A 63633-nucleotide genomic window follows, 5' to 3' on the forward strand; every position below is an offset into this window, starting at 1 on the left:
ATATGGATACTTAAAATTCCAAGGAACTTTTGGACAATTTGAAATAACAAGATTTTACCAAAATCAACAGCTTAAAAACGTACGACTTTTCAAATTTATACACAACCATTCCCCACGATAAATTAAAGTCCAGGCTTTTTGATATCATTGACAGCTGCTTTTTCAATAAAAATGGAACTCGTAAATTTACTTACCTTGTCATTGGTCATTTGCAAAATTATTTCGTTAAAAACATTTTGATTTGCACACAAGTACTCTGAAGTTGACATCAAAAAGATGATTGAGTTTCTGATTGACAATACAGTGTTCTATATTGTTTTTGGAGACCAAGTCTTCCAACAATCTATTGGAATTCCCATGGGTACCAATCAGGCCCAGTTATTAGCAGACTTTTTTTGTATTCATATGAAGCAGAACTTGTGCAAAATCTTATGCGTGATAAGAAGAAAACACTTGCTGTGACCTTCAACTCGACATTTAGATATATTATTTTTCTCATTAATTCCAAGCTCTCTGATTGGCTCAGACTTGATCACATGATCAAGTATATAACAGCATAAAGACCTGTGCTACTATTTATAGATTCTGAAATGCAGATCGACTTGATGTTTCTAAAAATGAAAATAATTTTCTGTTAGCGTAGCTAATGCAGTGTATGACTTGATATTTCTGAAAAAAAAACCAAACTTAAACTCTTGTTTATAATTCTTGATAAGACATAACAGTGCCTTGAATAAGGATCTACTTTATATTGAATAATAAAACAAATGTAGCTTTTTAAATTATCAAATTCCATGAATCACTCTATAAATATAAAGGAAAATAATTACATTAAACAGCCAAAATTAATTTTGATCTATAGTCTCTGAGTGTTAAAAAAACACGAGAAAAACTTATTTCTTGTTCCCATTATCTTCAAATTTTGTTCTGACTCTTTGTGAAAAATAATATAACAAATTTAGACCTTCAATGCCATCAATCCATAGATATATCGGCTTCAAACAAATGCATATCGACCTCGCACTTCGTGCTTGGTCGATATGCTTTTCTGTGAAGTCGATATATCTATGGATCGTCCTCATCAAAGGGCTATATTTATATAATATCGACGACGTACTAGTATTGTCAATTATCAATGCTACATGTAATTCCTTTCTTATGTCAATATGATATATTCTGCTGAGCTGGAGATAAAAGATACCACACAGTCTGACAAATCTGTTTCGTATTTGGATAATTCACTTGAAAAATACGTTAATGCTATAATCTGACAACTAAGCTCTATGATAAACGTGATGACTTTAACTTCTCTATCGTCAACTTTCCTTGCTTACATAATATACCTTCTTTACCTGCATACTGAGTTTATATATCTCAGTTGATTCGACACACAATACCATGCTCTACGAATGAGCAATTTCTAAAACGAGGTAAATTATTGACAAGCAAGTTAATGAAACAAGAATATCAGCAGTTCTCGTTTAAAGTCATTATTCGTAAGTTCTATGGTCGATACAATGACCTTGTCAGCAAATACAATTTATCATTGAGTCAAATGCTGACTGAAGTTTTTCATACTAATTGCTAGTCCATTTTATATACACTGAATTGACGACGGATTTTCCCCTTATTTCCCGATCATGACAAGGAGCACACGGTCAGCAGGGGATGCTCACTCCTCCATGACACCTGATCCCAACTCTGATATTCGTGAGGTCCGTGCTTGCTCTGCTCCTATTTTGTATTGTTTTATGGACTTTTGATCTTGACTTCTGTTCGTTCTCCATATGTTTCATTATATAAAAGTTTTATACAAAGATTTATTGCTAAATTTGCTTTATTTAATCGTACAATATACTGTAAATCAGATCATTTTGATCTGGAACAGTCATTATAGCCATTCTCAATGTATTGTGCGAGGGAAGCAATTTTTTTTTCAAGTACAAAATATTTATCAATGTTCTTTTTCATGCATTCCACACTATTCATTCACAGCTGAATTTTAACATTGTTAACTTCCATTCAATAAATTCCAATCCCAATTTTCCCAAATCTCGCGAATTATCGCAGTCGATGGGAGCTAATGACCCGCTCCGCCCCAGTTATTAGCGCCACCTGTAGAGGAAGTATTATCCGACTTCACCACTAGATATCGGAATGTTTCACCTTTGTGGACAATTAGCATACCGGAAAATTGACGAAAAAATGGGTATACTGTACATACTGAAAAATGGCCCATCATTACACGCATTGACCCAAAACTAATTTGATTGTATGAACAGTTTTATATATGAAATAGACTATCATTTTAATGATGGTGCTCGAAATATTTTTATGTTCAAATGACACAAGTGCGATTATTCGTTTTTTAAAATAAATGCACTATTTCTTAACGTTGTAATTAACTCCTTTCTCTATTGCGAAATTTTAATTTGAAAAGGTTACATTTGTTTTTCCCTGGATGCTACAAAAGTATAGATACATCAGGGGCATTTTTAGAACATTAATTCTGAAAAAAAAGAATTCCTGTTTTAATCAAATGACGCAAGTTTTCCTGGAATCTCAACTAGCTCCGACTGACCCAACCCTTCCGTTAGGAAGGATGGCGTAAAATATGAACCTTTATCGCTGTCTTTTGAAAACATCAAAGAAAATTAGAACTTAAACACACCTCAAGAGAGATACCTGCATTTTTTTGCAAATATATCGCTTCCAAATTCTTCTTTGATATATTTCATTTTTGTCTCTACCATATGTAATGTTTTTTTATTCCTCCTGTTGTTTCCAGATAAGTTTTTAGTTTGATTTTTTCCTTCAGTTTTTTCAGACTTTATGATTTGCAAGGTTTGGCGAAAAACATCAAAGAATAAATTATCAGTTATGTCATGAAAAATTAGACGCAATATTTACAGAATTAGAGTGTATTATTTATAGTGTTTACACAATAAAAAATGTCGTTTTTTACATCAGTAGTTAGCTTTGATCTGTATTTTAGGGTTTTGTGAGGTTATTGATGACGTTTTTACCGATAAATTATACAATACGCGCATTTTGTTTTTGGTTTCTGGTAGTATTTTTGTGTTGTTAATCAGTTATCTAATAGAGTTTGTGTAGGAGTAATTTGACTAAAATCTGTAATAGAAAGAAGGAAAATAAGGGGGAAAAAATCGAATTTTGAATTCATTCTTTTAAGTTACTGGTACATGTTTCATACATGTATGCTACATTATGTATGATGCTGAGGGCAGTTGTAGTATTTATGTATTAAGTATTAAGGAAAAATGAATGCACAGATTGAAGACTAAAAAATTTTTTTCTGATTCTTAATAAGTAAAGACTTAGTTTTATTTATTTTTTTTTTTTTTGAAAGTATATTTTGGGGCTTACACATAGGTTTCAATATTATTGTGCTAACTTAAAGTACATAGTATTAAAACAAAGAACCTTAAAAAACACAAAAATGGTTTGATTTTACCCTTTTTCTCCCCGGAAAATACATATTTTAAAAAATATATTCTTGTCCTTTCCTATTTCTGTAAAATAAAATAAAGAATCAATCATTAGAAAATGAAATTCTTCCAAATTTGGCTCAAGAAAATAATCTTTTTAAAAAACAAAAACAAAAACAAAACAAAAAAAACATGAGGCCCAGGGGCCACATCAATCACCTGAGCAAGTCGGCTACGTAAAAATGTAAATCAGATCAGAACTGAAAAGTTTACTGAAGGGGGGGGGGGGTGAATTTAATACCACTTTAGAATGCCTTCATATTAATACAGCATATGACTTTGCTGTTCTAGATAAAAAGATTTTTTAAAAACATTTCCTTCCTATACTATCACTAATCATTGCTTTGAAGTACTTGAGAAGACGATTTTCCTACAAATTCCTATGCAAAATTTTGATCAGCCATTGTGGCACCATCCTATCCCTGGGGGTCATGTTTTGTACAAACTTGAATCTACACTACCTGAGGATGCTTCCACATGAGTTTCATCTTTCCTGGCCCAGTGGTTCTTGAGAAGAAGATTTTTAAAGATTGTCCTTATATACTCCTTATATACTCCTATGTAAAACTTTGATCGACCATTGCGGCCCCGCCCTACCCCCCAGAGGTCATGATTTGAACTAACTTGAATCTGCACTACCTGAGGATGCTTCCACATGAGTCATCTTTCCTGGCCCAGTGGTTCTTGAGAAGAAGATTTTTTAAGATTTTCCCTATATACATTTACCGGGTATTTTTTAAAAATGTCATTAATTTTTTACTAATTCATAATTATCTCCCCTTGGAAAAGGGTGTGGCCCTTCATTTGAACAAACTTGAATCCCCTTTACCTAAGGATACTTTGTGGCAAGTTTGGTTGAAATTGGCCAAGTGGTTCTTGAGAAGAAGATGAAAATGTGAAAAGTTCACCACGGCGACGACGACAAAGACAGACAACGGACAAATTTTGATAAGATCTTTAATGATTAGTACAATATAAAATCCTAGATTATATCTGATTTTGCTTAAAACATTTAGCATTTTAAGATAATAAAGATTACTTTATATGTACAAGTTTTTGGTCCAAAATACAAGTAAACGACAAAAAAGGTGATCTGTATAATTTAATAATTATTTTATGATTATTTGCTCTTTGTTATGAATGGAACATACAGGAAAATACTGAGTACACTATTCCTTAATAATCCATAAATATTTTTGGTTAAAAAGATCTAGTTGATGATAGGATTTAGTACAAGTTTAGATCTGTAACCTCCCCCGCCTCTCCCCCGCTGAAAACACGTCCATTATACTCCAAATAAAAAGGTGAAGGTTCAGACACAAACGCTCTGCAGAGTATGTCAAGCAAATATTTATCTAGGATTAAGTGCACTTTATCTCCTTTGTAGCGTACGTAAATGAGAGGTATTTTTGAAAATAAACTTACTTTTAAGTAAACTAATTTTTGTTATGATGAAGCAATATTTTGCGGTAATTTCGTTAAAATGCATCTTGATTTCGATAGAGATAAAGATAACAATAGAGGTATGACCGCCCACTATTTATTAGTGTTTACTTTTCAAACTTAAATAAACAAACCGCCACCAGGAATGTGTGTGAAGTTTGAATTTTTCAATATTTAGATAATGTAAGCATGAAGTCCGTACAATGGGGATATTTACGGAATTCTACCAGGCTTTTAACATCAAAAAGACCTTTATCCCTTATTGGATGCAGAATACTGGAATGCAAATTATATTTAGTGAAAGTAAATGTTGAAATGTTAGACTTGTAAAGGATTATAACTTTCATTTTATTGAATAATTGATTTCTTTTTTTTCTACTTTTTTTTAATTTCAAATAAATTGCATATGTACAAAGCGATCGTTTCATAAAGAAATTCAAAAAAAAAAAATTTTAATAGATAAAACAATTATTTTACCACGATATGGTCGTTACAAAATTATTTTCTAAAAACATTCTGATTGTGCACACGAAAGTACTCTGAATAAGGTACTTGAGTGTATGATTGACAATATATGACTTTTTTATTGTATGTAAATTATGTACATAATCTTAGAATTCTCTTTACTACCAATTGATTGAGCCCCGTTAGTATAGCAGGCCATTTTGTATTCATATGAAGTAGAATTTAATATTCAAATACATATATCTGAAATATATGGAGACAACGAACAATAACAAATCCAATCAATAAACAAAATAGGAGCAGAATAAACACGGCAATATCAGAAGTTGGAGGAGGGACAATGGAGGAGCGAGCATCCCCTACTGACCGATCACACCATAAATGTGCTCCTTGTCATGATCGGGAAATATAAAGAAAACGAGAAAAAGAAACTTATTGTGGCCTTCAATTCAACATTTACATACTCGTAGTCGTATTTTCAGATGTTACTTCCATTTATATATCTCGGAGCCTCAATATGACCCAGTGAACTTAAAATTAAAAATGCCACAGAGTTTGGCACATCAGTTTCATATTTGTGTATTTTTTTCTTTCAAAATGTTTGTGGTAACCTTCCAACAAAACTTGAAGAGAAACTTGATAGATTCAATTTCTCTATCATCATCTACCCTAATCTATGTAGCAATAATAATCACCAGGATAGTTTAAGATGGGGTGTAAATTCTATTTATCTCAGATGTAATTATATAAAATAACGCTTAATTAGTTTAAAGGATTTATTTGAAGTTTGGCGTATCTGGTCGCGGTGACATATGACAAATTTGGGAGCGGCCGCCGGGTCGTCTCCCCAACAATCAACAACAAATGTGGCGACCCCAAATGGGCTAAATATTGTGCACTGGGTAAATTGCGCGAATGCACAACGCCACGCAAAATGGATACAATGGACCAATATCCCATTTAAATAGTATCCATGTCAAATGAATGGGCAACAATGTCATCAATGTTAAATCATTACAATATATTGTTCAATGTCCAATATCCCATTAACATATTCAGGTATTAAAAATGTTGAGATTTGATTTATCAATGTTTAAAATCAAAGTAAATGCGCAAATAGCGCCACAATGTGCAAATAGCGCCACAAATGCACAAATAGTGCCACAAATGCGCAAATAGCGCCACAAGATGTCATACGATGTTTAAAATCAAAGTAAATGCGCAAATAGCGCCACAATATGTCATACGAGTTAACAACAGCACTCGTTCATGTGAGGTGGGGTTGACGATTACGCCACATGCTCGCAAGAGCATCCGCCACCAATGACACAAATTGGTGACGGCGTCGTCACTTCCCCACCTCTGTCACCACTAACCAGCGCCTTTTATAGTTAAGCTTATTTTTGTCCTAATCATTTAAGTAGCTATGGTGATGATAAAGGTACTCCTTTTACCTACCTTATTAATACTTTCCTTATTTATGGAAAAGCACGGCAATTATTCTAACTTAAAGACAGCCAAATGATTTTGACAAAAAACATTGTGTGTTGCTTGCTATTGAATCAAGGCATGATATCGGGATTAGATGGGTGAATTTTCTAATGCGACAGACTTGATAATGTGACAGTAATGTGACAGTATATTGTATATTTACAAGGATGGCAGTTGGACATTATACCTACAACTCTTTCTACCTAACATAGTTTTGATTCTTGTTCAATGATGCTGAAAAGGACATATTGGGGGGGGGGGGGGTAAAGATGTAAAACTGATAAGAATCACACATTTTCAAATTTAAAAATGTGGAATTATTTCTAAATGTACGACTTGCACAACCGTTAGCAACCAAGTACAATGAGTTTAAAGCAACTTCGGATTACAGAACATAGATAACAATGGATAGCAAAGGGAATATATAATATGATTGTTTTTATCGTTTTCTTGACTTTTACAGGGCAATAGAGGGAAAGTTATACTGCAGTGGTAATAAGTTCCATCCACTGATCCAGTGACATAACCATATATAATAAACAGGTCTTGTTTGTACCTACAAATCAATTTGTCGTAATCTAACATCTAGGTTTGTATCTATGCTTGAACACAACCGAGAGATGTGCGTAGTCAGAGCACTTGTATTAAGAAATTACAATGAAAGTATATGTTAAACTGTTCTCAGCATGTGAGCACGACAGGCCATGGGCCTGTATGGTATATATCTTCTCTCATGTATGGAAAACTAATTAATGCCTTATTGTAAACGATGTAAAAAAAATCATGCTTATTGATTAAACATGAGAAATCATATGATTTGTATGCTAAAGGGGGATTGATAATTAGTATTTGACCGATAATTACAGGCTTATTGAGCCTGAGTGATGATATTATACCTATTTAAGATCATGGAAATAGGTGTTTGACTTTCCCTTTCTGTTAGATTTTCCATTCCTTTCAAGACGCTTAGACTTAAAGAGGAGAATACCGATGTTTAAGTTACCCTTAAATGGGGTAGTTCCCCGATTGCACTTATAAAGTCCCCTAATCCCGGTGTACGCTTTTCTCATCTTCGACTATAAAGTTTGCTATATAATCCTTTAAGTAACTTCTTACCCTTTGTCCTAAAAGACGGCTACAGGTATAGGCAATTGACATGATTGCTACCACACTAATTAGATAGAGGCAGTAAATTGCTAAAGGGATAATAGGATCTGCTCATGTGGTATTGGCTACCCTAAGTTCATTTTTTCTTGATTAAACTATACTATTACAAGCCCATTGTGGCTATATACGGCGTTACGAATATATGTTGACTAAACCTACACCGTTTGTAAATTTGACGAAAACTTAGATGATCCAATGAGGTACAAAGCTCTGTCAGATGATGATGTCTTATTAAAAATGTGAACCAGATATACAAGAATTAATTTTTCATTTTGACATGTAAAGGAAGTCTCGTCCTAATGGATTCACCCCCGATGTCGGTGAATAGCTGTAGAGTATCATGAGAACTCCCTTCAGTATCATTCTTAGCCCGAAATTCCAATCACATATGATTGTTTAGTTATCTAACTTTAGTACCCTATTGACAAGGTTTAAAATTTAATGCCAAACATATTACAGTAAGGCCTGCTTCTGGTTGATGCACGGCTACCCGGTATGGCCCTGGGGGGGGGGGGGGGGGGGGGGGGGGCCGTTCTGATAAGATTCGCGTTTTGTTGCTGTGAATCGAATTTACATAATCTGTCTATTTCTAGCTCCAAGAACACTAAACATGTTGTGAACCCCTGGGCTTTATCCATTTTAAGATGTATACCTATTTGAGCACACAGGCAAGTGCCTGCCCGTCCTGCAAAAATATTGATATTTTAATAGATAAGTGATGTGTTTTACCTTAACCTGCTTATTTTGTAAGCGACGATTACACTAATGTAGAGAATGTATAACATATTATAATTTGGAAATACTAGTATTTTGTCCATGGATTAGGCTTCCCTAAAATAAAGTCCTATCAGCTTACTTCCTTTTGTATATATACCAATATATGCGTTTGCCTTATCTGTTTTAGAGAAAATGGTCCTGTAAGTCTTCGAAACATGGCATCGACTGTGTCAAAAGTTATTCAGTGTTAACTGTTGTTTCCCTTGGGTCTATGTGTGCGTTAGTGTTAAATGGAAGTGGGTAGGTAAAAGGCGTGATCGAGCGCGAGCAACCATATCGTCCCGGTTGGGGATATTTTGAGGGATGGGTGTTTGTAATCGGGTCAAATTATATCCCCAGACTCAACTACCCCTTACTCTCATTTGGCCGGAAAAACGTCCCCATTCTGATTTTCCGATACGAAGTTAGTAGGAGAAATAGTTTTAGTCCACGTTTATAATAACTCAAATTCTGATTTAAAACCCTTGTCCAAAGCACTGCACGACTGCTCGTTTTAGGTCCAAAAGAATTTTGAGAATACCTGAATTATGACTTAGTGTGCTTAATCTAAGACAGTAAAGGCGTTGATTATGAGATTTAAATGACTGTGCATTCCTATGCACTTGTGTTGACCTTATGCAAGTGTTAGACTGACACATGCTATATTTCATGCACCTGTAATCATACGGATAATTTTCCCTGTAACGTTATTGGTTTTGTAATTAGCATAAAATGTTTTTTATTGTTATTTTTATTTTGTTATTACACCCTACGAAGGTGGCCCACTTATTCGCGACCACCCCTTTGGTCTAAAGTTCGCCTTTTGAATTATGTCCCTTGTCTTTGCTTTTGCTTTCATTCCAATTTGTTTAAAGTTAATGGAATCTATTTTATGAATCAATGTATATTTATATTTTTTTTTTTTAAAGAACGGCTTGTACAGCCTAGTTAGCATAAAACGTTTATTATTTCACCCTATGAAAGAAGGCCACCTACTCGTGACCACCCCAACACGAGGCAGTGATAATAGATAAATTATATTTATAAATGTATGGTTTTTCGTCGAAGTGATTTAAGCAAGAGTTATTTCCCCACGGCCGGCATTTTGTGTTGTAGGTCGACATTTCAAGCTTCCATGCTTCATAACATTCTAAGATAAATTTGTTATTCTGGGCACCAGAATAACGATAACATTTTTATTTTTTGTGAAAATACATTTGTAAAAGCCGCTTTCAATTCATATCAATATTCATTTGAAAATTAGACCACTAGGCTTAGTTAACCTTCAATCCGATGAAAGTATAAGTAATGAATATAATCTTTCAGTGAAAATGGACAAGCGTACTCTATTTGAGAAAACACTGCTAGGCTAAAACGTATTTTCTTTTTTTAAAATATCGATCCAAAATTGAAATGATTGTATCGCCTGAACCAACCTACCCATGTGCTCGTCTGCTAACTTAGAAAGGAGGAAATTACGTCACGTACCAAGTATATATAGTCACTGTGGCATTTCTAACAAAAAAACTGGTATGCACAACCCGGATTATTCCGCGAAGCACATACTCAATCTAAAATGAACAATGCACATGTATCACTGAGATAAAATCCCATATTCCTTGACGTTGCTTGAATATGGGTTAATATGTAATAGCATGATCAAAGTACGAACACTCTCTTAAATGAGACAAGCTTCTGACGAACAAGTTGAAGAAACAAAGATATTAACAGTCTCGATTTAAATTATCATTTTGTAAGTTCTAAGGTCGGTACAGTATATAATGACCTTGACAGCAAATACAATCAATCAAACTAATTGTTTAGTCATTATCTAAACACTAAATTGTCTTCGGATTACTAGTATTCTGTTTGTCTGATCATGACAATGGACACATGGCGAGTGATACAGAATGACAGGGGGTACCCTCTCCTTCATGGCACTTGATCCTAGCTTTAATATTTTTTCCTTGTTTGCTCTGCTCCCGATGTTTATTTCTTTTAAAGACTTTGGAGTTGTTACCTCCACATTTTATATACATGCACAATTGCATGTATTTGTCATTAACAGCTTAAACACAAGTCCTGTCTAATAAAATTTGTGAAAAATTTAGACAGACGAACTATGTTGAAACCCTGCTAACAACAATTTCCTGGAAAAATCAGTCAAGTCTATAACTTTTACTAATGTCAGGCAAGAAAATCCCACACATGATAATGAACTTGACTGCAATCTGTTTCTTTACAAAAATCGACAAATACTAGTAATTGAAATTATTTGTTAAAAATAAATAGAAAAATAATGTAGATACATGAGATACATTTATATATGTCTATAAATACAGCTCGGCGCACTTTTTAATTAAGGTCACTTGGTTTTTCGCACAAATGAACGTCACAATTTTTGTAATCTTTTATATTGTGTATCGAGGCAACAAAATATATTTATAAGAGTAATTGTTTATTATGTGAGTTTTATTTCACTTACTAAAACATAATTCATACATATCAATTGGTATGACTTTGATATACTCTTGGCTGAAACATAAGAACCATAATGATTCCCTTTAGATTTTTTATGGTTTCTTGTCAATTGCAAAAATTTTTTTTATCTGTCCTTTTTTTTTTTCAGAAACGTAGACACAGGCACAGTACAGCTACTGTAACTTCTTATTTCTGTACATTCTGACTCTTAATTGCAGGGTGATAATATTTTTTTATCTGTTTTACTGCTTTGTATGTTAGTAAGGTGGCATTTTCCTGAGTCACCTAAAATCTAGAATCATGAAAAATCCATCCCATTGCAAAATTTTAACGTATCAAACCATAAATGCAGAATAATTTTCCTTTTCAAGGAAAGAATTTACTATTTAGAAAAATAAACAGTACTTCAATATTCACCTTTCAATATTCACTCCTCCGTGGCACCTGATAGCACCTCTGATGATTTGGAGGTTCGTGTTTACTCTTATATTTATGTTCCCCAAACGAAGTTGGGGAACATATTGTTTTTACTCTGTTTCTTATTAAGTCTTCCGTTCACAACGGAAGACTTATAGTGATTGTATTGTTTCTTTTTATTATGTCGCCCCGAACGAAGTCGGGGACGACATATTGATATTGTACGCATGTTTTTTTTATCCAGGCTGTTTCTCGGAGATGGCTGGGACAATCTTCCTGAAACTTTCCTTCAAGGACGATCACTGGTTGTAGTTGTGCAGTGAGGTCGTTCAGTTCCAATATGTCTACCGTTGCCATGGAAACCTGTAAAAAGCGACAAATTTTGTCCGAGAGTGTTCTCTCTGGTCCCTTAAACGTTCGTCATGAAACTTTTCTTATTTTAATGATTAGTATCTGTAGTTCTGCAACTCGTATTTAAAATTTTCATATAATCGATTATTGCCATGGAAACCAGGTGAAAGTTAAAATTCTTTAATTTCGATTTTCTCAATAACTACTCAGGCAATCGATTTGAAACTTTCAATGTTTATTCCTTGCAATGTGTCAAAGTGATTTCTACTTTCAAAATAATTGTAATGAGTCGCTCACGGTTGCCATAGAAACGAAACAGAAAAAAAGATTCAGATGTACACATGTGTTCTCCAAGGTCTAGGTCAAAGGGTCAAAGTTCGTCGTATCCAATAAAAGTTCTTTTCACAAGGATTACATATTTGAAATACGAAAGCCCTAGTACTTACCATTCAAACGTTATGGCTATTTACTATGTTCAAGACGCCCCCCCCCCCCTCTTTTTATGAAGCACACAGCCAAGTAGAATACACAGATATAACATATACAACTTACAAGTAACTTTTTAAAATCTTCATTCATAAAATTCAGTTCCCGTCATGTGATATTTTGCCATTATTCATTCTCCTTCTGTTTTGTCTCTTGAATTTATAAATATTTTATTTTATCTATATAAAAAAAAAATAACGATTGTCAGCTGCATTTATTATCATTTCGCGTTTTCTTGTATATCTATCACTTGTATATTATTCATTTCATTAGATAGTGCAAGTATAAATTAAAAAATTGGTACGTCATTTCCATAGTTTTCATTCATTCATAAATTCTTTGATCCGCTCCTGATGGTTCGCAAAGCCTTGATCACCACTGTATACAAAACATTCATCTCGCCGAAAATGTTCATGATTCCGCTAAACTGAGAAAGTTCACACATGATTTATTATCTCATAACACACATCAGCTCTCTGCAATGCAGAAATGCTCGAATTGATGGTGGCATGTCAGATTCGTTTTTCGGTAGAACCTCTAAAATGAAAGTGAAAGAGGGAAATTTCAGAGTTCTCACTGGCGTTACAATACACAAAATAATTCGGCTGATCTTCTTCATAAATTACATTTCCCAAGCTTTTATCATAGGAAAGATACTGCCAATTAACAAGTATGAGGCTCAGTTCAGTACATCTGCCAGATTTCTTTTATGCAAGTCTGCAAATTGAGGAACTTGTAATTTTCCTGCACTACTTTCTTCTCCTACCGATTCTAAAAATAATGAGTGGGATGTACCGAATTAAGGTCTTCCGTTTCCAATGGAAAGGACTGATATAACTCAATGGTTGTTCAAACTTAGCTTATGGACTTTTGTTTTAGTGATGATAAAAATGAAAGTCTTGTCTAATACGGGGCGACATATGCTATTGCTTGCAATAGCAGACTTTCTAGTTATTATTATTATTATTATTATTATTATTCCTCCCAAATTTTGTGAGCGCGATTACTCAGAGACGGTTGGACAGATTTTCACAATTTTTCACAGGATAGTAGTCTGATATATGAAGTTTATATAAAATTCCGTTTTTTGAAAAATTTACTTCCGGTCCGAAGTTTTAGCCGATTTTCTAAATATAAAATGGACTTTTGTCCAGAATTTTTCTCAAGAACGGGTTGAGCTAAAGACGTGAAATTTACAGGAGTATTAGGTCATGACATTCTCTTTGTTTTGATGTAGTTTTCGTGCGTTTCTGATACTTCCTGTCCGAACCGGAAGTGAATTGTGTTTCGGTCAATTTTCAACTTTTTTGTTTTCGAATATTTTTTCAAGATATTTCTAGGTGCCGTAAAGAAAGGTCCACAATAGCCAAATACATAATTTGTTTTAAGGTAAAGGTCCATACCAAGCTACAAGAATAACGAAGCTACAGATTTTGTTTAAACTTCTCAGAATTTGAATTAAGTATTTGTCCTTTTCATATCTGCGTTAATTTTTAGGTCAACCGGGCCTCCTTCTGTTAGCACTGTTACTAAAAATAGACATTGTCTCGAGAAATTACAAAAATGAAGGAATTGAGTAATATATGCTAGCTTTTTAAAATTAAAGGCAAATAAAAATATCTAACATATGAATTGTAGAGAGGATATGCTTGTTTAACGGGTTATTAATTTTTACATCTGCTGATCCATGTAATTGTACTTTTTAGGGCGAATTCAACATATTTAGCTCAAAATTATAAAGTTCATTTCTGGTAAAAATAAATTGCTGCTTGATATTCTAACTACAGATTTCTTTTTAAAATTAACACGTTATTTTCCAATGTTCTCTCCCTTATATGGCATAAAAATTAAGTGGGGCAGCGGGCATCAAACAAGAAAATTTCACATTTTTATACCAAATTTGCTGAAAAATGATAATTTGAAAAATCTTTTTAACATCTATACTTTTAGGATTTGGGTGTAAAAATCGCTTTGAATATTTGAAACTATCGATAATAGAACAGTAATAAGTATGGTTTAAATCATAAGTTGAATATTTAATGCATAGACGGCCAAAAATTCGTTTTCACGATTCACAAGCATAATAGTAATCGGGTTCAATCTTCGGAATATTCTATAAACCGTTCATGCGCATGTGTGACGTTATGACGGAAGTGGAAGAAGAAAATACTTTCAGTTTCTACATTGGTCGTTTGGATGCGATTTAAATTATTTGATTAAAAATTTAGAGAAGTGGCACGTTTTACTACTTTTTGTGTCTATGTAATACATTTTTCGCTATTCATAGATACAAATAAGTGGTTTGTTTGCCACATCTTTTTAACGTCTGGTTTCTGATCTCAGGAAATGCTTCGGGTCTGTCTGAGTAAGGTGCAACGTTGTTTATCATGTTTTTATCCATATACCATATACAAATAGATAAAATTAATGTACGCAGTGATGAATATGTTCAGTGTTTCCACTTTGTAATGTTTGTTTGTTTAAACAATATAAACACCGTGCTTATAGGCGATCATATCCTAGGAAGGCAGAGATCCCCTTCTTAAGCTAGGGACACTGAATGATCGAGGTTTTCCGTACATAACAGGTCCAGCACAATACCCCGATAAAGGTATAGCTTTATCAAGATATTTAAAATACCTTGATCAAGGTATTTTATGTAATGAAAATTCAAAAAAAATCTTAAAAAATTTAAAACTGAAAGTTGAGTTCGGAGTTTTTGTCATTGTGTCTACTCGTGCATGAAAAACACTCTGGTATCAAAAAGAAAGCATAAAGTAACGTCTCCTCACACGACACGTTTTTCTACGGATTTGTTTCTATTTGTGTACTTTACATGTATGGGTGAATTTACTGACAACTCAGATTGAAGTTTTCGTGGCAGATCTAGTGGTGAGTGTGTGTGTTCCCATGGACATTGCAGAGTTATTAAATGTACATACTTAACCTAGCAGTACAATTATTCTCTGCCATCCTTGGACTTTTAGTAAGCTGTAGTATTCTCGGCACTAGTGTCTTTCAAATGGCAAATAGATTTTCATTGGTTAAAAAATTAATAGCATCAGGTACTTTTAATCATTGTTGACAATCATTAGACAACTTACCAGTAATCTTTCTTTCTTATATGTCCTGAATTTCTATCCTGGCCACATATATTTCAACAATGATTGAAAGCTGTGTACATTTTAGAGGCTAATTATATTACATCAAGAATATCCCGCCTTACTGAAAGTCCATTTAGATAACAGTGAATTGTACTAAAAGTGACCTTGGACGGCAGGACCCCTCCTTGGAAAAACCGATCTATGCAAAATTGGTATGAAAAGTCATTGGTATGATGCTTTAAAAGTCAACAACTCCCTGAGTAAATAGTATGTTCTATGTTAAAGTGATATTTTGATATGGATCCAGTGAGCATTTGTTCCATGAGTTTTGACACAGATTCTCGAACCTGTAATTGTCTGAGCTGATGAACATCATTATACTGAATATTTAATTTGTATGTATACTTGTATATTAAAAGTACCTGAGAAATGATACATGCATTATGAACATGGTCTAGTTTTAAAAAAACCTCTTTCTGTTGCTCTGTGCCTAAAATAAAAATATTTAATCAGGACATCCAAGATGGTTCAATTTGACTTGTACTGGAGTTTAGGCAGTTCAATTATACTTCTCTAAAATTGTATTCTAATAATGAAATAAAAAAAAGAAGATTTTTTTCTTCTTCAGCTTTATATCATGCTACATGACATAGCACAAAGTCCTAACTCATAAGTTTGGGGAGGACTCTTCATTCATTTGGGGGAAAATGGTTTGCTATGAGTTTTGCATGCTGGTCCTATACATTATCTGGCTTTTTGGAACTGTGTTGCTTAGTGCATATTGATGTTAAAATAGATAAATGTGTAAGTGTATATATTATAAAGCTCAATATGATATCAAAAACTATTTATGTAGGAAAAGAAAGAACTGAACAATCACTGGGAAAGTTGTGCTTTTTTTTTTTTTACAAGTATCTTGATAAAACAAGTTTAACATCAACAACAAAAAAAACCCCTGATATAATTGTCTCCCCTTTCACTGAAAGTGGGGATACTAAATTTAGGTCTGTGCATCTGTCCGTGTGTCTTTCTGTCTGTCTGTAACACTTTCAAGAAGCCTTTGAGCTTTTTCATTGAAATTTTACACAGCAACTCTCTGTGGCTCGAGAGAGACCCTTATTGATTTGGTGATCAAAGGGTCAAGTTAATTATGCATTAAATTCTGTTGAAAAATTGATTTGTTTTTGAAAAACAAAACACTGTCATAACTTTTATGAGACAGTATTAATAATTTTTCATTCAAATAAAAAGCAACAATCTTGACATAAATCCATAAAATCTAAATTGATACTGGTTATCTTTGTTTTTAATGATTAAACCATGCACGAACAACCTGATTATAAGATTGTAAGCACTCGGCTTAACAAACAGAGTTGATTTTGTGAATTGTCTGACTGAAATTTTATCCCTTTCCTTATTCCTTTTTATATCACCCTCTATGATCTCATAGGCATTCCTATTTATCATCTTATACATGTGTTCCCTTCTTTGTTACTGTCATATTGCTATTTGTGTGTTTAAGTCTAACCATCATTACAGTAATCATGGTAATGCATAAAATTGTGATCTAGAAAAGTACACTGGGGATCCACATTATCTTATTAGCTACTGATATCTATCGCTATACTATTCATGGTTGCTTGAAGACAGAAATATCCCCTTCCCCATCCGATATAGACCCCTGGGTCTGTTCGACATATGTTTTTCTAATTTATTATACATATTGTATATACCGTAGATGACAAATATGTAATTTTATCATCAATTTGGAAATTGGCTTTAGCAAACATATTATAACAAGAGGCCCAAAAGGTTCGAAAATGGTTATGTACTATGTACAAGCATATACCCGGTAAGCAAACGATAACGACTTTCGACAAGAGAACCATTTATTTGTTACTCTGTATTTTTTCAACTTCCAGAGAATTGAACCCAGGACACCTGTCAGTCTAAATATGACAGTTGCACCAATACACTACCCAAAGCACTACAAATGGCAGCTAAAGGTTATTGTGCACTAGCTTTAAAACAAATTTTTGTAAATTTTCAGCATATGTGTGTATTAAGGAATTTTATTTGGCAATGTATCAATGTCCTTTCCTACTTAAATGAAATATTCTGGGTTTTTTTTTATCAATAATTATTTTATGTTTCAGTGCAAGGATATACCAAATAACAGAACATTTATATTTGTGCAGTAACTGTTTTATGTATGATATACATTGTAAAAAAAGTTTTCCAAATTTTTTTTCAAAATCCCGAGTCAATCCCCAGAGGACGATATTTTAATTCAAACAATCGAGAAGAGAAAAACGACTTTTAAAAATCGGAATATTGAAGCAAAGTAGTCAGGTACCTGAATACTTGAGCCGCGCCGTACGTGGTTCGAAAATGGTTATGTACTAGGCCTATGTACAAACATGTAAGCAAACGATAATGACTTTCGACAAGAGAACCATTTATTTGTTACTCTGTATTTCTTCAACTTACAGAGACAAAAAACGACCCGATTGTCGAAGTCTTTTAGTTATCTTGTACTCGAGACAATGAATCTTCCATACCATCTTTGTTGTACTTTCGGTTTGACGAATCATCTAAATTTAAACTCGCCTTCGATCATGCATCCCGGAAAATAACTGAACATCGTATATTTATGCCTTTTATTTGGAAATTAATGTACTTTTTTTTTACGGTAAGTGAAATCGACGTCAGGCATTTTTGATAGAATAAGCGTCGGGCGCGTTTGACGTAATAACGTCACAAACGAGAATAACGTCACATAACGTTATTTTACGTGGTATGGATCTTTACCTTAAAATCATATCACGCGTTTTGTATATTTCAGCTACTTTCGTTTTGCATTTATAAAATCAAAGTACTGAAAGTACTAAAGGGCCATTTCTTACTTTAAATTACATGAAGGTTACGTTTACATGTTTTTCTGCATACAAAAATCAAAACATACAGACTCATTTATATAAGGATTAAGATAACATAATACGCAAGTTTCGAGATTATCTCCCTTGGTGCGCTCTTCCGTTGAGGAGGGGAGTTTCGTTGCCGCGTAAACAAACAGGTGGGACAAATATATTTGGTATATACATATTGGATACTTTGTATCATCGATATACTGGTTTATCATAACTACATGATTGTCAGGATGCACTCTACACTTCGAGAATACCGAATTAATTTAAAGACGTCATTTTTTCAAGCAAAAAAAAATCGTAACAAAAAAGAAAATGTCGGTGGATGTGAGACTAATCAGACGAGGGAAGAAATTTGGACCTCTAATAAAAACGGTACACATGCATCTGATCATTGTACTTAGGCAATCTAAATGACACATTGATTCTTTTCCTTGTTATAACTTCAAAAAACCCACTAACTTTTTTTAAAAGTACAATCAAGAAAATCGGTTACTTTTTATTAAGACGACGTTTCTTTCGTTTTTAAGTACCTGTAATGTAAAGTAGATGTGTAAATATGCATAGTGGAACTTGATAAAATCATCAAATGTATCACTGCTAAACATCATTATCTTTCTATAACATTCAATAAATTTTAAAAGCCATCAATATCGTTCATTTATTTATGCACGTTTGTATACAGAAACAACCTGTCCCACCTCCCTGCCAAAATGGATACTTTTTGCGCCTCTATCGTAGGAGAGTTACAATCTCGAAACTGGCGTATTGCTATGAAAATCAAAGTACCTAAAGTACTTAGAGGACTGATTTCGATATCAACCTTTTTCTCACTAAAGTGTAAATGTATATGTATGTAGTATAAACAGGCATGTTTTTCTACACATAAACATCAATGCATACAATAAGTTACATGTACGTTTGGAAGCTATTTTCGTCAGTCAATGAAAATCAAAGTACCGCAAGGACTGAAAGGACATTAACTATTTTAGTTTACTTTGACTTATATATACATGTAAATATTTCTTTGAATGCAAAATTTAATTCAAACACAACACGTTTTATAATTTGTCATGTGTATATATCAAGTACGGTGGACACAATCATTTTTGTAATGAAAATCAAAGTACTGTAAGTTCTGAAACGTTGTTTTCTAGATAAACCCCCCCCCCCATTTACTTTTTTTAATTTAAGGAAAATTGAAATATACCTCTTAATAAAAAAAGCATGCATACAAAATCATATATAAGGACATAGACATATTCATTTTTGCAGTAAATATCAAAGGACTGCAAGTATCGAAAGAACAAATCTAGTTTCTGTACAATTTATGACTTATGAAATAATGTACTTGTTTCTCTACATACAAAAATCAATGCAAACAGTATCATACAGGAACGGAAGACTTTTTTGTTGCCATGGCAACAGGAGTCTAGTTATTATGTTCCCCAAACGAAGTTGGGGAACATATTGTTTTTACTCTGTTTCTTATTATTATTTTTCTTCTTCCTGGGTACTTTTTTGTCCGCGAGTGATCTTGTAAACTGTTCATCCGAAGTAGGTAAAACCTTTTTAGGGTTAGTAGACATGTTATGTAGATTTGCGGAATCAAAGTCATTTTGCGCGCACGTGCTTGCAAGAGCGCGCACGTGCAACACGTAAAATGACCAATATAATAGATATGGCCGTAACTTTTCTATTTTTTGATTATATGCTTTGAAACTCATAATATAAATATATAATAGTATTATACACATGATGACATGATCAAAATAGCAAGATCTCACGCGCATGCACGTGCGCTTCGCTCTGATTGGCTGAAACTAAAGTCTCTGTATCTTTCTTGTTTGTCGACGAAATCCTGTGAAATTTTGAACATAGCCATGCATTAAGATGTCTTACAACATGATATATAGCAATTATCATGAAAACATGTGCATGCACGTGCGCTGCAATCTGATTGGCTTAAAATTTAAATAATTATAACTCCCTTGGTTTTCAAGCAAACAGGATGGGATTTGGAAAATAGATAGACATAATGAACTTCTACAAGAAGGTATGGTCACAATGCACATGCATACACGTGCGTGTACGTGCGCTGTAATCTGATTGGCTTTTTTTAAACTTGTCTGAAACTTTAAACAGCTATAACTCCCTTGGTTTTCAACCAAACGGGATGAGATTTAGAATATAGATAGATGTAATGGACTTCTACAAGAAGATATGGTCACCGTGCTCATATATGCACGTGCGTGCACGTGAAATGGGTTAAATCAAAAATATACCGGAATAGCATGTTTTTTAATACCTTTGGATTAAATATTTTAATATTTTGTATATAAAAAATACATAGATTGTGTAGACAGGATGATATGGTCATTATGCACATGCATTCAAATGCGCAAGCGTGCAATGCTAAAATTTGAATGAAGTTGGCGTTGTTAAAGTCTCAAATGCATAAGTTTTTGTCTTATTCAATGAAGCTTACAAGGAATATAGCACCAAAAGGGAGTGGGAGCGTTTGGGGAACAACTGTAACGGTCCCCGTTACAATAAGCACTAGTTATTATTATTATTATTATTATTTTTCTTCTCGGGAAAATTTTGTCCGCGAATGATCTTGTAAACTACACATCCGATTTAGGTGAAATGTTTTTAGGGTCAGTAGACATGTTATGTAGATTTGCGGAATCAAGGTCATTTTGCGCGCACGTGCTTGCAAGAGCGCGCACGTGCAAAACTTGAAATGACCAATATATAATGGATAAAACCGTAACTTTTCTATTTTTTAACAAAATGTTTTGAAACTCATAATGTAAGGATATATTAGTAGTATGCACAAGATGACATGGTCAAAATAGCAAGATCTCACGCGCATGCACGTGCGCTTTGCTCTGATTGGCTGGAACTAAAGTCTCAATATCTTTCTTGTTTTTTGATAAAATCATTTGAAATTTTGAACATAGTCATACATTAGGGAGATCTACAGCCTGTAATATAAGAATTATCATGAAAGCATGTGCATGCACGTGTGCTTGCAAGAGCTCGCACGTGCAACACGAGAAATATAATTGATACAGACGTAACTATTTAAGTTATTGATGATATGCTTTAAAACTCATATTAGAAGTATATATTAGAAGCATAGACAAGATGACATGGTCAAAAAAGCAAGATCTCACGCGCATGCACGTGTGCTTTGCTCTGATTGGCTGAAACTAAAGTCTCAATATCTTTCTTGTTTTTTGAGGAAATCCTTTGAAATTTTAAACATAGCCATGCATTAGGATATCGTACAATATGATATATAGCAATTATCATGGAAACACGTGCATGCATGTGTGCTGCAATCTGATTGGCTGAAACTTTAAATAGCTATAACTCCCTTGGTTTTCAACCAAACAGGATGGGGTTTGGAACAGATAGATATAATGGACTTCTACAAGACGGTATGGTCACCATGCCCACGCATACACGCGCATGTACGTGTGCTGCAATCTGATTGGCTTAAACTTTAAACAGCTATTACTCCCTTGGTTTTCAACCAAACGTGGTGGGATTAAGAAACATTTGGATTAAATACTTTGTTATTTAGTGTAGATTGTGTAGACAAGATGATAAGGTCATTATGAACATGCATTCACATGCGCACGCATGCAATGCTAAAATTTGAATGAACTTGGTACACTTCTGGGTAAAGATTGTTAAAGTCTCAAATGCATAGAGTTTGTCTTATTTAATGAAGCTTACAGGGAATATGGCACCAAAAGGGAGTTGGGGAGCGTTTGGGGAACATCTGTAACGGTCCCCGTTACAATTAGCACTAGTTTATATTGTTTTATTGACTTTTGAGCTCGAATACTATTCGCTATCACCATATTTCCTTGTGCCTGTTTTCTAAAGAACTTCAGTACCTTGTTATTAATCTTCATGATAGACTATTGTATATAATATTACTCTTTATATATGAAATCCATCAAATTTTGAACCTTCAAAAATAGTACCACCTTGAAAATATTAACAATGAGATGTCAATGATTAGCGTGTAGGAACCCGCATCGGTCTCCAAATGCTTTAAAATGTCTTTTTAAAAGAGGTTTTAAAAGGTATATTTTGATATACATTTTCAATTAAAACAAAGTTATGCTTATAATTTTTCCACATCAGTGTGCATGCTTATTACTCATCCCCATAATCAGTATTGTTTATTGAATTATATAGTAACAGTCAAGCCGAAATCAAATTAGCCCAGCAAAATGTCAAGTTTAAAACCAAATATCAACAACAATTTTATTATTTCCATTAAAAACAGACTGAGTAGTATTAAGTCTACCGATCCTGGCACGTGACATTTAATTCTTTTATAGTGGAAAATAAAATTATTCACTTAATTGAAAATTATACCCCTGTCGACATTTCGTTTTTTCTTTTTGTAGAACTAACATTGTTTGATATCAACCCTGATCATAAGCTATAGTGATTTTAATCTACTTATATTAGCTACCCAGGGGCTATATCGTGTATATTGTTTACAGAGAGAAGTGAATCATATGTTACACTTACTGGGTTTTAGAAATCATCCCTGTGACTCATTGTCAGATTCAAACAAAGATCTATTACAGTTTTTTTTTTCAAAATTCGTTTTCAGGGTAACCTTTCGGGGATTTTTATTTCAGAAGAGTCACCAAGGCTTTGAGATCAATGAAAATTCTTTGGAAACAAAAGCTCAAATTACTTTTACAGAGAGAAAATAAACCATAATTCTATTTTGTGGTATCTTAAAAGAAAAAAAGAAGACATATAAATGTTAAATAATAACAAACCAGAGAGTACATAGAGAAAAATATTACCAAATGTATTAAAGTGCAAATATATATATCAGACAATCTTTAAGTAACCATTTCATGATTTAATTTTTGCATTTTTTGTAACAGATTATTATGCTTTTTTTCGTTAAAAAAGATTTGCAGATATCGGTTGCTTCGACCACAATTATGGATTTGAACATGCAATATCCAAAACAAAAATGCTACTTATCTTTAGCAAACCACCGGATGAGTTATGTACGTAAGTACTTTTCAATTATCGCTGTATATAAAGTGACATCGCTTTGAATATTGTTTGGAGTACTTTATGATATACATGTACTAATATAGTGACTTACTTATTATTCTTACAAATAAAAAATTACATCAATCGTTTTTTGTTTTTTTTTATTAATTACAATTGAAACTGATAAGCCCAAAAATAAGAATTTGGATTTCAAAAATAATATAGATTTTTTTAGAAATATCGTGTTATCCTTTTACTTAAAATTGGTTTCAAAAAGTCTCTCAGTTCATTTAATTGCAAGAGCATACTCTGTTTCTGGACAATTCCTAGAACTAAGAAGGTTAATAAGAAAATTGTTGCAATGGGTGAAACCAAAAAAATCATTCTATCTTGTTAAAAGTCATCATTTCGAAAATTCTATGCCGATACAATCACCTCGTCAGCAAATATACAATCTATCATTAGACCAGTCCAACTTTTTCTGTTTTTAGCGTCCAGCCTAAATTCAAAAACCTATCTTTCTATCCGATAAAAAATCAAAGTACTGAAAGTACTGAAAAGCGGTTAGCATGCTTTCATCTAATATGTACCGAAAAAGTGCATAAAATGATGATATTTAAATATGCATATCTTTGTCCAATGTCATCAGAGAAGAAAAAAAATTCCGTTTTTGTAATACTTTACTCAATAGTAAAACCAATAACATTCCAAACTGATGTCACAGATGGATGCAATCTAATTAAAATTAGATGTTCCAAACTACTGCTTCTCAAACATCTAACAACATCCTATTTGGGGTCATGTAAGAGTGAATCTTCGATTAGGCAAAGAAAATGGTTCCTCCGAAATCCTGGCTAATAGTTCAGATGGGTTTCTTGTTTTCACCACCCAACCAAAACACCCGAGGAGTTTTGTAGTAAAAAGATATGCATTGCAAAAGTTGTGTTATGTATGACATGTGGGGTATCTTGTATAGTTTGTGCTCGTTTGCATTATTCACGTTTAGATGAAATGCAGAAGATACATGAAAATCCAAAATTACTTTAATTCAACGTAAGACAGTATCAATAATGATGATATGTAGCCGTGGAAAATAACTGTTTGAGGCTTAACAATGACCAAAGTGTTTGTGTTTACTTGTACATGTATACATACTTGAACGGTCGCTCTGATGTGACCCCGAATGGGATGTTAGATGTTTCAGAAGCGGTAGCGGATTTGGATCATTTAAATAAATTTTAATGTTGAAATGCATGTTTCAAAATTTAAACATGAGATTTCTTCAGTTTGAAAGACAGGAAGTGCATTTTTAAAAAATGATGGCATCCAATTGTTCTCTGGATAAAAAAAAAAATTATGTTAATGTTGAAAATTTCATTGTCTTTTATTCTCTATTGAATCTGAAATTAGGTAATTGTAAAGCCTACTATAACAAACAATTAAAAAAATGACAAGTTAAATTCTTTAGATTAATGGATTTTGAGTAGTGTAGATTACAGCTGGCTAGTCAGAGAAAAAAGGATTTAGGAGAGACTTTGTAAATGAATTGATATCAGAGAGATTCAGTTGTGTAGGCTCATCGCGGCAATATAATTAACCTGTAACGAGGGATGCTTACTTTTTCTAGGCAACGGACACCTTTGAACTTTCAGGAGTCAGCTTTTGTTCTAAAATCGATCATTCTGTATTTTGATACAGATCTGAATACTTCCTTTAGTAATATTATAAACTTCTACTTCTACGGGAAGACTGGCGAGTAAACAAGATTATCAAGCTTTATGAAATATATTTTATTGACTTTTCAAACAAGTAAATGTTCCAATAAAGTAAATGGTATATGAGAATCATTTGAAAGAAGTCTTGCACAATATAAGGCACGATATCTAGATAAGGACATATAAGGTGTGTTTATCATATACTCTTCATGCAATATTGTTCTCAAATAAAAGATGAAAAGGAAAGTTGTGTAATCAACACATATTTAAAAATTCAAATGTACATTAAAAATCAGTGTAACTTAAGAAGTTATCAGTGTCACTTTCTTCAATATGTCGGTTAAACAATATACACTGATTTCTTTTCTATCAATGTGCCTCTAAACACCTGCATTTTAATTTTATTCTTCTCAAACGTTTAAAACAATAATCGACAAATTGGACAAATTCAAATTTTAAAAGTATTTTCACAGCTAATAATACGTTCCCTAGGAATTGATCAAATTTTCAAAACTTATAAATAAGAATTAAGTATATATTTTAAATTTTTGCTAATTGCCAAAATTTTTCATACCTCATTCTTTTGTGAAAATAATATCGGTTGATTTTTAGATGAGGATCACAATGCTGATTAAAATTAATATATATTTCTCCATTTTTTTTTCAAAATTGATTTTACTACTTTAAGTGCTCCATTATTTTTTACAAAACTAATAGTAATAATCCCTTATTTCGATTGTTATAAATTATCAAAGACGGAGTAGAGAATTTATATCTCTGGGAGCAGAGCTTTTATAATCTGTTTATTAGACAGAGAAGAAAAGAGAAGAAAAACAAACGTTTCATAGTGGAGGTAACCCTATTGTTTCCATAAAACGTTACAAAAAGTGTAAAACTTACAGATTCGGTGTTTTTATAAAAGCGCTTTTCAGGTATTAACTTAATAAATGGTGTTTCTTAATACTTTGGCAAGGAAAATCAAAATCGAGAGATTTGCTGATGTTTTTGCAGTCTGTAATAACCTCCAACCTGCTGTATAATAAACTTTCAAAAATAAACTAACAGTTGCCAGAAATCGCGATCGCGCGATACACATGTAATAAGGACCAAATTCTCAGTTCTTAAAAGTAAGTGTTGTAAGTATTGTCAATGCTTTGGTAAATATACTAGTAAGAATTCGATATAATCGTTATAATAGCCTCTCTTCATACACAGCATATATTTCGTTAGTACGAAGTGATATACATGTAGTAGGGGCTGGCCAGACTTCACAGCATATTGTCTTTTTACGCCGACAGTATACAAATCATTTGCTGAAGTTACTGTTGTCGATAGGTAGGTCCTTATGGAAGTTTCCGGTTTTGGTTGCAGAAGGATAAGGTTACGAGCGATAAAGCGATGCCGATAGGTAGCGCCTTATGGAGGTTTCCGGTTGCCGACACATGCCATATAGCGGCTAGCGAAGCTAACCGCTTAAAAACACAAATTAAAAGGAGAAAAAGCACTGCATTTTAAGAACAACTTTAGATTTTCTCATCATCATTTAAGAATTCTTCTGACATTGTAACCTACATGTAAGTAAACTACTAGTTTATTGAAACAAAATATTTTTGGTGCATTCCTTGGAATAAAGCAAAGTGTTGATTCCAAAAGAGTAAATTACGCTTCAATGTTTTGTATTTGTTGATTATACCCCGGCTTGAAAAGTGGGAGGGTTTAAAGTGATCGGAATGTCCGTCCGTCCGTTAGACTTTGGAGTACCTATTTCTTATCTGCATGCAACTCCTCCTTTATCACTGAATAAATTTTAATGAAACTTTCACAGAATTTTTGTTACATATTGTGCCATTGTGGACCTCCAATTTTACTTTTTGATCGGACACATATTTGGGTTTTCCAGAGCAAAAAAAAAAAAACAAAACACAGTTATTACTTGTATTATATTGAAGGGTACTTTTCTCTTATCCGCAACTCCTCTTAAACCACTGATTAGAATTTAATACTTTCACAGATTCTTTATAACAAATTCCCATTGTGCATCTCCTATTTTACTTTCAGATATGACACTTATTTCGGGTTTCCCAGAGCAAAACATGGACTTTTGCAGTTATAATCATATGGGAGGTGGGGATATCACGTAGTGAGCTCATTGCTCACAGTACCTCTAATTCTAATTTGTGTTTGTTGTTAAGTTCATAACCTCAAAACCAATACGTTCTTCTTGGATACATGTACTGAACTTAGAAAAAAAATTGAAATGACTTTAAGTCAAATGCATGTTAACGTTTTTCACTAAAATAATTGTTAGGCCATTATTTACACACTGAATTGCCTACGGATTTTCTCGTCATTTTTAAATGTCAAAGAGCACATGACGGATGTGATCGATCAACAGGGCATACTTACTTCTCCATGGCTCCGGATCCCAACTTGGATGTTTTAGAAATCCGTGTTTGCTCATCTCCTGTTTATATTCTTGAATGGACTTTAAGCTGGAATTCCGTTTTTAGACTGATACCTTTGAAAACTTTCATTTACTACAGTGAAAATTGTAATTAGTTACTTGCAGTTATCAATACATGTAGTATACTTCCCTTACCTATAGTTTGCTATAATAGTTTTGTCTTGTAACATTTCAAGTATAGTAGCATTTGCACTGAGTAACCTTAAAAAATCTCATTATGTAACAATGCATCTTATTTTCTCTTTTTCTTCAAAATGGTAAGAATCTTTACTAGATAACCTTAGTTATTGGTTTATAATTGGCCCGAGAAACAAGATTGTGATTAACGAGGGTCGGTTCTGTGTTTATCGTTTCGCTTTCATGTGTGATCGCGCGGAGCGCTCCAAGCGGGATTATGGTCGCTCTGCCGTGGCTTTTATGTTTTTCTAATCTGGAGTTTCCATTCCACTGCAATTATCGGCTGCTATACACCTCCTATACTGTTGAACATTTTATGTTTTTTGTGCAAAAATGTAAATATTGTATGGCATTTTTTGCCGGCTGCCAAATGCATGGGCAGAATAGTCAGGCATGCTATAGATACAATTGTAGGTTTCAGTTGGTTCGGGAACAATTAGGCTTCAAAATACAGAACATTCAGAAGCCATAGTCATATTTTGGCTAAAAATGCTTTTTGCATAAACGTCTCTAAAATTGATATAATGAAGGGATAACTATCCAAGATTTTGAAACCGTGTCCGAACTGTGTCGTGAAATATTGTCAATAAAATATGTTCTATACCGTGAAATCCGTCTGGGGAATAAAACTGATTTCAGTTATCAAAGAAATGTTTTTTCATTACTGTGAAAATAATAGATCTGTTATTTGTAAGTGAAAATAACAAATTTGTTGCAAAACTTTGCTTCCATTTTTCTGCTATAATTGTTAAAGAACATATTCACAATGCAAGACTGTAGTAGGAGAAGAACGGGAAAAACGCCTAGATGGAGAAGAAAAAAAATCAAATTATTTTAAAACAAAAAATCAAAATCATTTCTTGTACATGAATTATACTCTCATGAGACATTTAAATATGTTTCTACTTGTGATTTGCCTGACTGGAAATGTCTAACTCTCTGAAATAAATTCCATAACCAGCTTACAACATTGAGTAGTTCATTCAAAAACCATGGTCATATTTTGGCTAAAAGTTATTTTAAATAAATATTTTTAAAAGTTAAATTATGAGGGAAAGACTATCCAAGATTTAGAAACTTGTGTCCAATTCCTGTGAAATATTGTCAGTAAAATACGTTCAATACAGTGAAATTTGTCTGCGGAATAAAACTGGTATTATTAAAAACATGCTTTTAATTACAGTGAAAATTATGGATATGATACTTTTAAGTTAAAATGACAAATTTTTTGTAAAACTTTAGAAGGATTGTTAAAGAACAAACTCACTTTAGAAGGCAAAACTATAATACTAGAACCGGAGTAGACAATAGGTAAATCGCCAAGATGGAAAAGAAACAAACACATATCATTTTAATTAAAACTAGAAAACAGAAAAAAATTAAAATCAATCGTTGTGCATGACTTCTCTCATGAGACATTTTTACAAATGTTTCCGCTTGTGCTTTGCATGACTGAGAAATTCAAAAACTGTTGTCCAACTCCGAAATAAATTCCAAACCCAGCTGAAAACATTGAAATATCCTTATTTTTTATCTTTAGTCTTGGGTTAAAAATAATCGAAACCTTCAGAATATCATTATAATTTCCTTATGGTATACTACAAGTATGAATCATGATTAAAATTGATAAAAAGTACAAAATTAATAATTATTAAATTCCATCGATATCACCAAAAACTTCAAACAGTCTGCTTACTTACGTGTACCTTTACACTGTTTCAGAATACACCTATAAGATTATATCGCACTTTCCAATAATGAAACGCGGATTATAATTTATTACTGAAATATAGATTTTTATTTTAAAATCTAAAGTGAGTTGATGTAGTAATCCGGTTCTAGCGATTTTCTACATACTACTAGTACTATTTTCAATTTTTTTTCATATATTTGAATTCAATTACTTAATTTAGAAATAATATGAACGAGTTGACGAAAATTGAAATGTTTTACACCATTCCTGAATGATGTTAGGAAAATGTGATTCATTATGGGGTTATGTTTTTACTAGTGTTTAAAACCCGGTTAACCGGTTAACCGTAAAAATTTGCGAGTATCGGTTAGTAAAACTGCTATTCGGTTACTCGGATGAAATTAATTCTACATATTAAAGGCATAGGAAATGAATGTTTTATAATTTATAAATGTATACTAACTTACACATTTCCCTAATTTTAGGTACCGTTAGATTTGATCTAATGCATGGTTGTAGTGAATCAAATTGTTTTGATTAGTTTTCACAGTTTATATAATTGATAGCTTTGATTGCCTGGGGCAAACATATTTTGAAGGCCAAAATTATAATTATTTTAAAATAATTTAACGAAATTGCCGCTAAGTTGAGACCTAATAAGTTTGGAGTTGTAACAAAAGAACAGCTGATTCAAAATCTGTTAAATCACCTAACTTTAAATTATTCGAAAACCAGCGATTTACTGGACACTCCACATATTAATTATTAATTATGGAGTATGTAAATAATTATTCTCCTTGATTGCGACATATTTCGGGGGCTGAAAAAGAAAGCAAAAAGTGGTGATTGGAGGTAACGTATTTATTTGTCTTTGTGTGTCGAATTCCCTATTAATTTTCTTTATTTTAAAATCAAAAATCTTTGACGATATCGTATGTGTGTATTGTAAATATATTGTCCCTATATAGTATATTTGTGCATTACTACTACCGATAAGTATAGAATAAGATAAACAATAGATATCGATACTTTTACCAAAAATCATCCGAGTAACCGGGTACTCTATATCGGAAGATGAAGCGAGTAACCGGTTACTAAAAATCGTCCGATTTGCCAACACTAGTTTTTACGCTTTATTTTAAAACCTTTCTAAAAATTATACTTGAACATGTACAATAAAAAAAAATTTAAAATCCTACTCAACGTCACATTTACACGGTGATTTTTCTTAAAATAAAAGTACATAAAACTTTTCATATGATTTTTAAAATTGTAATGTATTGAGAAAATTGACATAAAAGATACAATTTTGATTTTTCATCACTTGTACGCAATATCAAAATTATGGTACCCCTTTTCACGTACAAAGACTACATATACTTGGTTGAATATTAAAATTTGCTCGTACAATGAAATACAATTTTTATAATACAGTTTGTTCTTCCTGTAATAATTAACCTGACTGCATTTGGTACACTTTGGTTCAAACCCTTCTGATCTGGAAAAATATATATATTTTTGCAATAATTTATATTTATCCTTTCTTTTTTCAATCGGAGATATGGTTCAAATGATTTATAATATGATTTTAGTAACTCGCTTAATTTTAATTTATAACACATTTGAAAAGCAATCAATTTCCTTAACCGTTTTAAGCATTGAATAACATCAAGGGAAAATAATCTTAAGGTTGGGAAGGTGAAGCCGCCATGAAAGATGTACGAACTGTTAATTAATTTGGCTTCAGAGGGGATAAAATATGGATCCTCGCGCCAGTGAAAGGTAATGTACGTGTCCGTACAGCACGACACTTTGTTTTATATGGCAGTGCTTCCTGTGATAGAAACGCGCCGCTGATCTCCTTTTATCCCCTTCCCTTTAATCTGAACGCACACTGATATATATAAACACAGAACGTATATATAAATCACACTCCCTACATTAAAGCACTATAATCCTTCATGAAAAAAATCAAAGAGCAAAGTCTGTCATCGATCCATTCAGAAGGCACCCGAAAATCAGAGAGAGCAGCATCTTAGCCAATCAGGAGGGATCTCTGAGATATAATTCATTTTCATTGGTTCTAGAGATTGTCCGAAAAGGTCGAAGAAGGTCGCATTTGTAGAGGTTAGACACTGTGCAATATGAGTGGAGCAATGTGAATTTGATTTAAAACACCCCGGTAGTATATAGTGATTAAAGCCACCAGTTTTACGTATACTTTTATCAATGAGCAACGCTTCGTAAATGATGTACCCCGAAAGGTATTTTAGCTACAGAGGACTTTTCATGAGAGTTTGAAACGTTAATTCTGAAATATTTCTATTGAATTTTTAATGTGTTCATCATACCAGGATTTGGAATTTTCACAATGTGGACTGAAACTCGAATTTCACTAGGACATTGTTAAAATATCTTATTTCCCTTGACGAAGATATGAAAGAACTCGAACTTGCTATTTGCTTGAACTTTGTAAACTTTGAATAAATAAAAGTGCAATGTGAAAAAAAGTGGGGATCTGTCTTTTAAAGTTTACTTTGTAAACAGTGATAAAATGCCTTCGATTAGAAAGACGATAATATTTTCATCGTCAATCGCGTTATGGAAATTCCTCTACGTTGCTGGATTAGTTCCGTACATCACGGACAATAGTTCCGAACGGCTGAACCTAGATGATGGGAAATGGGTGGGGACGGAGACGTCCCGAGAGACCTTATGGGCTGAGGCCGCTTTCGCGCATTTGAAAAAATTAAACTGTAGTGATATTTTTTTTACTTCTTCGAGAGAATGTCAACGTCTCTTACTCGTGCCTAAGAATTCCTATATAGTGCATGTAGCCCCATTTTCGCCTAGAGGGGAATATGACGTTTTATTGCCCGATGAGAAATTGACACGACGAAATACACACGAGGGGGTACTAGTGTTCGACCCGTACCCCCTCGCAAACTTTGGACATCTTGTTATAGTATTTGTGGTGGACATCCGAAGTAGATTCAAATGTGCTCATAAAAAGGGGATCTACATTGGTAAGTTCACTGTACATGACAATCGATTTTCAAGCACATGTAAATTTATTTTCAAATGTTGTCAACTATCTTATGATGTAGATTGCAATTTTCTGTTTTTCTAGTTTTGCATGTCATTTAACTTTCTTTTTTTTCAGTTTTCTAGTTAGAACAATAATTTCTTTATTAAGTTTTCCGTTATTGATACTTAAAATGACTTAAAATCAACTTGTGTAACATCGCAAAATGTTAAAAAACCGCTCTATAAAACTTTCGCATTCCTTTTTCCCTTGTGTTTAGCCTTTAGTATACATAAAAAAAAATTGTTAAGTGATTAAATGTATTGTTGAAATACTCATTTGAAATGTGTGGGAAATTCAATTTACAGAAATTAAAGAAAATGAAATCAAAGCGGGTTTTTTTCATGTCCAAGTTGATTAAAGGGAAAAGGTAAACCTTCTCATAACTTTTCAATGACTAAATATATATATGTGTTGTTTTCGTCAACGGGCAATTAATTCAATTTTAAATCGTTTGGGCGCCACTTAAGAAAAGACCCCCAATATGTCAATTAAGGAGAACAATTTAAACTGTTTCATAAAGGCGAAGAAAATAAAAGAAATCAAGTTAGATTTCTTGATATCAAAGATTTTTTAAAACTTTCATCGGTTCTTTTTATCCTTCCAATACCAGTTAGTCAAATTCCTAAACTTCACATTTTATCATTTTGATAACATGTTTGATATCTTGAGTATGACCAAATTAAAGAAATATATAAATCATAACGTTTTACTTTTGAAATCATAAATTAATATTAAAGAGTTTCAATAAAATTAATTTATTTTTGATTTAGTTGTACACTGTGTGTGTCGCAGAATTCCCTCATCATGATCTTATTTAACAGACACCTTACTTTTCAAATTATTCTCTTTCGAACCGGGGATATTCTTTAATTAAAGAAAATTTATAAATACGAGTCTAACCCCTGAATTAAAAATTCAAACAAACCACAAAATAAAAAGCTCGCTTAGACCTTTCCCTTATAGTCTAAAATAATGGAATAATAACCACAAACTGGAAATATATATAGACTTAAATTTAATGTACTTTAAAACTCAAACGCTCTCTCTCTCTCTCTCTCATCACTTAAAACTTGGATTTCTTTTTTAAACTACGACCATAAGACACCAGAACAGACGATGATTACTCCGCTGTAGGTAGAGAGAATCACAAGTGGTTGAGATCAATCAGATAAATAACTGCTTCTCCCTCAGATAAATAACTGCTTCTCCCTGAAACAGAGATGGGGATAACGTATTTCTGGGAGGGGGTACTATGTACAGTTATCTAGACATCAAGAGTAAATACTACTGACCTCTCAAACCGATTATAGACAGGAGCGGATCAAATATATACATGTACTACTGACCTCTCAAACCGATTATAGAGAGGGGCGGATCAGAAATTCCACTGACCTCTCAAACCGATAATATAGAGGAGCGGATCGACTACTGACATATAGGGAGGGGCGGATCAAAGATTATAAATATTTTAGAAAAGAAATAGCAGATTTAAGTCATTCAGTTTGTAACCTACATTTTGTACCTTTTACACCGCGCATCTTTTGGGCTTTTTATAATATATAAATTTACACAAATCTTAGATATGCATGTATTTTTTAAGCTAAATATCATTTCCAACATAATAAATATTTTGGTTGTTAATTTGATTTTTTTTTTATTTTGTTTCTTTCATTTTTTTCAAAATTCTTTTACGAAATCTTTATAACTATTCTTTCAAAATGTTCATATCAAATTCACATTTATAGCATGCACCCTTGATAAAGAGATATATAAAAAATAAAGTGCAGAATGTGCAACCCTTCCGTGCACAATTATGTGGTAAGAAGCATTAGTTTCATTAATTATGATGATAATGATTATATTGCACTCGGTTTGTACCATGCCCCACTACGACGTACGTTCGCTTACTTTGATTAGACTGAACCTCTTTTCTTCCCCCCTAAATTTACGTCTTGACCCCACGACACGGATTCAATGAAAGTTATCATTGCAAAGTTAAGCGTATTTCCTAGGGTCATTGCTAGCTTTACATAGCTGCGCGGCATGTTTATAATTCATAATCATCCTGTACGAACAGTCAACTCATAAAGAATTCCTTTTTTTCTTTAAGTTTAATCGATGTGAACAAGGCCCAACCACGTGTTGAAGTAACGAACTTTCATTCTGATTATAAGCAAATCTTGGTGGTATGGCGTGCGTGAAGACAAATACATTGCATTCCTGGCCTTTTTGTAGAGAGATAGGGAGTTTGATTGTAGATGACATGTATTCTGAAGATCAGAGGAAAGTGTTAAATGATTCAATATGCAACAACAATGATACAAACGAGTTGCAGCATATCAAAAAACACAAAGAATTATTTGTGCATATTTTTATCTACATCTAGCAGTAAACACGCGAAATATAAATAATGTATTTATAGTTCTGCTCTATGCATGCAATGCAAGAAAAATAGTTCAAATCAAAATTAATGTTTCAAATCTTGTTTGGGTGGATATAATGAGACATGTTGTCAATAAAATATGTTCAAAACAAACAATGAGAAGAACAATTTTTCACCTCGGAGAAAGTCTTAACATTAAAACTATTCAACAGAATATAATTTCCCTGCCTTTTTGTAGCTGTGTATGACAGCACATCTCCTTCTTTGTACATTATTGGTTCAAAAAATTTCATATTTTAGGTAAATTTTTATTAATGAAGGTCTTACTCCAATAAAATATTGAAGTAATTGAAAAAAAATGACGAAAACTGGGATTGACATAATACTGGTGTGGTTTCTTACAATTCCATTTTCTGATACAATAGTTTTCATTAACGAACATATGCATGTATATTAGCTTTGTCATGCTTTATCATGGTACGGTACCAAGGGCCTTGCCCGAATGTCAGGTTTAAAGCAGCAGATTATAATGATAAAGGTGATAATCACAAAAGATATTTAAATCTTGATTAACTGTTCTACCCAAATATCTACACCCACAACTGTATATATTGACAATGATATGAATTAATCGTTCTTCTTTTACACCGGAGCCCAAGTAAACACTCCAGAACGAGAGGTCGTGATGCTTTAAGTTCAAGTCAACTACCTATAGTATCAGATTCTTTGATCTTTACCTTTTCTGAAGTCGCAAATAATAATTACGAATTTGGATTTAGATATACACTAAGACATTCCAAAACACAGTTCAATCTATATGTTTCAGATATTGGATTTATATTGCCTCTGACAGTTTTTTTTTTGTCGATGAAAAGTTTATATCGGTATGGATAATCCTATCTTTGGCCGTCAAAGAATTATCAAAGAGTAGAGAATTAACTTCGCGGCTTAGCTTTACAACGAAGATCAACTGGTAAATTGGATAAACCTACTCATCAAAGGGCAGGGGATCAACTTTGTTAATTACCTGATTATTTAAATAAGAATAATTTAGTTCCGTAATGAAACTTTGCTTAAACTTCAATTTGTCCTCGATCAAATACTTCAAAAGATCCCGCTGTTTCAAACAGCGCGATAGGGGATTATCGAAAGCCCTTTCTTGCCGCCGCTAAGTTGGTTTGTTAAAAACCTTTACTTTTAAACACAGTTTTGAACTTTTGAATTAACAAGGTAAAACGAAAGATGAAAGAGATTTAACGTGTTTTTATATTCAGCGATTGGTTTTTAAGCGTATCGATTATTGATCGATATGGACTTATATTGCGTTAAAATTGCCTAATGTGATAGATTGTGTCATAATTTTCTAATCAGGGATTTCTTATCAAGAGAGGAAAGGAGAATACCGTTTACTTTCTTTATATCTTTCTTTTTAGAAGAAGTGCACGTTTGATGTCTGATAGCATCGTGGTATTCGCATTAAGACGTACCTGTAACATGAAAATTAATGCTACCTTAACTTTTGTTGAATGCTGTAATACAATGATACAAGAGATTTCGAATTGATCATATATACTTTTTTCACCTCAAAATTGCCTAAGATCCTAATTAGCACCAGAAACTTATCCTCTTCTCTTTAACTATTCCTTGTTTAAAAGCAAACTAAATAGGTACCAAATATATACATGAATCCATTAAATTTAGGTTTCGAATTTTGAGCCTAATACGGTTTGCAATAAGTATTTCACTTCTCGTAAACTCGCGACGGTGTACCCTACCGACGCCAGATTAATAGGTATACGGACACTTCACATGTTTGAAATCTGACGATAATCCGTATATAAGATGACTTTTATTCCCCATAATGTATGCGATAAAAATAGTATATGAAATATTTATAAAAGAGCTCGTTTTGTAGATTCATATTACATTTTTCATTCATCTTTTGAAATTATAGCCTTGGTTCCTCATGAAAAATTTATTGCCAGATAAGATATATTTGTCGGACGATAATCTGATTATTGTTTGATTTATTGCGCAGATTCTACAGGGGATTGCTTGACATTTGCATTGAAAAAGAGATGTAAGAACGCCATTAAAAGAAATAGTAAACGGAAGCACTGGGCGCGGCGCTGTGAGATCAACTTCCTTCCGGTTGTTCACATTCGGAAGTCCTCTAAAGCAAAGACAGAAGACACCAAATACAACTATCTTAAGTGTTGGAAGGGTATTAAGGGTTTTGGACAGTGCCCCGTTCTGAGACCTGAAAATGAGACAAAAGATCTTATTTGTAACCCCCTACGGGACAACACAAAGAGATGTTCCACTACACATGAAACAGTGCATACAAGTTGCAGAGTGTTTGAAATCTGTGACCAGGCAGTCATGCTGTCAGGGGGCTGGAATCGAGAAACAAGTAGTGTTCGATTCAAAAGTAATTTAGCGGAATTCTACGTCATGCTACGAAACTATGGCTTCAAAAAGCGAAATATCAAGATCTTTTACGCCAATGGAGCATCAAACTTTAACAGTAAGTTTAAAAATACTTGAACACAAAAAGTAGCTGATTATTTTACAGAAAACTTTATATATAGAATGAATGAAGGAGTAATAGTTCATGAAAATACAATGCCCCATGACTGTAATAGTTCATGGGGAACATATTGTTTTTACTCTGTTTCTTATTATTACAATGTCTTCCGGAAGACCTTATAGTTATTCTACTGTTTCTTATTATATTTTTTTTCCAAAATTTTGTGCACGCGATTTCTCACAACCATTCAATGGATTTCAATGAAATTTTCAGAAAAGCGCATCAATATGAATTTGATACATCTGGGAGGAAATTTGATAATTCGCTTTTGGTGCCAAGTTATGGCCAGTTTACATATATATGTCGCGCACTTTTATAAAATGGCTGAGAATATGAACCGGAAATTAAGAGCATAGGGCATGGTTAAAGTGCGTAAGCCCAAAGTTCTTGTTTCCGGTCGCTGAGCGAAATTAAAAAGTGATATTTTTTTTGTTTTCAAATGTTTTTCTACGATTTTAATTATCTTAAAAGTAATGCGAATGAGAAATATGTAATTTGTTTAAGAATTGAAAAAGGCAATCTCGAGATATTTGCATTTAAATATTTGAAGCGGTGTTTTCAATGGCTGAATACGTAGCGCGTTGGATTGTCACGCGGGCGACCCGGGTTCGCTCCCCCGAATATCCGAATTTTTTTTTAATAACTTTTTCATCTCGATTACCTCTCGTTGCTCGCAACGAGATCTCATCTAGTTATTATTACTGGGTACTTTTTTTCCGGGAATGATCTTGTAAACTGTTCGTCCGAGGTAGGTAAAACCTTTTTAGGGTAAGTAGACATGTTATGCAGATTTGCGGAATCAAGGTCATTTTGCGCGCACGTGCTTGCAAGAGCGCGCACGTGCAACACTTGAAACAACCAATATAATAGATATAGTCGGAACTTTTCTATTTTTTGATAAAATGCTTTGAAACTCATAATGTAAGGATTCATTAGTAGTATAGACAAGATGGCATGGTCAAAATAGCAAGATCTCACGCGCATGCACGTGCGCTTCGCTCTGATTGGCTGAAACTAAGTCTCAATAACTTTCTTGTTTCTTGTCATAATCCTTTGAAATTTTGAACATAGTCCTACATTATGAAGATCTACCGCATGATATATAAGAATTTTTGAAAGCATGCGCATGTGCGCGTGCTGCAAGCTGATTTTGAAATTTTAAATGGCAATATCTCCTTTGTTTTTTGACGAAATTCTTTGAAATTTAAAATATAGTCATGCATTAGGATATCCTACAAACTGATATAGAAAAAAAAATTATGAAATCACGCGCATGCACGTGTGCTGCAATCTGATTGGCTGAAACTTAAAATGGCTATGTCTCCTTTGTTTTTTGACGAAATTCTTTGAAATTTAAAATGTAGTCATGCATTAGGATATCCTACAAAATGATATAAAAAAAACAACATGAAATCACGCGCATGCACGTGTGCTGCAATCTGATTGGCTGAAACTTTAAATGGCTATAACTCCCTTGTTTTTCAACCAAACAGGATGGGATTTAGAACATAGATAGATGTAAGGGACTTCTACAAGAAGGTATGATCATCATGCACGTGCACGCACGTGCGTGCATTTGAAACGAGTATATTCAAAAATACTCTTGAATGAGTGATTTTTATTACTTTTGGACTGAATGCTTTAATATATAGTATATTAAAATATATAAATAGTGTAGACAAGATAATATGGTCATAACGCACATGCATTCACATGCGCTTGGGTGCAATGCTAAAAATTGAATATAATTGGTATCCTTCTGGGAAAACGTAGTTAAAGTCAAAAATGCACAGAGTTTGTCTTATTTAATGAAGCTTATAGGGAATATGGCACCGAAAGGGAGTTGGGGAGCGTTTGGGGAACATCTGTAACGGTTCCCGTTACAATTAGCACTAGTTGTTAATGTAGCGCTCACAACCTCAATACATGTAAAGTATTGGTAAAGGATGTTTGCGATCTAAGTACATATATATGTACTATAAAATCTTTCAAATTATCATAAAGAAAGTTCTTGTTTTGAGCAAAGTGATATGAATGAGTATCATTAAGATAGCTTGTAGGATTGGTCAGAAACGAAGGCCATGAAATTTTTTTTTTCATTAGACCTTCACCTTTGCACTGAGGCGTAGTATGATGAGTTTTGATGAATGCAAGTACATGGTAACAGGTATATTCATTCACGAGTGAGTTGCTGTAGGGTACTGATTTGTGCATGTACACATGTAATCGAATAGCATACCGGATATTATTATTTCATAAAGTTACTGAATTTCAGTTTTCATTGCCTGACTAATGTATCTCACTCAAGGTCAATTGACAATAGTGCATCCTTTGATATATCTTTTTTAATACTAGGGAGAGGCATGTATATTATTATTATTGTAAACAAACTTTATAATTATATAATGCAGTGTCCTAGCCATCTTTTGTCTGTATATTGCATTTTCAAATCAAATCAGGGAAGTAAATCAGTTGTTCTGCTTATGAAATATTACATCAGAGAAATCACATCTGGAAATATTTTGTTATAAACCTGAACTGCTTTTATTTTAATACTCCGTATATTGTATGTTATAATTATATAATCGTGTTCACTACATCAAATTAAATGAAGATCTCCATTTGTTATCATAAGAACATTTGTAATAGTTGTTTTTTTTTAATCTTGAGCACTACTGACTTTGACCGATGAAGTCCTTTTGCATAAAAGATCGGGAACCCCAAGAAAGTGCTTACGTACCTGACTTTGGAATTGTCTTAATTTATCGGGCCAATGTTCGATGTTCGTGGATTATCAAAATTTTACTGGTTCGTGGGGACATCATTTCGTTTACATATATAACTCCTAAATATGCAAAAAGTTCAAAGCTATATTTGATGAAGTTAATATTCGTTGATGACTCGATGACTCTGAAGTACAAATATATACAACGACCACAATTCCAGACAAAGATGTTCATCTCATTTTTTTTTATACGTAGCTGGTGGATTAAATTCAAGGTTTTCTTTACAAAGGTTATAACATAATTATCATTTTTGTACGTTGGGAAGAAACCGGAAGCAATTTATCTTTAAAGTTTCAAAGGTCATTGTATTAAAGAAAAGACTGGTCTTAAAATCAAGCAATTTAGCAAAACTTAAACAAAAAGAAGGAAATTATAAGATTTTAAGACTTTAAGTTGCATAAAAATAATGTATAAACAAACAAACAACAGCAATAAATAGATTAAAAAACAAATAAAAGATTTTTAATCAATGGTAAATTAAAATGGTCAATATATGTCGTATGTAACGGCTGCTTACTATATCAAGTTTATATGCACTATATGTAAATTGTTCTCTATCAGGTATACTATTTGTACTATTATTAATGAGAGAAACGTTGGAAGGAAACGCACATAAAATCATCGCCGAAAAATGTTCTTTGTTCAAATTTAATTTAGATAACAAAGTGCAGTGATATGATTTCCACAATAACGTGTTGCATTTCGCTATCTCTTCAAACTCTTAAATCCAAATCCCAGTCTCCAAAATCTGATTCCATGTACATTTCTAATTAACCTGGGCGTTTTTAGTGCAAAAGGTGTCCGCGAAATTTGTTGAACGTTGAATAAAGAGGCAAAGGAAATTCGAGCTGATATTGTGGAGATATCGAGGTTATATAACAGTGTTAATAAGTTCACGGAATTTAAAATCTATCACTAAAACCCTAGATATCTCTTCACTCATGAAATGTCTTACACGATGAATTTAGTCAGTGTAACTTGCTAAGAAATAAAATCTAGTAACTAAAGAGTTTTCGAAAAATGAGCGTCAATTTCTTTTTTCCAAGGAGAGTTCATTTTTAGGTGGGATGAAGTAGACAAATTTCGGAAAAATTAAGAAGACAAACATGTATGAAAAGAATTAAATGTATAGTGTATTTTCAAAAGGAAGTCAAAGTGTAATGACAAGTTGACTGTAATGCTGACATTTTTAGCTACATTGGTCAGAGACCTGAGGAACTTTTGCGATGATAAGTGTCCGTCATCCATCTGTCTATCTGTAAACATTTTTTTCAAAATGCTACTCCTCCTACAGTTTTTCGTCTGATTTCGATATAACTATTCATACAAGTAGACTACACTAAGCTACCATAATTCTATATGATATTGATTTTGATGAACTGTGCTGCCATGGTAACTAAATATAGAATTTTCTGTAAAATTCTTTTACAAGTCTACTCTTACTACAGTTTAAATCTGATAGCAATCTTTCCGTGAAAAGAGACAAAATCAAGGGTCATAGTTTTATTTATTTGCTGTTGCAAATTCCAAGTCAAACTGCTAATTTTCTCTTCCAGAGTTATAAATACAAACGAGTAGAGCTACATTCTCGAGAGTGACTTCAGGCCCCAGGGCCATGAAACTTAGACAAGCTCACTTTTGATCCCAATCTAACTTTTCCACTATTAATTATTGGTAAAAGTGAGACTGAGATAAAAAGTGAGCTCATCTAAGTTTTATATCCCCTTAGCCTATTTTCCTATTATCCTATGGCAAACGGTGCACTTGCAGACTTACCTATTAATTATAATTATGCTGTACATTTATGTAGACATTATGAACTGTGTGTTGAAAGTATTTCAAAGGTCAAATTGAAGGTCAGGAGGTCGGTAGCCATGGGTTTTTTTTTTTTTTACAAAGTCATAGAAATTAACACATTTCCTTTTTTCCCTTAGTTCCCGGTGAGCATGCGCACCAGGTACATCCAGCTGCCATGAAGTATGCCTTCCGGTACCACCTTCAGAAGCTCTGTCGAGTCCCGCATTGTGTGAATTCCTTGGTTGTATATCTGAACAGTCCAGCCAAGAACGACGGAACAAGTCTTCTCTGGGACGTCGATAATAATGGACTTGTAAGTGATAAGTTTTCAATAACTTAATATTTAAATGCACTTTCATGTTTAATATTCACTATATGTATTTTGGGGGTGGGGGTGCAGGGGCGGATCCAGCCATTTTTGAAAGGAGGGGTTCCAGGGTTGTGCCCTTTTAACCCCCCTTCCAAACTCTCAAGCAGAGATTCACACACACGTATGGAAATCCAAGGTTGTGATAAATAATATCTATGTTTTAAGTCCCATTTTCCTTTGAAAAGGTACCCCCAGTCCGAATAAAATAAGAAACACATTTCAAAAACTACTGAAGCCTATAAAATGAATGGATTTGCAGCATTTCCTTAGATTACAAAGAATTTTCTTCCAGAATTTGAAAAAACTTTTTCGGGGTGGGATGCGGTTGAGGTTATAAATAAAGAGTTACATGTTAGTTCCTTCGAAAATATGATAAAAAAACCCCGGTACATTAGATAGCCAAGACATGCAGCTAAAAATCGCTGGAATCTAATATCAAATCAAATTTCGCATGTTACATATTTATAAGATATATAAAAATAAGTAAAATGTTTACTACCATTCTTTCATTAAAAAAAGTAATGGTGAAGGTGAATGGAGGAAACTAAATGTATGAGAATATATCTATTCAATACATAAGTAAGACCTATAAATATTTATTCTCTGGAAATGTTTACCCCCCCCCCTCTCTCTCTCTCAACTTGGCAAAAAATAAAGGGGGGGTTCCAACCCCCGGAACCCCCCCCCTCTGGATCCGCCAATGGGGTGATTGCGTCAGCCCAAGTCAGTAAGCATCCCTTATTGAGCGGTCACTCATGCCACGAGCCCTTGGTATCAAGTAAACGAAAATTTCCATCGTGAAATTTAGTACCAAAGCAAAGGCCTACCAATTGGTACGAAACAAGTCAGATAAAATACGGCTGATTGGTTATATTTGTTAATAAGGTTAATATAACGACGATAGAAATGATGACTTTAAATGAGATTGTTGAAATCCCTGTAACATCAACTTTTGTGTGAGTAACCTGCCCGGGTTTAAAAGTTGATCATACTCAGAGCGTGCGCTTGAGTAGCAAATACGTTGGGAGATATCACCTTCATATGCAGGTGATAGCACGATATTATTACATGAATAGAAAAAAGTAGACTATGAAATCTGATAAGCTTAGTCACCATGTTTGTTTTACAATTTTAGTTGTAAGTTGGACTTAGCTAGCGAATCATCCAATTATGAAATAGATATTGCAAGCGTTTTCTCCTTTTCATGTATAAGTTCTTGAATGAATTCAGATCTGCTTCATAGGAATATAAAACAGGTCGGCTAATAAAAGAGCACAATTAGTGCCCATTTGAATTCCAACAGTTTGCTGAAAGAATTAGTCCCCGGAGACTATACATGTACATAAATTGGTCATTGAGAAACTTTACCATCATTTTAAAATCAATTTCAGAGTATTTATGTGTATATTTACATGTATGTATTATGTCTACATGTATGTATTATATCTACATGTATTAGACTTTTATACAATAAGTTTAATGTTCTGCAAACTTGTTTTACGTTGAGCAATTCGCTTATGTCTTTGTGTGTTTTTTATGTTTCTTTTATAAATATCCATATTTACTTGGGGTAATTTGACAGTTTTTTATCCCTTGAAATCAATGAAAAGGGAACAAAAATCTGATATTTTGATTTGTAGGGTTACGTTAAAAGAATCTTATGACTACATACGTCAGATATTTCATATACCAACCTATCATTTCAAAAGGAAATCTATAAGTAACCATAAAGCCCTTAATCAGATCGCGAAGTCGTCAAAGTCTTTAATATTACTGACCTTTCAGATCTGAATTGACGAGGTTATCTTCATTTGAAATTTGTATTATGTAACAATTAGAGACCAGAAGCTCCCCCAAGAGTGGAAATGTACTTTGAAGTTTCTCTCGAAAAAATTCAATATTGCCGAAAGTAGCATTACTTCTTAATATTATTATGTCATTTAAAAAATTGTTTGATCTTTTATCAATATCTAGAGAGGAGAAATTCTAGCACAGAAAAAAAAATCATGACCAACTGATTGCAAATTTCAGGTATTTAGGAAATTGATCGAATCGTCGTATCTGTCGATCATACACATATATGTACGTATATTCGTAAGCATAAAACAATGCATAACAACCGTTTGGAATCAAGTATGTGATTTTTTTTTTTAAATGTCTTCTTCATGAAATTGTTGTGTAACTTGTCCATCATGTGTGTGCATCATTTGAATAGAACGAGCTTAGTGCCAAAAGTCAATCAAATTAAAATCATAATGTTAGTGTAGTATGCGAGCGGATCAAACATCTGATCTTCATTAGATTGTGCCAAAAGTATAATAAATGTTAAATGATGGCACTTTTGGAATTCAGGCTGAAGAAAACTGTTCAAAAAAAGTGTCAGTAGGTTTTGTTCTAATCTTAATATTTTACATGATCTATTGTAATATTCCCTACAGAAATAATGATACGTTATACACTGTATACATGCATAGTTTAATTTAAAAAAAAAATACTTATATGCGGATATCTCACGCGAGGGTATTTATTATTTCAGATTGCTCGTAAAGATACAAATGAAAATCAAAACCCCGCGATAACAGGTGATAAATTCCTGATACATTTTACCGATAAAACTACACTCAATCCTATCATTAAATAGCCAAACTACGAAAATCTTCCTTCACAAAAGCCACAAATCATTTTCTACTTCAATTTACGGACCACAACTATCACGGTTACATGTATATCACGGGGGTGGTCTATTTAACCCGTTAATAATAGTCCTTTACGGATTATTAGGGGATCATTAACTGAAGCGAAGATTTATAGGGTCTGCAAAACCTCAAAAAATAGCTAAATTGAACTTTTTTTTCTCTTTAATATTTTAATGTCGTGTACTTGACTTATCGGTTTAATATATCTAGGGAATGTTTATAAATGAAGAATTGTTCTGAAATCAGGATCAATATTATCAACATTCCTGGTTCCTATAGAAGCTTTTGGAAAATTACTAATCATCTTCAATTGAATCAATTCATTTGTTAAAGCTATATATGTTTTGAATTAATGATGTGTATACTACATGTATAAAATGTTTTCATATATATCAAGTTCATGCTTAGTTTATTCTCCCAAACCAAAATGTTGGTACATGGGGTACAATAAAACATTATACATTTCAAACAAACAGGTCAGAGGTGCAAAATAAAATATATATAATATATACAATAAGAATATGTTACAAAATGTTACAAAATAAAAAGGAAGGGGAAACAGAAAAATAACAGAGAAAGTAATGTATTAAGGAGGACAGACAGCGTTGAACTGGGGTTCCGCTAATTTAAATAATAATTAAACCCTTCTGGAAGTTCTTTTCTCCACCATCCTATTTCAATCAATCAATCATTGATTAATTGATTGATTTTCTCCACCATCCTATTTTGAATTATGAACTTAATTAGCGGTAACTTTTTAAGACATAAAAAGTAGGAACATATACAAAAAATTTCAAAGGAAAAAATTATTTTATCGATATTTATTTTAAGCCTCTCTATTGTAAATTAAAAGTAAAAAAGCAAGTACATTTCAAAAATTAGACTGTACGAGATAACAAATCTGGTTGTCTTCAATATCTAAATTTCTTATTTGTGAAAGTGTTTCATTAAAGTGATGGGGTATAGTTAGCAAGTTGATTTGTTTAATTCAGAAAAATTATGAAAATTCAAACATAAAATCTAAATGAATACAGTGAAATATAAAATAATCAAGAAGAGAAAAAAAACGATTCAATTCAATTCAATTTATTCACTCAAAACCATGTAAATGGTACATGAGGTACAGAAACATATTTAAACATTATATTCATATAATACAGTGGGTCAAGCAGAAGGTGATAACTAATTAACTATGGAGAACAAACAATACTATTAATTTTAGAAATAAATGTACATAATTTTTTCAAAGAATCAACATCATTTGGCACATGACTTCACAAAACGTGATCAACATATGTATGTTTGTATGTATATATGAGCACTGTGTTTTATTAAATATGAAGTCCGTTCTGAACCAGTCAATCATTTTGGGGCTGTCTCGCTAACCTCTTGTTAATACCTTAAATGTCAATCTTAAGGCGCCGAGAATTTTATTAAATTATTAAACCTATCTAACAAGGTTAATAATTCAATATCTTTATCTCTTTGAAGTTTTAAACTTTAATTGTCTTCAAGATTTTTGTTTACATTCAAAGTGGACAGAAAAGGTTTAGCATTGTTTAATGAAGTCAATATGTAGGGTGAAAAAAATGTCCACCGAATTTCAGCAATTATGATTTCACGAAAATATTCATGACGTTGGAATTTTTCCGATTAGAGTTTGGAATTATGATTGACAGCTCAAAGCAGCCTCTCTTTTATACACATGTTTATATCAACATTTTTTGTCAAAAATGAAATGAGATGAAAGTCTCCACGAAATATGGAGGTGAGGTCAGAAGTCTATTGAAAAAAAATAACAGAGGTGGGATTAGGTGCTATGGATGAATTTATGCTTAGTTGTTTCTTTGCCTGGGTATTAATTGTGATTGTTCATTAATTTTTTTTTATTTATAATTTTTTTCATATTAAATCTTATATCAATGTAATGCATACTTAAAATCTTTAAAGAAACAAGCTTATATATAGGCTTGATATAAATGTTATACTTTTATTAATCTGCAGGCAGACAAGTCTGAGGAATACACCATTAGAGAGCTGAAGGAGGACCTGGCTTTATGTGCTGCTAACTACGTCCATCTAATCGTGGACCAGAGCTTTTCCGGAGACATCGCCGACGCCTTTAAGAACTCCAAACGTCATCGGAACGTCATCGTTTTTGCCAGTGGCGACAATAATGAATATGCATATGATGATGAATATTCACGTCAGTGGACTAGATCCAATCACACGCACCAATGCACGTGGACCATACACGAGGTATACAATATATCCATCTGAATACTAAGTATATAGCTATAGAGAGCTGAGGTCCTGGGTTCGATCAGATAAAATACGGAGATAACGAACAGTATTCATAGTCAGAAGTCCAGAGGCATTCAAACAATAAAAAATGAAACAGAACAGACACTGACCTCTAAAACATCAGAAGTGGGATCAAGTGCGACAGTGGATTGAATATCCCCTGCCGACCTGTCAAACCCGCCCTGTGCTCCTTGTCATGTTCGGGGGAAAAAAGGAAAAAAAATCTGTCGACAGTTCAGGGTGAAAATAATGGCCAAACAATGAAAAATGTCAATCAGCATTTGTCTTAAAAACTTGTTTTTGCTGACAAGGCCATTGTATCGACTATAGAACTTGCGAAATGATGACTTAATTTAAACGAGACTGTCGATATTCCTATTTCATCAACTGTTTATCAACTTGTCTTGTAAAAGAAAGAATTAGTAAGTGGGGATGCTCTTGCGTATCGAATAAACTGATACATTAATCTGGAAGTAAAATATAAATTTATCTTCTTGATGAGTTCATTAAAAATAATTTAACTATTTGAAATAAAAATAGCAATTGTCGTAAGAGAAAAAAAATTGTGAAGGATACTTTTTTTAAAAATGACAAAAAGGAGAAAAAGAATGAAAAGGGTACAAAAAAACAACAAAAAGCAGGAATCAGGACATTACTTTTTAAATACGTAATAACTACAAAAGAATTTCATTCGAATGTATACCTTTTTTATAATTAAGAAAATAGCTGGTCATTGTTCATAATTACACATTCTATAGACGAATTTAAATTCTGCATTCCTAGTCAAATTGTATATTTACAAAATATATCTAAATTGTTAATCCGCCATCTTTTGTTATTTAAGCATAACATATGTAATAATTTTCGGAATGAAGACACAATCCTATATTCCATAAAACAATCAACTTATCATATTAGAATATAAGTACGCAATTTATCCTTGCACTTTATTTTGCAACATACGTATGACATCAGAAAAGCACTGTATTTAGTAAAAAAAAAATAAATAAATTAAAGTAATTATATAAAACATTCTTATCACGAATAAAAGCATCTGATATCTGCTGAAAGCTAAATAACACAAAAAATATATATACTGACGTAAAACGAACGAAAATAGCTGCATGCAAACCAGCAACATAGCGTGCAGACCTCTGGTGAAAGAAAATTAAGGGTTACATGTATAAGGAACTGGTACTGTTAGGCACAAACCGCAAAGGTATAGGCCGAGTCTCTTTAATGATGAAATTTGTGTAGAAGCAAAGCAAAGAGCGAGGTTAAATTTCGATATACAAATATATTATTTTCTTCTCTGGTATTGAGGTTAAGTACAAAGAACGAATATTTTCTAATTTAGTTTAATAGAAAATAGATAATTATACCCATTCACGCTAACTGTATGTAAAATTTAAATAAACTGAAATAAAATTCGATCACATTTTTTATCAGGTTTTACAAAATTTAATCAAATTAAAGGATAATGCTTGAAGGAGCGCGCAATATAATACCATTGAAAGGACTCGAAATATTTTTCAAATAAAAAGTTAATCAGACCCTCTGAAAAGCTCAGACGTTTTACTAGTTAGCACGCACCGTGTGATTGATGGGTAAACATAATTCAAACTGTAGAGAACCCACCGACCCTCGTGGAACGTGATTTTCCGGTATTTCATTGATAACAATCTATTTCGTGGCTACAATAATAATCTGTAAAGATATTTTGACGTGCTGGAATTCCATTCATACTTCGTATGATCGGTTTCATTCAGACCTCTCCGATTGGACTGTAAATATATTCCATAGTACTGTACATTCTGTGTTTCATTCAACCCACATAAACTTTATAAAAAGTTCTTTTTTTTTTTTTAAATATATCGACCTCGTACATGTTTGAGGAAATTGTCTTTTTTTAATTTTCTTTTTAATTTGACTTACACAAAATAATTTGCTTCAATGATTTTTTTTTTCTGTAATAAAAGTATTTACTTCAAATATTGTTTCCTTTTTTTCAATTTCTATGTACATGTACTTTAATTTGTATCTAAAAAAAAATTAAACTAATTTTTAAAAAAAATCACATCCATCTGGTATTTTTAGAGTTTTCGTCATTATGATAAATGGGGTTAATGAATCTTAAGTTTAGCGAGCATTCGATGTAAAAAAAAAATGCACGCGTTCGTAAATCCAAAAAAAAGTACGTTACCAGATTGATATGTATTTCTGATTAGATAGGAAACATCCGGGGCCTGGATATTTAAACAAAAAAACCAAAGAGCTCTGAAATCGACATCTGCTTATTGTTTAATCTGATAAAGAAAGACTGAAAAGAACACATGGATAGAATACAGAGGTTAGAGGGCACCACAAGTGATTACAAATCGTAGGAGGTCTTGTAAAATTGTTGATCCAGATAGATTAAATGTGTTCGATTTGTATACTTGTTGTTTAAATATTGATGAGAGACAGACAGTTTAAATTGCAATATAAGAAATTCAATCATTTAGCTTATTTCTTGCACTTATATTTTACTTGCAAAAGTAAAGGATTGGCAAAGATTGAAATGCAGATTTTAAAAAAATGTGTTACAGGATCGAGTATTTATATTGATTAAGGTTTGTGTTTTTGCGGAAATCATCCTTATGAATATATCGAGAATGTATGGTATTGTAAATTATCTTTCAAAAAAAAGTTAAATTTATTGAAATTTTCATTCCCTATTTTTCATTTTCACTTCGACCTTGATTCGATTTATACATTTAAACACGAAATGAAAGACACCACACACATCTGTCTCGTATTTAAATACTTTACTGGAAAAAGACGTTTACTTAATGGTAATCTTTTAGTAAAACTTTATGATCAATGATGACAAACTTTTCCATCTCCATCTCCGATATAGCGATATATATTGTATCACCTGCATACAAGTTATGTCTTCTGATTGATTTGATACGCAAAGGCATGTTCTACGTTCTATATAACAATTCTGATTCTAGAACGAGGCAAGCTATCAAGAATTTATTTATATTGATAGAAAAAGGATGTGAACAGTAAACAGACTTTTAACATTAATATTTGATGGTTGATACAGTAACATTGTCAGCAAATTCATTGTTTTATCAACGTTTTTATCAATTTTACACGGTCATTTTTTCCATACGTAACTGTCTACGGATAATTCCGTTTGTTGACCAGTCATTAAGGAATGCCTACTCCTTCCTGGCACCTGATCCCACCTCTGGTGTTTTAAGAGGTCCGTTAAACTTTTACTCTGCTCCCATTCTGTTTGATTTCAAGGAATAGAGTTTTAAGCTTGGTTATACTTTTTGATTTATTCATATTTCAAGCATTCTGACTCGCAAGATATATACTTCTTTTTTGGGTTTGTGTTAATCTGAACAAGTTAAAACTAAACTTCCAAGTGATATTGGCGGCTTCAGTCTTAAATACGCACTTGGAACAAGAGAATGTAGAACAGAATAGATAAAATATCTGAAATATTTCTTTCAGGGGAGGTATTTTAGGTACGAGTTAACCAGCCCCCTGTTGTGACTACTGGACTAGTTATTGTTACCCCCACGCACTTACTAAGGATCAAAACAAACATTAGTTTTGAATTCAACTGTGCGCAAGAAAAATAGAGATAATAAACATCTAGACATTTCAATCCATTTTTTTTTTTTTGTTTAAAAAAGTTTTTTATATAGATATACGTAAAATAAATGTTTGGTTTTTTTTTAATAAATTGGTATTTTGAAAAAGGGTAAAATTTTAGTGTGGCATATTTTTTATTAGTAAATTGGGAAAGGGAAAACTTTTAAATTGTTAATGTATATATAAAGGTTGAACATTTTCATAATGACAGATAACTGTTGTGGGTAAATAAAGTCAATATATTTGCAAATAAGGATCTAAATCATACTCGCAAAATCGTTTACCCATGTAAATAATGAATGTTAAATTAAAACATTCATATTGCATGAAATGCTTTTGAATCCGAAAAAGATGTGCATTTAATTTGAAACAAGTGATCTTACAATTATTTAAAATGTTAACTCTCTTTTTTTTTTTTTTGATAGCATAGCAAAAATGCTATAAAACATTCCACACCTGAAGTAAAGGAGGGAGAGAGAGGCGAGGTTCGTACCACGATTTTCGGGGCCCCCTGTAACGTCTATCCTCCTTTCACGGCCAAAGAGCTCAAACAAGACTACCTGGGCTGCCAGGCTCTGCCCACGGCACTGTGGATTAAGAAACTGCTCTCGTCATCCGAGGAGACGGAATTTGGACGAGATTATGCAAATGAGCCTTGGGCGTGATGTTTCGAATCATACGTTATAATGTTCCAGTATAAAAGAAAAATGAATCTAATTTATATATTGTTTGTTATACAATGACTTTTTCATGTTGGCGAATATTGGAAGGCTGCTTCGCAAGAGAAAAAATCAAGACTTTTAACATGAACTGGATTCATGTTAATTAATTATTGTACATAAGATTTTTTTATATAAATATTTGATGTACAAAACATTGTGATAAGTGATTTTCTTGTTACATTTGATCTCTCTGTAATTTGTGAGAGAGATTTTTCGTCGTAAAAGTACACAAGTGTTTTATAAGCCTTGTCAATCATGCAGTAACGATGTACCTTTTCTGAAAAAAATACTGCCGATTGACAAAGACTACTCTTGAAACATTGTGCATTGTGTACGTTATCAAATGTGATTCTTCATTCAAAAATATTTTGTGATTATAACTTTTTAAAAAGAGATTGACAATTGTCATTCCCTTTTGAATTTTTTTTTTCTCCTGACATTTATGGAGAAATAATGTTTTTATCATAATTTTAAAATGTTTAACAATAGATATTTAAGTTGCTAAGACAAATACATGTAAGCATATGTACATCTACAAAGTTGTTCAAAACCCTTCAATATAGTATGAACGTTTACCCCAAAACAATTTTCTGAAAATATTTTATTCAATATTTGGAATTATTGCACTGGTTTACCAAAGAAAGTATGTATTAAATGCTTATTATTTATTAAATTATTGGATGATAAATTTTGATGTGTCTTTGTCCTTGCATCTTTGAAGGTGTCCGTATTTATTGCGTTGCTATGTTCTTTAAATAACTAGTAGTTTTTGGGGTTCTTGCCTCTAATATTATGGGTTAAAGTCGTGTAGATAAGGTGCCAACTTTTAAATAATATTTGCGTGTCCTCTTCCAATTCATTATGAATAATGGGGGTCAGCAAGAAGATGAGAATTTGTTTGTTTTTTTTCTCAAAAAATATCAATTCCAATGCTTATATTTTTCAATCAGTTTTCCGGAAGGCATAAGAATTATTGCTTCCTGGAGGTTAAAACACCTTGAGTCGGATCATTTTAAGCTTGTCGGTCGGGGAGGGTAACGAAATATTTTTTAAGATGTTCTAAAGTGAGTATTTCCAGGACGTTAGAAATGACTAGTTTTCCTCCCAAATTCACCCTGATCATCAAACTCATGTCCTATAGTTAACTGCACAGATTCTTTTGTAGGAATAACGGATTTGATTTAAACATTTCATAAAATACCTATTAACAATATTTGATATTTTCAAAATTAGAAACACATCATTAACAAAGATAAATAACAAGCAAACAAACAATCAAAAAGTTAAATTAATCTTCGTATTCAAAGTCCACATTTGGAAAAAACGAAAAGTTTTTTTTAAGTCTCAAAAGTCCATTTTAATATTACAAAATAGTAGCAGGGCAAGCATGGACCTCTAAAACACTCGACGTGGGAACAGAAGCTATGAAGGAGTGATCGTCCCCTGCCAACTGGTCACATACGCCTTCTGCTTATGTCATTATCGGAAAAAATCGGAAAATTCCATCCACAATTCCGTGTGTATATATAATTGCTAAACAATAAGAATACTAAAAGTCAGTCAACATTTTACTGAATGATAGATAGTATTTGCTGACAATGTCATTGTAACGGCCAATAAAATGAATTTGTTTCTTCAAGGAAATTGCAAACGAAAATTCAAAACGTTTGCTTATTTGGGCAAAAGAAACAAACTAGTATATAAAAACATATCATCCACTGTATCTGCCCTGCAACAAGGAACATAACTCCTAGGTTTATGAATTTTTATTTTTTATCTTTTTTCAATATCTAATTTTTTAAAAACTCAAAATATGAAAATAACTAGTAGATGTAATATTTTCATGCAACATTTTCCATTTAAAGCATTTTCTGCATCTGAATATGAATCGAAGTTCTTCGAAGTAAGGAAGGTCTTGTAAGAAGTAGATAAGTATACAGAAATTTATTCTTTGAGGAAATTGGATTTTCTTTAATCTTGCCATAGAAACAATGAATTTACATTGGATTTGAGTTTGGATATCTTGAAAAGATAAATAATTGATATTTGATGATTCTTTGAGGAAATTGAATTTTCTTTAATCTTGCCATAGAAACAATGAATTCACGTTGGATTTGATTTTGGATATCTTGAAAATATTAATAATTGATATTTGATGGTCTTTCCATTAAAATTTCATAAACTTTTATGTTGTTCTTTGAAGAAATAGGGTTTTTTGGTTTACTTGATGATTTTAGTATCATTTTAGTGAGCATTTTCATTACTTTACTCCTGATTTTCAAAACTAAAAAATGAAATAAATTAATGAAGTTTTTTTTCTTATTTTTTGATGAAATATATGAAAATAACGAACAGTATTCAAGCTCAATGTCCATTAAACGATACAAAAAAATTAAGCAGTGCAAACACGGGCCTCTAAAATATCAGAGGTAAGATCAGGTGCCATGGAGGAGTGAGCATCCCTTGCCGACCGGTCACACTCGACGTGTGCTTCTTGTCATGACTGGGAAGTAACAGTGAAAATTCGTCGACAATTCAGTGTGTAAATAATGGCCCAACAATAAATATGAAAAATGCCAGTCATCATTTGACTTAATGATAAATTGTATCGACCATAGAACTTATGACTTTACGAGATGATGAATTTGAACGAGACTGCTGGTATTCTTGTTTCAGCAACTTGTTTTTCAATAACGTACCGTACCTGGTTTTAAAAAATATTCATACGTAAAGCATGATTTTGCGTATCGAATCAACTGAGAAATATAAACTCGAAGGCATATTGCATCATATGTAAGGGAAGTTGACAATTAAAAAGTTAGTCATCTCGTTTCTTAATAAGCTTGCTTGTTAGAATTTAAAGTATTTTTCAAGTAAAATATCTAGATATGAAACAGATGTGACAGATCCTATTTTGCATTTATTATATAAATTGATTTGTAGAGGCGAAAAATAAAAGCAACTTTTTGCAATGATGTCCTTGAAAAACTCGATATATTATTTTTTTTTTAGATCTATCACCAGTTTTACGTTGTACGTGACATGTTATAAAAGGTTTTAAAAAACAAGACCCTTAATTGCAAGGACGGACTGATCTGATGTCAAAATTGCATTTTGCGTTTAATTGTTATTTCTGTTATTAAAAGCACATAAGAAGATTAACAGCACTATAATGTGACAAAAGAAAATAAGCTGTTTTCAAAGGGAAAAAATCGTCAATTCGGTAACTTCTAACAGTATATTATGCATTGGTTCACTGATTTGTTTTTCATTTACATTTTACCTTTTTGATTCCAGTGTATCAAGTTATGACTCACCCGATAGAATGTTTTGAACAATACCTTTAATTAAATTGAACACTTCATCAAACAAATTAATGAAAATTTATCTTTGATAAAAGCTTAGATAATGAATCCTGGGTCTTTTTATAAGGGACGTTTTTATGCATTATAAATATTGCAGAGAATGTCTCAAAGGGTTGATGCTAGCAAGAGTCATTAATGTGCCAGCCCTGGTTCTTTTTTGTCCGGCTTTGATGTTCGATACGAAGCAATAGAGGATCAAGTTAATAAAGATCAAACATCTTCTTCATCTTTTGTACGAGTTGATGCATAATCATTTATGGAGCAATAATGTAGTGAGCACTTGATCACAAACCCTGAAATGTTTTGTAATTGACCTCTTGTTTTTTCATATTAATCTAGAAATTGCTTGTCAGGGTCCCTTTTTAAAAGTCTTCTTTAACTTTCCTAATAAACCTGTGAAATGTTCGTTTGTAAGAAAGAAAAGATTATTTCCTATTTTTTCGTTCAGCGATTACATTTAGGAAAACTTTGCACGTCGAAGACATTGGAATGGATTACAAATCACGTAGAGAACTTAAGATTTAGTTATGAATAAATTTCTTTTTCAAATGTGAACTATAGATACATCTGAAAGATGTATTTATATGAATACTGAAGATTGTGAAACTTGAAATATACTAAGTACATCAAATCAAAGAAAGATTATCCTATGATTTGTTAACATATTTTTCACAATAAAATATACATGTATATTTAATATTCGTAGCATATCATAGCAAATATTATTCTTTGAGTAAAAGTTTGTGACGCTTAAATTCTGAGATATTAAATTTAATAAATGTGCAGATTTGCAGAATTTTCTGCTAAATATCCTTCCACCACAAGAAAAAATCACTCATAAATTTTGCTTCTATATGAATTTATAAGCATTTTTTCATTGTTCAACAATTTACATTGTTTAATTCATATATGTTATAAAACATGAATTAATATAAATAGTTTTGAGGTAAAAGGTTCTGCCTGAACTTTTCTAAAAAGCTGACGAGTGACATACCTTAATTGTTACAACATTATTATTTGCTATTCTGACTATCTTTTACTATTGTTTCATATACTAGTATTTACACCTACGATCTCCCAGTTGATTCGACATCCTAGTGAATGCTTTACCTACGAACAATTTCTAAAACGAGGCAGGTTGTTAATAAAAAAGATGATGAAAGATGATGAAATATAAGATTAACAGGGGTCTCGGTTAAAGTCAGAATTTGCCAAGCCCTATGGTCTATACAGTACCATTGTCAGTAAAATCAATGTATCATACAGCTAAATAATGACTAACGTTTACATACGAATTGTTAGGTTTTCGTTTACACACTGAATTGTCTATGTTATTTTCCGATCCTAACAAGGAGCAAACGTTGTGTGTGGTTCGCTCAACAAGAGATACTTACTTCTCCATGACACCCGATTTTAATTGTGATGTTTAAGGAGGTCCTGTTCTGCTGTGCTTCCGGTTAGGACTTTTGGGGTTGGTTTCTGTTCATTATCTCGATAATTTATAGCATAAAGTAGCAGTATTGTCTTGGATTCCATTCATACCAAATGCAAACAAAAGAGGTGTTTATTCTGCTTAATTGATATGACGCCTCAAGTCGCTGGGGTTACCACAATGCTGTCCTTCATTTCTGAAATAAATGGAGATAAATATCAATTTTCAAGCTCAAAGGTCCATTAAACAATACAAAATTGGCAAACAAGTACCTCCAAAACATCAAAGGTGGAATCAGGTGCCACGAACGAGTGAGCATCCCCTGCTGACCGATCACACCCGCCGTTTGCTCTTTGTCATGATCGGGAAATTTTAATCTTTACAACGAACTTGACGACCCCAGTTGGACGTATCATGCACCTGATACATTAAAGTACATGAACGTAACCAATTTAATTATTATTCAAATTTAAAATGATCAATTCATGAAGACAATTATCAATCAAGTCAACGACTTGTCAATTACAAATCAATGCACAATCAACCAATTCAATAACTCACCAAAAGCAGTCAATGCAAATTCTGAAATCAATTCCTGAATTTCAATTTACAATACATGTGCTATAGGATATAAGTAATGGAATGGGAGATAGAATATATGTTGCACTCCTCTACTTGCGCATGTTGCTTTTAGGTGCTACGGAATACAAAATCACAGAAATCCCCACTGGTACAAAGGCTCCTGTGGATGCTTGATCAATCAGGCCTACAGTCCAGTCTTCAGCTACAATGAAATATTAAAAAAAAACAAAAAGTGTTTGTTTAAAATACAAGAGGAGGGAAGATGAAAAGAAAGTGAGATTTGTCACAGTTTACTTTTTGACAATATCCATGACCTTGCCGTTTTACCGATTTTGCCAGAAAATAATATATTTTGAATCTTCAGTCCAATAAGCGTACATTATTTAGAATGATACCATCCGACTGAGGATGAAGAAATATTTCCGAATGGTCATAAGAACCACGAACGATAGTATTGTTCTCCCGCCTACCTCTAAGTCAATTCTCAAAAGTTAACATATTTGAATGATTTTCAAAATTTTTATAGATATTTATATGAATTTTAATAAAACGTTACTTATTTGGGATACCAAAGAGAAATGACTCTATAATTTTGGTAAAACTTGAGTTTTTCACTATAGAAATCAAAGGAAAACGGAAAATATTTTTAAAACATCTTTCCCCCGTGAAACAAAAATTCCTTTTTACAGGTAAAATGGACTGTCATTTTACAAATTATGCCAAAGTTTTTTGTGTTTCACGGGGGAGGAACATATGTTTATAGACAAAAAACGAAAAAATGCTGATTTTTCACCAAATTTAAAACTATTTACAACTAAATAATTGTATTTTATTCTTTTATTTATGTTTTATTTATTTGCGTAAAACATAAGAAAAGATATCAGATACATTTAATCATATTTAAGACTATTTCAAAATATGGTGATTCTTGAAAGTTCGATTTCACTAGAAAATATCATCTACACCCATTTTTTCAAGAGCTGAAATTAATGATAATTTACGATCTAGCGCTGGAATTAAAATGGTTAATCAATTACCATAGAACTGTTCTTTGTATCAAACAAAGATTTAATGGCGAAATTGCCATTAAAATTGAATTTTATGGGTGCAAAATGTAGGCGGGAATCAAGAGTTAGAGTTCGTAGTTCTTTGCACGGTATTGCCGAATATATACATGTAAATAAAGTTTCTAAAATACTGGTAAATCTCCCTCATATAATCGCTTTGTTGTATTTATAGATTATTTATTTCAATCGAATAACAAAAATACTGCAAACAATTGAATATAATTTTATTCTTATATCATATTTAATTTTATGAGTTATTTTCTGCGATTTCTTTTTAATAAGAAAATAACTTACATGTTTATATTAGTTCCAGAAATAGAACTAAAAATTCAATGAGAGACAATTATTTATCTCCGACAATTTTTAATATTTTTCCCTTTAACGAGGTTCGCTCCTCAGCTTTTCGGCAGATTTTTGTCTTGGCCACTATATAAAAATCCAACAAAATAATTTAATTTTAACAATAAAATTTGATTCTATAATGTTAATGAAACTATATTCAATTAAGATGATTAAATTCCACACAGAAGACATTTACTGAGGAACTATATTTTGAGGCAGAAGTTTTTTTTAGAAGAAAACGATTAATTTTTCCTCTTTCGAAGTACATGTAATCAGTATTGATAAGTTTGAATTCCTTTTGTTTACATGCAGGCTGCAGAGTAATTTTGAACAGTGAAATGTTCTATGTTGGTCCTGAATTATATATCAAATAAACTGTCATGAATTGATATTCTATCATTATGTTTGGCAAATATATCAAATTAAATCATGACATATCTTGAAAAAAAATCGCCGAATTTAAGCTTAAAATTTGCACTATTTTAGCAATATCTAAAAATTAACACCACAGACCTCCACTTTTTATTTCATTTTCGGAATATATAAGATTAAATTCAGGAAAATTTAATTACTTTCAAATGACTTGATTGCTTTCTAAACCCCCCTCCCCCCCAAGAAAAACATTTTTGAGTGCAAAAAGGCCAAAGAATTGACTATGCAAAGTAATATGAAAATCTTTTTTTAATGTGACTATTTAGGATGAAAAAAGTCCTTGTTTGATCCAGTTATTCATTTGGATAAAAAATATAAGAGGAAAACTTTAAAAATTGTAATATGTGTTAAAAATAATTACAGCGCACAAAGGTCATATTAATGGCTCCGTAGTGCTAAAAGAAGCACACTGATCCCCATTTTTTGTTTTGATTTTTTATTAAGCTATGTGTATATATAGATTCTAAAAATATACTTGACAAAAAATTCTCAATACTTTAGATAGCAGGAGCCAACCTCCTTAAGTTTCCATTAAAGGTCCACGTGTCCAGAAATTTATTTTTACAATAGCTACAAAATAATGTTAGATCTAAAGTTAAACCATTTACAGTTTATAAATATATCATTGTTTAACAGATAGAAAGTATCACTTGAAAATAAAATACTTTAAAAAAAATATTTATCGAGAAAAATACAGTACAGCTCACGAGTTTCTGCCGGATTCCATCGGCCACGGTGGACCAATGTTCCACGCTTTTCCGTGGAAATTTAGAAACGTCGGCGTCTTTGAAGTTTGGTCTCCGATCCACGGTGTGACACGGTGCGTACACGGTGTTACACGGTGCCTAAAAATTGCGATAATGTTCCTCCACGGTGCGACACGGTGTGCACACGGTGTGACACGGTGCCTAGAAAGTGCGGCAATGTTCGTCCACGGTGCGACACGGGGTTAATCCACGGTGCGAGTCGGTGTGTCAGCACGATGTAAAACGGTGCATTTCTTCTAATTCTACTTAAAATGTTGTATGATACTTTAATCTTCAAACAAATCACTCAAAGCAGGTCTATATATATAATCAAAGTATACTAGTATACCAATGTCCAATGCACGTTTTCGGAAGACAATGAAAGTACATTGTTGTATTGAATGATTAAAAGTAATATCACAATAGTTTATTGTTTTAATTTATTAAGATAGTATAGTAATGGATAATACATTATTCTAGTGTGTTTATACTGCTTTGTTATTTATACTTATTCTATAATAATGTCGGAAGAGTTCCGTCGTCTTAATACGTCGGTAGCGTATAACCTCTTAGGCCTGCACCCTGTATTAGTTACACCCATAGGCGATTGAACACAAAATGACACACCTGTATACACACGTGCCGGGTCCTGATGTAAGTCACGTAACCCACATATTATTGTTGACCCCCTCCCCCATTTTCACTATTACATGTACATTTCTCCTTGGGATTTTTTTTAATTATAAATTTTGCCACCCCACGGTGGAAAATACACGGTGTAAAATACTCCGTGTTACACCGTGGCAAAAACTCGTGAGCTGTACTGTATAATTATCAAAAAAATTGAATTAAAAAAAATGACCCTGCTTAATTCAGTACTTTAAGTGAAAACCATCATTGCAGAAAAAATAAACATGTATATTTATCAATGAAGGGCAAGTTGTACGTGAAAGGTCTCTGAAAGGCTGTTTTTGAAAGCATTACATGTATTAAGACAAGACGCCTTTAAAATCCGCTATTTGCAATGTACTTTCGATATCAAATCTAAACATTTAGACAAAATAAACAGGGAAAACAACATTCAAGAGAATATCGAAGTCCAACTTGCCCCTCATTAAAAAACATTTATTTTTATGCAATAATGGATTTCACTAAAAGTACGGAATTAATTAGGTGTATTTTTAAAAAAAATATATGAATTATATGAATATATGAAATACATGTATATATAAGGAATTTTTCTAGATAAATATTTTTATTCAGTATTTGTTATCAAGTAGTACTTTCTATCTGTAAATCAATGATGTATTTATAAGCTGTTAAAGTTTTAACTTATATACATAATATATTTTGAATGGACATGCTGACCTTTGATGAATCCTTAAGATCATGCATGACGGGGTGTCTAGTAGAAGGATATGGAGATAAAGAGCAGTATTCAATCTCAAGTCGATAAAACAATACAATGTAGGAGGAGAGCAAACACGAACCTCCGAAACATCAGAGGTGGAACCAGGTGCCATGGAGGAGTGAGCATCCCCTGCTGACCGGTCACACCCGCCGTGTGCTCATTGTCATGATCGTGAAATAACGGAAATATCCGTCGTCAAATTCAGTGTATAGATAATGGACTAACAATTGGTATGAAAAACGTCAGTCAGCATTTGACTCAATGATAAATTGTATTTGCTGACAAGCTCATTGTATCGACCATATAACTTACGAAATGATGACTTTAAACGAGACTGCTGATATTCTTGTTTCATCAACTTGCTTGTCAATAATTTACCTCGTTTTAGAAATTATTCGTACGTAGAGCATGCTCTTGCGTATCGAATCAACTGAGATATATATACACTCCGTATGCAGGTGATGAAGGTATATTGCTGCATAATTAAGGGAAGTTGACGAAAGAAAAGTTAAAGTCGTCACGTTTATCATATAACTTGGTTGTTAGGTTACCATTAACGTCTTTTTCAATTATAATATCCAAGCATGAAACAGATGTGTCAGAGTCTGTGGTATCTTTTATCTCAAGCTCTCCTGAATATATCGTATCGACGTAGGAATGGAAATTACCATTGTTAATTGACAATACGTCGTCGATATAGCTGAAGGTCGAGGTAATAAATATCATACAAAATCCAATTTGATATTTGTTTTCCGTGTTATATCTCCTGCAATTTTTAATCGTACTGAAAAGGGTCGATGTCTTCTTCATAAATGACACTGTTGACACATACTTATTATGTATATGTCACACACCAATGAGAATTTGTCGCAAATGGAAAGACAGATGTTCCCAGAATTTGGGGGTGATTTGAGGTTCTCATTTCGAACTTTATTCGCATAACTTCAATTGAAGCACGTGAAGTGTACATGTACGCAGGACTTTTCATGAACACGCAAAAGGACAAAATCTATGTTTGACTCTAAGAGAGATGTTGGATCTTTCGATGAGATGTTGGGCCGCTTACGTCACATAATGGGCGGAGCTCAACGTCACGGAAAACAGTACAGGATATATGTATTCAAAAATATTTATATGAAAGGGTTAACAAAACCTTTATAGACTGTTTTCCCGGGCAAAATGCGTTTTGTCGTCCCTCGAATCAAACTCTCTCGCTTCGGCCTTACGGCCTCAGGCAAACAGTTTGGTTCTTGGATCCGACAAAACATATGTTGCCCTCGAACTCAGTCAATAAATGTATAATACAGTATTTATTTTTTTGACTAAAAAATACTTGCTGTTTATGGCGTTGATTCTTTCTTTGGCAAATTCTATCTGAAGAATCTGTTAGATGACTTCATTATTCGTCCCCAACCGATGAAACCAGGGGACCGCATAGGTGGTCTTCTGTCTATCTGTCTATTTGGCTGTACGTATAGCTGTCTCGCTGTTTGTCCGCCAGTCTGTCCAACTTGGTTTCCACACTTCTAAACCTTTACAGATATTGAGCTAATTTTTGAGTAAACCTTGTTGGCCATAAAGTGTACATTGTGTTCCTCTTCAATGTTTTCACTTGATATTTGTAACTTTTTCCTTAAACAGTTGCAGATAATGCTGTGTTGCTTCTAGCTAGATATGTAATCATACTTTGACGAGTAATAGATACTAGATAATTTCTTTTTTCAACATCAATGTTTTTTGACATAGTTACGAACTTTTAATTTTTTAGGGCAACTAGATACATGTGCAACTTGCCATAAGGGGACATGTTTTGGTTTTAGAAATCCCTCTTAATGCTTGTTATATCGCGGTTCAAAAACCTTATAGAAGGCAACACCCTACTTCTAAGGAAAAAGTCACCAATTGATGTTAATGTAAAACGGTCATTTGGACCGACATCACGAACAAACGTTTTATTTCGGAGCACTTCGGAGCACATGGTCATTTTCTTGGATGAAAATCGAATTGCATGAAAGTAAAATGTCACACATTAGCAAGGAATATGAAAAAATGAATAAAATGTAAGTAGAAAAAATAAACTGTACTGTATTTTCTATTGTGCGTGCAGATCCGTTATATTTTCAACCAAATGTTTTAATATATTTCATGTGGTTTCAAAATCATGTCAT

The 63633-nt window shown here is 32.7% G+C and overlaps 1 protein-coding gene across 1 annotated transcript; it reads left to right on the forward strand.

Moving 5' to 3' along the window:
• The first annotated feature begins 31618 nt into the window (after positions 1-31618).
• On the forward strand, positions 31619-52780 carry LOC134251543 (uncharacterized). The gene is made up of 5 exons (XM_062733950.1): positions 31619-32724; positions 37208-37696; positions 42480-42655; positions 47413-47667; positions 51792-52780. Exons 1-5 carry the CDS (start codon positions 32253-32255, stop codon positions 52029-52031), a joined length of 1632 nt encoding a protein of 543 aa, XP_062589934.1. The 5' UTR covers positions 31619-32252; the 3' UTR covers positions 52032-52780.
• Positions 52781-63633: the final 10853 nt, after the last annotated feature.

Source organism: Saccostrea cucullata, unplaced genomic scaffold (genome assembly GCF_032062105.1).
Source record: "Saccostrea cucullata isolate Sc308-1 unplaced genomic scaffold, CSIRO_AGI_Scuc_v1 ctg1605, whole genome shotgun sequence".
Taxonomy (NCBI): Eukaryota; Metazoa; Mollusca; class Bivalvia; order Ostreida; family Ostreidae; genus Saccostrea; species Saccostrea cuccullata.

What these genes read in the sequence shown, in the direction of transcription:
- LOC134251543 (XM_062733950.1), top strand. Translation starts at nt 32,253, where the DNA reads ATGCCTTCGATTAGAAAGACGATAATATTTTCATCGTCAATCGCGTTA. An exon ending in TAAAAAGGGGATCTACATTG is followed by an intron (nt 32,725 to 37,207) that starts GTAAGTTCACTG and finishes TTTATTGCGCAG; the next exon opens with ATTCTACAGGGGATTGCTTG. An exon ending in TGGAGCATCAAACTTTAACA is followed by an intron (nt 37,697 to 42,479) that starts GTAAGTTTAAAA and finishes TTTTTCCCTTAG; the next exon opens with TTCCCGGTGAGCATGCGCAC.